Source organism: Xenopus laevis, chromosome 6S (genome assembly GCF_017654675.1).
Source record: "Xenopus laevis strain J_2021 chromosome 6S, Xenopus_laevis_v10.1, whole genome shotgun sequence".
Lineage (NCBI taxonomy): Eukaryota > Metazoa > Chordata > Amphibia > Anura > Pipidae > Xenopus > Xenopus laevis.
Window position 1 is genome coordinate 106,392,674 of NC_054382.1, and position 72,089 is coordinate 106,464,762.

Below are 72,089 nucleotides of genomic sequence, written 5' to 3' on the forward strand. Positions count from 1 at the left end.
CAAATGCCATCCCGCCAGCAATTTACATTCTAGCCAACGGGAGGCAGTTTGTGAACATTTGTCGCCGGGCGACTAATCTCCCGGAATCTGAGTGTGTGCCCTGACCCTAAAGGTAAAGTCACACCTGGGATGTAAAAATATGCAAACTGCAGCTTCTTGTACCCTTAATGGGACTGCACTAGGCATATCCTTGATGGAAAAAGGCTTGTGAGTGACTTTGCTACAGCAAGCAATGCCAGTCAGCAGCAGAAAGGGCAAACAAGGTTCTGTCTTAGGAGTTTAAATTCATGCTAGGGGAGGGTCATTCTTCCCCTTTCAAAAACATAATGCTCCAAGGAAAGATTTGGTCAAGTTGGATTTTATGTAGACTGGAGAAGAGGAGCTGAAGAGGCGATATGATAACTAAGAGCCCATGCAATACACTGCTTTATTTACCAGTAGATTCATCCAGCAGACACAAGGGCGCCCATTCTCATTAGAAGATAGGAGGTTCCATCTCAATATATAGAAAGGGTTTATTAAAGCGAGAGCTGTAAAGTTGTGGAATTCTCTCCCTGAGTCTTACTGGCTGATACATTAGATAGTACTAAATACATTAGGTAAATTAGTTTTCGGTTGATACAGGGACTGGTCATCTTGGAAACAGGAATGAATTTTGGGCTAATTAGCAATTTGCTATTACTTTAGATTCATGCTGCATGGCTGCACAAAATCAGTTCAGTTTGCAGCAACATGTGACCGGTATGTGAATAGATTGAAGCGGCAAAAGGAATATTAACACCAATTAATGAAAGTGTTTTAAAGGAATGACAATATAATGTAGTGCTGCCCTGCACTGGTAAAACTGGTGTTTTTCCGAATTTTTTGACGCCAGCGAATTTTTGCGGGTGTTTCGGAAAAAAATTTCGCCGGCGGCGAATAAATTCGCCCATCACTAGAAATGACTTTAGAGAAAGATCAACTAACCTACAGAGCAATAACCATACTGAAATGCCTCTAAATAGTTAAAGGAAAAAGCCTATAGGATGGCTCATTTATAGGACCCCTGTGTATTGCAGTGTTCTATAAAGAGTATTCTATAAATGTTCATATTTTATGGGCACCATCACATACAGTATGTTATGTGACAGGTATATTACATTAAAAATTAGTGAAATCAGGGGCATTTACAAACTCAGTACAGAATGCAAATTGCAAGTTCCAGGAGTAAATAGTTTTTACTCACAATGCATTATTTTTTCCTCTGAATTCTTCCACAATTGCAGCTACGCTCCAAGATATGTTCTCCTCAGATATGCACCATGGGAAAAAATTAAACTGTGCATTTTTTGCAAATCAGGTATAATTTGTGGCTAACATTTTTAGTGTTTCTGGCCTCTGTGGGGCTTATTGATGCATGTAAAGCTGTGGGAACTAGTGATGGCGCGAATTTGATGCGAATTCCCGCGAGTCGCCGGTTCGAATATATTCACAAAACTGTCGCGAAAATTTGCCAGCGACAAAAAAAATTGGCCGTCGAATGTGCGGCGGCGTCAAAAACGGACGCTGGCATTAAAAATGAGACGTTGGCTCCATTTCGCAAATTTCTCAGAGTTTTGCGAATTTCGCAGGAAATTCGCTCCCCAAATTCGTCCATCACTTGTGGGAATCCCTGCTCATGACTCTAGTATTGCTCCAGTAAATGCACTTGCACTGGATTCAGCAACAGAGGAAGGCCACATAAATTGGCACAGAGCAACTGTGCGGAAGTGCAAGGGATGTTGAGATGAAAGCTTGAGAACCGTGAAAGAAATTGAAAAAATGTCATCAAAATGCAAAACATTTCTGGGTCTTTGTGGCTCCCCTACATCAGCCCCCATTTCTCAACAACCGCAACTCTTTATCTGGATCCGGAGAAGGGAAATATGGTGAGTCCCTTACACAGACATTTATTCTGATTTACCTTTGGATGTGCCATAGCAGACCTTCTGAGTAAATGTTTAAAAATTCTCTACATATTTTGTGATGTGACCGGCACTCTACAACCAGGCCTGGATTTGTGGAAAGGGCACCAAGGCCCGGGCCTAGGGAAGCAGGATTTTAGGGGGCGGCATGCTGCCCAACCACACCCACATTGGTTCAGAAACACTGGAGATGCGCAGGAGATATTATAGTTTTTTAAATTTCACGTGTGCCAATCCCCATTCCTCTGGTCCTGATGAAAATTTGACACCTGACAAGAAATCTCTTATAAAGCTTCACTTTAAAAAACCAAAGTATACAAAATAGCCACTAGATGGCAGTATAATTAATTGCTGTCTTCTGGTATATAAAAATTAACAATAAACAAAACTGGTGTTTTTTTCCCAGAGCATTTTATGCTTAAACTCAGAAAGCTCAGAATTATGGAAATCCCATAGACTCCATTTTATCTAAAAAATCCAAATTTTTAAAAAATGTTTTCCTTTTCCTCTGTAATAATAAAACAGTACCTTGTACTTGATCCAAACCAAGATATAATTCACCCTTTTGGGAAGAAGAAACAGCCTATTGGGTTTATTTCATGTTTACATGATTTTCTGGTAGACTTAAAGGGGTGATTCGCCTTCAAACAACCAGCTGTTTTCAGATAGATCACCAGAAATAATGACTTTTTTCAATGACTTTCTATTTTCTATGTGTGACCGTTTTTCTAATATTGAAGTGTCAAGTGTCTTTTTTCACCATCTGAAGCAGCTCTAGGAGGGGGGTCGCCAACCCTGTAAACTGTTCTAAATGGATCATTTAGTTGATACATTTCTTATCTTTGTCCCTGCTGAGCAGAATCTCTGGGTTTCATTACAGGCAGCTGTTTGAATTGATACAATAGTTGCTAATACTCCAGAGATGCTGCTGAGAAATGGATCAACTAAATGTTGCAAAATTGTAACCGTTCAGAATCTGCACCTGAATTACTGAGCTGCCAGACTGAAAGACCAGAGACAGGGACATTACACTTAGATTTTGGAAAAACAGTAAAAAATAAATAATGGAAAGTAATTGGAAAAAGTCTTTATTTCTGGGGAACAATCTAAAAACAACTGAATTTAAAAAGTGTTTGGAAGGTGAACAACCCCTTTAAGGCATGAAGATCCAAATTACGGAAAGATCTGTTATCTGGAAAGCCCCATGTCCTGAGCATTCTGGATAACAGGTTTCTTACCTGTAAAGGTCATAAACAGAATTACACTGTAATTGTGAGTACAGCATTTTTTTTAAGGGGTGGATCACTTTAAGTTAACTTTTAGTACATTATAAAAAATTCCCATTGTCTCAGAATATGAATGTCTATGTCATACTATAAGTTCCTTTAAATGTGAACAACTCCTGCTTGAAGGTGGCATGTTGGGCAAATAAGGACTTTTCCAGTATAGCCTAAACTAGACAAATCCCAACATTTACAATCTTTTTCACAGCGGTGGGAGAATCACTATATACTTTTCTGTTTTCACAAAACTTGTATTAAAAACACACAAAGACAAACTAGTTTGCATAAATGGAAAATGAACTTTTATAACATTCCCTCATATAATTATTTTTTTCATTTTACATGTACAAATACAAATACAATATATTGGAGACGGCTGATATAAGAAAAATTAGCACAGTCATTTTTTGTAGTTTCAAGGCACAGAGCAAGAGAAAATAATGTAACAGGTGAAGTAACTGCATCAATGTTGTGCGCGCAACTTCATGGGGCCGATTCATCAATAGTCGAATATCGAGGGTTAATTAACCCTCGATATTCGACTGGGAACTAAAATCGTTCGACTTCGAATATTGAAGTCGAACGATTTTGCGCAAATCCTGCGATCGTACGATCGAAGGATTTTTCGTTCGATCGAACGATTAAATCCTTCGAATCGAACGATTCGAAGGATTTTAATCCAACGATCGAAGGAAAATCCTTCGATCAAAAAATCACAGGCAAGCCTATGGGGACCTTCCCCATAGGCTAACATTGACTTCGGTAGGTTTTATCTACCGAAGTAGGTGGTCGAAGTATTTTTTAAAGAGACAGTACTTCGATTATCGAATGGTCGAATAGTCGAACGATTTTTACTTCGAATCGTTCGAATCGTTCGAATTCGATCGAATTTAACCAATTCGATGGTCGAAGTACCCAAAAAATACTTCGAAATTCGAAGTTTTTTACATTCTAATTCTTCACTCGAATTTAGTGAATCGGCCCCCATGTGTCTTGTGCATGTTTTCAATGATAAGTTAAATGTGTAAGCGACACCTTAGAACAGTGCTGTCCTACTGACGGCCTGTGGCCTCCCCACACACGCAGGCCTGGATTTGTGGAAAGGCCACCTAGGCCCGGGCCTAGGGTGGCAGGATTTTAGGGGGGCGGCATGCTGCCCAATCACACCCACATTGGTTAAAAACACTGGAGTTGCGCTGGAGATACAATAATTTTTTTAATTTCCCATGTGCAATAATCCCTATTGCTCCGGTCCAGATGATGAAAATTTGGACGAATAAAGGGAAGGGAACAGGGGCGATGAATGCCAGTGGGCCTAGGGGCGCCAACTATGTAAATCCATCCCTGCACACACAAAGGTTTAAATGGGCTCACAGGCCCGGATTTGTGGCAAGGCCACAAAGGCCTGGGCCTAGGGCGGCAGAAATTCAAGGGTGGCATGCTGCCCAGCCACATTTAAGTAAGTATTCAAGATGTGCACATGGGTATATACGTGCACGCACAAGCGAACGGGGAGGATGATGTGGACGGGAAGGGGAGGGTGACGCCGACAGGAGGGGAAGGGAAAGGAAGGGAAGAAAGACGCTGATGGGGAGGGGGAGGTGGACGGGGAAGGGGAGGCAGTAGGGGAGGGAGACGAGGAAAGGAAGGGGGATACAGACAGAGAGTGGAGATGCATACAGGGGGGTGATGAGCGGAGATGGCCTAGGGGCGCCCCGTTTGTAAATTCGGGCCTGACAACTGGGACTCATTTATCAACACTGGGCAAATTTGCCTGTGGTCAGTAATGCATGGCAACAAATCAAATTGTTCTACCTGCAGCTATCTGACAAAAACAATCACTGACTGGTTGCTGTGGGTTACTGCCCATGGGCAACGTTGCCTGCTGTTGATAAAAGAGTCCCACTGTGTCCTAAAATAATGGAAAAAAAGAAGTCAGTCCTACCGCATGCAATAAGCAGCATGTCACATTTACAACAACTATACAAGTTCCAAACAAAAGCAGAAGACATTAAAGTGGTAATTTACTTCATTTTCTGCAACATGCCCACTTTTGTGTTTTCCCTAGCCATTTCTGGCTTTTACAGCTTTCACAACGCAGTCCCATTTGCTTTCTTTGCGATCAAGCTTTTGTTTCTTCATCATTTTGTTTTGATAGGGATCATTATCTTCATCTTCAGCCTCTGAGACAATCTCCATTTTCTGAATGATCAGCTTAATTAGGTCATTTTGCTTCTGCATCATTGTAGTGAGATCCTTCAACCTAGCGCACACAGGATCAGAGACACAGTTATCAAAATCAAAATATGAAGTATAAGAGCACAGTCCAGGCACAAGGACACTGTTAATAAGACTCTGCAATCAAAACAAACCTGTTTTTCTGTTTCCAAAGCTCCAATTCCATTGTTTCGTCATTGCTAGGAATTTCTTGTTTCAAATCCTCAAAACAGGAAAAATAATAAAAAAGATTCTGGGAAAGGGAAAAAAAAAGAGTCGAATTATGTGTTCTAGGACAATATAAAAAAAAACTCCTATTAAAAAGTTTGACAGTTGAAATCAAATAAGAAATTTTAATTATCCAAAAAAGCTCTACAATACAGTACAGTTCAACACCCATGCAAATGTCATGGCCAAGAAAATATTTTCATCTTCTTAAAAATCAGACAAATACTACTTACTGATGTGAAAGAAATTCCCCAGATTCTTGGTCTGTTGGGGTACACGGTAATATAGATTTGATCCACACGTTTCAAAAACCAGAAAGGAAGCTTCTTCTCTAAACTTGTATGAAGGCTTACCTAAATACATTCATGAAGTCAGCTTTAGTGTTTGGTATTGGTACTGGATACTAGTCTCATGAGCCTACATAGAATGTCAGCAGTGATTTTAAAAGGGGCTGACATGCAAACACTTCTCCTGGCTGCCCAGTTTGCCCATAGGCTATTCTTAACTTTGCAAATATAGATTACTCCTCACTGGAACAAACTAGAATTGGAAGAGGACACCAAGGGGCACATTTACTTAGCTCGAGTGAAGGATTAAAATAAAAAATACTTCGAATTTCGAAGTATTTTTTTGGCTACTTCGACCATCGAATTGGCTACTTCGACCTTCGACTACAACTTCGACTTTGAATCGAACGATTCAAACTAAAAATCGTTCGACTATTCGACCATTCGATAGTCGAAGTTCTGTCTCTTTAAAAAAAACTTCGACCACCTACTTCGCCACCTAAAACCTACCGAGCACCAATGTTAGCCTATGGGGAAGGTCCCCATAGGCTTTCTAAGTAATTTGGGATCGAAGGAAAATCGTTCGAATGATGAATTAAAAACCTTCGAATCGTTCGATTCGAAGGATTTAATCGTTCGATCGAAAGATTTTTCCTTCGATCGTTCGATCAAACGAATTGTGCTAAATCCTTCGACTTCGATATTCGAAGTCGAAGGATTTAACTTCGAGGGTCGAATATCGAGGATTAATTAACCCTCGATATTCGACCAATAGTAAATGCGCCCCCAAATATAGTTTATAGTTTATTTGTTTACTTGTGACTTGAGAAATGGTGGTTACAAAATGAACAGCTGGAGATCCACATATGCTTCATTATTGACTTAAAGGATAAGTAAACCTTAAAAATAAGTGAATGTAAAATTGATGAGGGTGTTATTCTAAGAACTTTTGCAATGTACATTTATTATTTATTTTTTTTTAAATCCCAAGATATTAAAGGATACATGTGCTGTTAATATGAATGAATTTTGTTCCAACAGCGCCACCTGCTGGTCAGTTTCCCACCAGTCTGACCACAAAGTAGTCAAGGAAGTTGTCAGGAGAAAGAAAGAGGCTCCTCTGATGTTCTTCTGCTTAGGAAAGATTTGAGAAAGTTTTCTAATTGTTTTCCTAACCAGAAGAACATCAGACCAGGCCTTTTTTTTTCTCCTGACAACTTCCTTGACTACTTGGTGGTCAGACTGGTCAGAAATTGACCAGCAGGTGGTGCTGTTGTAACAAAATTCCTTCATATTAATGCAGATGTATCCCTTAATATCTCGGGATCCAAAAAAATAAATGATGAATGTAAATTACAAAAGTGCTTAGAATAGTACTCTCATCAATTTTACATTCACCTATTTTTAAGGTTTACTTATTCTTAAGTAAGAATAAGGGGATTATTTAGTATTTCAATTATCTTAAATTAGTTTGGAGCAATCAGAATAAGGGGGGGGCAATTGTTCCAATGGTCATTGGTTTTTTTTTTTGTGCATGATAAGGTTTTTTGCCTACATAAGCTCTTCGGCGAGGTTTATTTAATTGATGCTAGACAGTTATGTGTTATTTATGTGTTATTTATCTCCCAACCTCAAATTATTATAAAAAAAAGCTTATATTTTAGTTCCTGGCTCGGAGGCAAGTTTTAGATGCATAAAATACAAATGTAATGCCGAAAAGAGCCCCTGTGGCCTGCTAGTTTACAAAAGGGCTACAAAATAGCCAATCACAGCACTTATTTGGCACCCCCCCAAACTTTTTCAATGCTTGTGATGCTCCCCAAATCTTTACACATTTGATATATACCGTATTATTTGTTCATGTTGTGTTCTACTTTTGGCACAGAAACTAGAGCTTTGAAAAATTGTAACCAATGAAATAATGCTGACAGTAGATCTTACATTTTGTACATATTCAGCCTGATCATAGAAGTTATTGATTGATATAGAAATGTTTGTGCTACTCGCCTGCATGGCAGTTCTTTTCAGGCATGCATTGCGTTGAACTTCTGCAATGTCCCCGACAGCCAAACCAATCTATAACATAAAAATAGGTGCGTTTGTTATTGTACGGAAAAAATAACATTAACCAGTGTTTCTAGTACTCACTCAGCTAGAACTGCTACATCACAGTTAATTCACTTACAAATCACGTCTGGAAGGCTTTTTTTTACTATGACCTGGGGGAAAAGTGCAATAAGATCATACCCCCAAATCTGGCTGCACTTTGCACCTCACACCAGATTAAATCCAGCTCAAAGGCAGACCACCAAATCCACTATTTTAGGATTTGTCAGAGTTTGCAAAAGCAACAGTTATGGCCCATGTGGCCCCTGGATTCGGTACATCTCTAGGGCACAGCGTTTGTGAATGCAGGCCAGTCATGTCCTAAGCCACTACTGGATTCTCTGCAACTCCCTTACTTGCAAGGGCTGAGTAAAGTTAAAGGAACAGTAACATAAAAAAATAAAAGTGTTTTAAAGTAATATAAATATAATGCAGTGTTGCCCTGCACTGGTAAAACTGCTGTGTTTGCTTCAGACACACTACTTTTGTCTATATAAATAAGCTGCTGTGTAGCAATGGGGGCAGCCATTCAAAGGAGAAAAGGCTCAGGTTACACAGCAGATAGATAAGCTCTGTAGAACATAATGGTGTTATCTGTTATCCACTATTTAGCCTGTGCCATATAGCCTTTTTTTAAGTTCTGCTATTGCTACACAGCAGCTTGTTTATATGAACTATAGTAGTTTTTATGAAGCAAGCACACCAGTTTTACCAGTGCAGGGCAAGAGTGCATTATATTTTCATTACTTATAAAGCACAGATTGCAGTAATTTTCTGCACTCTGCCTCCCTACTCGTCAGCAGCCAGCACTCTTTTTCAACCTCCAAAAATATAGGTGCACGTCACACGGTATCCACTTTTACCAGCTCTAAATATCAAACATGTAGAAGACAGCACCATCAAGGAATATATATTTAAAAAGCCTTTATTAGCATCTTGTGGCTTTGATGTGAAAAACTGCAACGTTTCAGGCCTTTACTCTGCAGCTTGATAAAGGGCTGAGTAATGGCCTGAACCGTTGCACCTTTTCACATCAAAGCCATAAGAAGCTATATTCCTTGATGGTGATGTCTTCTACATTTTTGATGAATGATAACATAATTAACAAGTGAGGCTATAAAAATATTGCTTGTTTATTTATTAGGGATGCACTAAATCCACTATTTTGGATTCGGCTGAACCCCCGAATCCTTAGCGAAAGATTTGGCCGAATACCGAACCGAATCTGAATCCTAATTTGCATATGCAAATTAGGGGTGGGAAGGAGAAAACATTTTTTACTTCCTTGTTTTGTTACAAAAAGATTTGTCACATTGCAAAACATCCTATTAAAAACCCAGAAAGCTCTGCATTTATGTGGTCTCATGACCAGCTCATGGGCTGGAGATTGGTGCATGTTTTCAAAGCACTTTGTTTTGTATATAGGCATCCAAGGGACTCTACCCCTAAAGTTGCCTGGGCATGGGCCCTCAAGTGTCTTAATAGACCAAGACACAGCCTGCACAAAAAATATTTTATGTGTACAAAATACAGATAAAACGCATGTTAAGTCTTATTAATTAATCATTTCCATTTTTGGTGTTTTGTTCCTATTAGTACAAGCACTGATAAATCCGGTAGGCAGGTGCATGTTATTGGGCTGTACTGAACAATTAGTGGAGCCTTTGTCTACCTGATTTTTCCTATGATCTGGTCTGAGTCTATGGGTTGAGATGCTAAAAGGAATAAAGTAGGAAATATGTTGGATATATGAGAAGAGCAGGATACAATTCTGAAACTCATACCAAAAACTTACAAGCAAATTCATAAGTAGGATTGGTATCAACAATGTAAACACAATAAGGTGGATAAACGTAAAGAATGGGAACTGTATTTGGTCATCAAGAAGCGGTTTAAGGAATCCTTCTTGATAGTTAATATCTCCCAACATCATAGTGAATGACTGCATTAAGGCAAAGTAGGGTCTGCTGAAGGTCATCTATAATGAAAATAACAAACAGAGAAAAATGTGAGATTTGTTAAACTTTGAGAAGAGCGGTGATCTTTCAGACCCCTTCAACTTAACTGAGCTAAATTGTACAAAATATGGAATGTACATACAGTGGTGCTTGAAAGTTGTTAACATTTTTATATGAATGTGACCTAAAACATCATCTGTAAGTCATACAAGTACATGAAGAAAATCTAGTTAAACAAATGAAACAAAAATCATTATATTTGGTCATGTATTTTTTGAAAAAATAATCCAATAACATAACTGCGTGTGGCAAAAGTAAGTGAATACCTGAGAGTCACTTTGGACGGCTTGCCATCATTGATGGAACAATGAATTCAGAGCTATACCAGAGAATTCTAAATGAAAATGTCAAGACATCTGTGTGTAAACTGAATCTCAAGAGACAGTGGGTCATGCGGCAAGACAACGATCCTAAACATGCAAGTATTTCTACCAAAGAATGGTTAAAGAAGAATAAATTGCAGATAGTATCACTCTGGAGAACCATTGTTTCATCAGTCAGTTATCCTTTTATTTAGAAAATGCACTACATGTTTCAGATAAAGGATCCTTCCTCAGGTGCTTGTATAAACAATCACCTGAGGAAGGATCTTTGATCCGAAACAAATTTTGCATTTTCTAATAAAAGGATAACTGACTGATGAAACAATGGTTCTCCATAGTGATACTATCTGCAATTTGTGACAGTTTGGAAGGTCTGGTGGTACCTTACTCTGAAGGTTTAACCTCTTATACTTGATAACCAAGGATAACATCATCCACAAAGTGTGTATACCTTTAAAGAAGAATAAAGTGAATATTCTGGAATGGCCAAGTCAAAGTCCTGACCTTAATCCAATTGAAATGTTGCAGGAAAGTCTAGAGTGAGTGGTGCATGTGAGGAAACCCACCATCATCCAAGAGCTGAAGCTATTCTGTATGGAGGAATGGGATAAAATTCCTCCTAGTCGATAAGCAGGACTGATCAACAGTTACCACAAACATTTAGGGGCAGAATTAATCAAAGGTCGAATTTCAAAGTTATGTGAATTTTTTTTTAACTTTAAAAATAAAGCTGAATGTACCTCCAACTCGAATGGGAGGTTATTTATGAAAAAAACTCGAACATCTAATATTCGATCGAATACGAACGACCTAAAAATTTGCATTGAATTCAAATCAAGTTTTCCTCTGAAAAAACACCTTGAATGTCAGGAAGTCAATTAACATATTCAAATGGTTCAACAGACCTCTGCCATTGACTTGTACATGAACTCGACAGGTTTTAGGTGGCGAATATTCACATTAGAACTGTTTCCAGGGTTGAGGTGTGATAAATCTCACATTCAAATACGAGTTGGTGATTTCAAATTCGAATTTGAGTTTGACCAAAAAAAAAAATCTGAAAATTCAAATTCAAATTTACCATTCAAACCTTAATAAATCTGCCCCTTAGTTGCAGCTATTGCTGCACAAGGGGTCACACCAAATGCTAATTCACTTACTTTTGCCACATGCAGATATGCTATTGGATAATTTTTTCAATAAATCCATGATTTTCTTCATGTACTTTTATGACTTGTTCGAGAATCAGATTGATGTTTTAGGTCACATTCATATAGAAATATATTTCAAGCACCATTACAAATTATAAGCATGATTAATATTTCCGATGGGTTTTTGAACTCATTGAATTAACCTTGACTTTCTTGCCATCATTCTACTTACATCACGGATTCCTCATAGACAAAACTAAGTTATACGGTTTGTTTTAATTTTTTATGTATTTAATCTTGCCAACCCCCTGCACAGTGGTTGGCTTTGACTGTAAAAAGCTCACAGCCTATGCTAAAAAAGTTATACCCCAGACACAATAAATACAGATCAGAAAGCACACTGCATTGTCTGGTTTCTGGTCATCTTAAATCTTAAATACAGTGTATAGTTATGTCAGCAATAAAGCACTGCTATTATTATTCAGGATGCACCAAATCCACTATTTTGGATTCGGGTGAACCCCCGAATCCTTCGTGAAAGATTCGGCCAAATACCGGACCGAATCCGGATCCTAATTTGCATAAGCAAATTGTTTTGTAACATAAAGTCACGCGATTTCCCTCCCCGTCCCTAATCACCCCTAATTTGCATACACAAATTAAGATTCAGATTTCGTTCTGCCAGCCAGAAGGATTCGAATCCGAATCCTGCTGAAAAAGGCAGAATCCTGGCCGAATCCCGAACCAAATCCTGGATTTGGTGCATCCCCAATTATTAGTTTAGAGGTATTTCAATAAAATAAAGTACAGTGCTGAAACTACAGCTTATAGTACCAGCCTGCAGAGACACTGGATTAAAGCATGCAGCAAACCTGGGGGTAGAGAAAAATATGGAAACTCAATCCAAACGCCAGAATTAGGAAAAAGAAGAGAAATACGATTCGCAATAGGGTTCTCAAAATCTCCCAAAACATCACAATGTAAATTCCATAACTTTCAAACCTGTAAAAAAGATCAACATTGGGAACATGTTATTTCCTTTTAAATAATTAACTTTGCAGCTTTTTGTAGAAATGCACATAATGAAAAAAAAGGATATATTTATAGACACCTGCCTACAATAACCAACCCTCACCTTATAATATACTCACTGATTAAACAGAAAGCGCTGTCCCATTTGCACTGACTTCGGGGAGACAGATGTCATGGTGGGTTAATAGCAAAATCTGACTACTGCTCAAGTCTGAATGATAAGTCTGATTATGAGTGTAATGTTACAATAAGTAGGGTACCTGTCTCCAAAGTTACTGCAACAGGCACAAAGCTTTCTACTTACAAGCAAATCTGCATCAGCCTAAAAGCAAGCAGTAAAAAGACCAAGAAGCAAATTGTTGCAAATTATCCAAATTCAACAAAACTTTTCCTGTTAACAATCTCCTGTTCTCATGAAAATGCTCATACATTTCCAATACAGGTGTGGGACCTGTTATCCAGAATGCTTGGGACCTCGGGTTTTCTGTATAACAGATCTTTCCGTAATGTAGATCTTCATACTTTACTAAAATAAGTTTACTAAAATAAGATTTAAAATGGATTAAACCCAATAAGATTATGTTGCCTTCAAGAAGGTTTAATTATATCTTACTTGGAATCAAATACAAGCCATTGTTTTTTAATTATAGAGAAAAAGCAAATAATTTTTAAAAAAATTTATTTATTTGGACTGGAGTCTATGGGAGGTGGCCTTACCATAATTCGGAGATTTCTGGATAATGGGTTTCTGAATAACGGATCCCATACCTGTACTTGTCTTCTTAGACAGTTTTTATTAAGAACCTTAACACAATATTAGATGAAAATACTGGTCACTTTTGTTCTCCATTTAAGATCTGGCAATATTCTGTTATTTCCTAAAGCAAAATTTAAACTTTTTTAATATTAGGAGAGAGAAAAGCCAATTAAACGTATCTTTAATGTGATTTCAGTAGCATTCTTCTGCCTCTAGGAAACTTTCATTCATCATAAACTAATAGTCTTTTTAACTTGAAGAGAATTATGAAATATATGGTGAACTAAAGCCTAAAAAAGAAGTAGGGTGGAAATGTATAACATTATGTTTTATCTACCGGCCCAAAGCAACCAAATCCCTGTAGCAGGGAAGATCTGTGCCTCTAAAATTCCCCCTAGTAGCCCCCCATCTTCTTTTCTGCTGATTTACAGCACATGCTCTATTCTGCTGTCACTTACCTAACAATATAATATAATAACAATATTCTATATATATAGAATGTAAATGCAAAGATACAAGTCTAATTAGCAATTCATTCCAGTTCACATTATATGGTGGCTCAGAAACCAGCAATTAGCATCAGAATCTTCTGACAGACAAACTCTATTTTCTGCTTGATGATTTGCAACAAACCCTAAGCTTGGCTTCTCAACAGCTGCCTAGAGCCCGCTGAGCAGTTCAGTGTGGCTAACACTCAAATGAAAATTGTAAAATGTAACATTTTATGAGCTTGTCCAAGAAATCATCCAAGCCCCTCTTAAACAGCCATCACATCATCATCCAGCAGTGCATTCCACAACTTCACTGTCAGTGGCCTAATGTTACTGGGCCGCATAGCAAATTCATTTTATGGCCCCCAACATAACCACAAGTTGCCCTTTTTTACCAATATATTTTGAAATTGCTCATTAATTAGGGTCTCATAGGGCCCCTATACCTCCTGGGCAACCCCGGCAGACGCAGGGTCTGCTTCCTCTGTAGTTACGCCCCTGTTCACTGTCCTCACGTATGTCTAATCACCACAACACCCTTAGTGATTTAGTCTCAACACAAACAAAATACTAGAGTCAGACAGTAAAGTCTATAAAAAATAAATTTAAGTCAAAAGCTAGTGGAATTTGCATACTGTGGCTACAATAAATTCTAAATTGTATGAATAGCCCATCAACTTGCACTCCAAGGCATTTTACAGTGCCAGTGGTTGTACACCCAAACAAAGCTCCCACATTCTTGCTACACGCAGAATTAAATAGGCTTAGATAATGTATTGTATTCTTACCTCTGAAGATAAATCAGAAAGTTAACCCAAGATGCAAATACAGCAATTGCTCCAAATTGCCACTGCAAATGTGACACCACAAGTGGAGAGTAACACAGAGATGATACAAAAATGATACTGGATATATAGATGGACCAGTCTATAATGTTGCTTCCGTCAAAGATGTAGGCAAGTTTCTGAAATGTAGGATGGGGTTTAAAACTTTAAAACATAAATACTGATCATAATATAGGCATGCTGAGACTTGATTGCACTGAAGCTGTGCTTAAAGAATAAGTAAACCTTAAAAATAGGTGAATGTAAAATTGACGAGAGTACTATTCTAAGCACTTTTGTAATTTACATTCATCATTTATTTTTTTTGGATCCCGAGATATTAAGGGATACATATGCTATTAATATGAAGGAATTTTGTTACAACAGCACCACCTGCTGGTCAATTTCTGACCAGTCTGACCACCAAGTAGTCAAGGAAGTTGTCAGGAGAAAGAAAGAAAGAGGCTGCTCTGATGTTCTTCTGCTTAGGAAAACAATTAGAAAACGTTCTCAAATCTTTCCTAAGCAGAAGAACATCAGAGCAGCCTCTTTCTTTCTTTCTTTCTCCTGACAACTTCCTTGACTACTTGGTGGCCAGACTGGTGGGAAACTGACCAGCAGGTGGCACTGTTGGAACAAAATTCATTCATATTAACAGCACATGTATCCTTTAATATCTTGGAATTTAAAAAAAATAAATAATGAATGTACATTGCAAAAGTTCTTAGAATAACACCCTCATCAATTTTACATTCACTTATTTTTAAAGTTTACTTATCCTTTAACTGTTATTATCAAAATGTTCTTATAAGGTACCAACACATTCTACAGCACTGTACAATGGAAGGGTGTATGCATCAAAAATACTGATAATCTACAAATACAGCAGGTAAAGGAGGCCCTGCTTATTAGAAAGCACAATTTAGGTGGCTATACATGGGTCCATTTAGTCTTCTCTCCAACTAATCAGCTCATGGATGGATAAGGGGCACCTTACTGTTCTGATTGATCTTGCAAAAAGTATTAACAAATCTGTAAGCTTGAAAAAGGAACTAAAATGTTCTGAAAGCTTGCTATGACTATATTAGTTAGCCAATAAAGTAGGGATGCACCGAATCCACTATTTTGGATTAGGCAAACCCCCGAATCCTTTGCGAAAGATTCGGCCGAATACCGAACCGAATCCTAATTTGCATATGCAAATTATGGGTGGGAAGGGGAGAACATTTTTTACTTCATTGCTTTGTGACAAAAAGTCACACAATTTCCCTCCCCGCCCCTAATTTGCATATGCAAATTAGAATTCGGTTCAGCCAGGCAGAAGGATTCGTCCGAATCCGAAACCTGCTGAAAAAAAGCCAAATCCTGGCGGAATCCCAAACAGAATCCTGTATTCAGTGCATCCCTACAATAAAGATATCACCTTTATACCACTTTTGTTATTTATTAAGGGTTGCCCTGTAACATTTTTACTAACACGGTATAGTAACTTTCCCTGTCAGCCCAAGAACTTTTGGATGCATTTGAAGAATGCAATTCTGGTAAAACCTGAGGAGTGTCCCTATCCTTTTAAGGCAGTCCTTGGGTGACATTTAGGTGCCCACACCATAAAAAACAGCCCCAGACCATCATTACTCCACCAAACTTTACAGTTGGTGCTATTCAAGCTGACACAGCTCCAATCAGTAATAGAAATGTTGTAGTATCACTTTAACAATAAATGCACCACTTGTAAACCAAGGTACCTCCGTATAAGAAAAAACATCACCTGCTGACAGAGTTGCACACCCTCTTTTATGATTCCGAATACACTCATACAAAGCACAAGGCTCATACAGACTCGGGTGTACTGTGTATCCTGTAAAATAAAAAATAAAAAAACAGTAGGAATAGGTAAAAGCTGCTGAATATAACCAGAAACTGTCAAAGTACACAAGAGAATAATAAAAATAAAAATTTTAAATCAAAGAAAACAAAAATCCTGGAAAAGATGCTGGCGGCACTTAGCATTTGGACTGTAAGATAGGAACCAATTAGAATATACAGTATATGGACCTGACAGGAAACTATAGCTTATCTTTGCTTGTGTGAATTCAGGGCCATTGGCTACTCACTGCTTCTGGCAAGAACCATTAGGACACCCCCATCACTTATCTTAAATGCTGACAGGGACCACAGTGGATCTGTGTGGGACCTCCATTAAAGGGGTCGGTAATGATAATTTGTGGCCCAGAGTTAAACAGGCACCATGCTGTATTCATTACTAGTGATGGGTGAATTTATTCAACAGGCGCGAATTCGCTGCAAATTTTCCGCGTTTCACGGCAGCAAATACATTTGCGAAATTTGACGGCTACAAGTAAACGGACACCCATTGATTTTAATAAGCGTCGAATGTCCAACGAAGGTATCAATTTTGACGCCCGCAAATTGATGCTGGCGTCAAAATTTGAGTTTCCCAAATTTTCCGCCGTCTCGCAAATTCTGCAGGGAATTCGCGAACTTCATGGAAAAGCGAAATGGGACAAATTCGCCCATCACTGTTCACTATTGCCTGCACGATTAGGGGGATTTTGAGTTATGCGATATGTCCCCTTTAAAGCAAGGTTTAGTGGAATATATAGGCCACTAAGCTGTTGATTTGGCTAAAAGTGGAAGTAGCCATATTTGGCCTGTAAATGGCCAGCAAGCTGGTATAATTTTATACAGAAAAAGTCAGGAGGAATTCAACTATGGCTTCATTCAACTGTCCATCCAACTCCTTATCCATCTTACTGTCCTTTCCATGTTACATTAATATTACACCGCTTTAATATTCAATTCACAGATGTACCTTTAGCTGTAATGGTTCAAGCTTTCTGGACATGTTTACACATTCTGGCCTCATGGACGAGTTAAAAATATAGGCTCGCTTCAACCGGTCACAGTGTTCCATTATGCCTATAGATTCCGGACGCACTGTATTGATAATCAGCAGAGTGAGAGGAATAAGACCAAGGGAATATATTGCAAGGTTGAGGAGATGTGCCTTAAATCCATAGGCCATCCTAGAGAAAAATACAGAAAAAAATAATTAAAGAATTCAGAATAACAAAATTCAGAACAACAAAAATAGATATTTGGTTGTATTAATACTCCACTTATATTCCAGCTTCTGGCAGGTTCTGAAATAAGCAAAAAGTAGCAACTACAAAGAACTACTGCGTTTGATTCAGCTTCTACAAGTATGGAATCACTTATCTGGAAACCCGTTATCCAGACAGCTCCAAATTCCATTTTAAAGAAGTAATTCTAATTTTTTAAAAAAAAAGAATTTCTCTGCAAAAATAAAACATTACCTTGTACTTGATCCTAAATAAGCTGCATGGACACACACTGATGGCAAAACAATCCCAATGGGTATGTTTAAAGGGGAAAGATCACGAAAATGAAAATTTAATATAAGCTTCATCATACTGAAATAAGAAATTTTAATACAGTCAATTAAAAATTCTGTACCATTTCTGAAATAATCAAGTTTATCTTCACTATCCCTCTCTCAGCATCTGTTTCTCTTCATTCTCTCTTCATACAGGATTTGGGTGTCAGATATCCACTGACAGTTAGATCCATTATATCTTATAGGGGGCTCCTTTTGCCTAGAAGATGTAATAGAGCTCACTCTATTCAAATCACCAGACATCATGTCTCTCTACATGCAGGATTTGTGCAAAAGGCAGTTATTTTGTTAGATTTTGTTTGTACTGGAATCAGTTATTTAAGTGAGCTCTTATATATCTGCTTGGAAAGGAAGCCGACCTATAAGATATATTGGATCTAACTGTCAATAAATAACTGACACCCATCTCCTGCATGAAGACAGAATGAAGAGAAACAGATGCTGAGAGAGGAATAGCGAACATAAACTTGATTATTTCAGAAATGATGAAGAATATTTAATTGATTGTATGTACAAAGTTTCTTATTTCAGTATGAAGAAGCTCACATGAAGCCCCTTTAATGGTCAAATGATTTTTACCAGACATTGGGTATGGTGATACAAATGATGAAAAACCCTTATCTGGAAACCCCCAGGTCCCAAACATTCCAGATAATAGATCCTATACTAGTACTCAGCTGTTAGATTTGAAGCAAAAAAAGGAGTGTCAGCAATAGGTTGCAGTATTTTAGGGCACAATTCCATTGTTGGAGTTGTAGGGGTGTTGTGTGCCATTTGTGCCTCTGGGCTATCTTTAAATATTTTCTACACTATGTCATTTACCAAAATTTGTTTTTTCTAAACAGTTTTGCTGTGTCTTAAAGCACCACCATTGATTTTGCTGTTTAGATGGAATCTGGGAAGTGATACCAAAAAGCTACAACTGAATTATTTAACTATAATGTTCCCAGAAGTTACAAATACAAAGTTGTTTTTATTATTGATTTAATGTTATTCTCTAAATTTGTTTACATGGTTCATAGAACCTCTTCCTACTAGATATAGCAATACATAGTAACATAGAAAATTAGGTTGAAAAAAACATATGTCCATAAAGTACGACCTTTTCACTTTTTTTAACCTGCCTAACTGCCAGTTGATCCAGAAGAAGGCAAAAACCCCCATCTGAAGCCTCTCCAATTTGCCTCAGAGGGGGAAAAAATTCCTTCCTGACCCCCAAAATGGCAATCGGACCAGTCCCTGGATCAACTTGTACTATGAGCTATCTCCCATAACCCTGTATTCCCTCACTTGCTAAACACCATCCAACCCCTTCTTAAAGCTATCTAATGTATCAGCCTGAACAACTGATTCAGGGAGAGAATTCCACATCTTCACAGCTCTCACTATAATAAACCCCTTCCGAATATTTAGGCGGAACCTCTGTTCTTCTAATCGGAATGGGTGACCTTGTGTCAGCTGGAAAGACCTACTGGTAAATAAAGCATTAGAGCGATTATTATATGATCCCCTTATATATTTATACATAGTTATCATATCACCCCTTAAGCGTCTCTTTACCCTCTGTACCCGATCCTGTAGCCAGTTTCCTATCCATGTGCAAACGACTTCATTAAGCCCAACAGACCTTTGTTTAGAAAGCAATGCTTGTTTATTTTGTTTTGGAAAAACTTTTTCAAAAGATCACTCTGCCCAGTTTGGTGCCACAATGATTGCCAACAACTTTTCCTGTCTGGAAGGATGGCCACTGGAAAAGCATTCAGAGGTTCAAATGGTACACAACAACACCAACAATGGATATGTACCATAAATACTGCAACCTTTGTGCTGACAGAAAGATGGGAAGAATACTGTAAAGTAAAAGAATGGGGCATAACGTTAAAGCAGGGCTTAAAGGAGAAGGAAAGGTTAAAACTAAGTAAGCCTTATCAGAAAGGTCCATCTAAATATACCAGTAAACCCCCAAAGTAGTGCTGCTCTGAGTCCCCTGTCAAAAGAAACACTGCATTTCTTTCCTTCTATTGTGTACACATGGGCTTCTGTATCAGACTTCCTGCCTTCAGCTTAAACCTCATTGCCCTGGGCAAGAGCATGCTCAGTTTGCTCCTCTCCCCCCACCCCTCCCTTCTCTACTGTAATCTGAGCCCAGAGCAGGGAGAGAATCAGGCAGGAAGTGATGTCACACCACATTAATACTGCAGCTCCTAGTCTAAACAAACAGAGAGTCTCTAGAGCTTTTTACTCAGGTATGGTAAAATATTCTACAGAATAAATATAGCATTCTAGCTTGCACTATTGCAGCTAATCTATTGGCAATAAAATGCCTCCGTAGCTTTCCTTCTCCTTTAAAGGAGAAGGAAAGGCTAAAATTAAGTAAGCTTTATTAGAAAGGTCTATATAAATACACCGGTAAAGCCTCAATGTAATGCTGCTCTGAGTCCTCTGTCAAAAGAAACACCACATTTCTTTCCTTCTATTGTGTACACATGGGCTTCTGTATCAGACTTCCTGTTTTCAGCTTAAACCTCCAGGGCATGGCCTTGAGCATGCTCAGTTTGCTCCTCTCCCCCTCCCTGCTGTAATCCGAGTCCAGAGCTATAGTGAGCAGGGAGAGACTCAGGCAGGAAGTGATGTCTCACAAAGCCAATATGGCAGCTGCTATCCTAAACAAACAGAGAACATTTCTAGAGCAGTTTACTCAGGTATGGTAAAGCATTCTGCAGAATACTGTAGTGTTATAGCTTGCACTATTATGGCTAATCTATTGGCAATCAACTGCTTCAGTAGCTTTCCTTCTCCTTTAAGTCAAAGATCAAACCCATTTTAAAATAAAGAAATGTGTAGTTATTCAATTTTCTTGTGTAACAGTACTTAGTAATTAGGTACATACCATTTCATAAGCAAATATTCCTTACATACAGGATGAGACAAAAGATCTATACGCTGATGTTGCACCATGGCCTAGAAGAACACAAGAATAGCGTTATGGAAGGTGTTTTGGTAACCGAGGATGAGTAGAGTATAACAGTGCTTTATTAGCAGGTTCCTGCAGCCATTACACTTCAACAGTAGCTTCCAACTCTATTACTCTTAAGCAGTATAGAAAGTACTACGTATACACAGTATAACTCTTGAGCACAGTGACACCTACAGGCCCTTTGTATAAACACCACAGAAGTTTTAAAGGAACTATTCAGCTTGCCCTGAAAACACTGATGCACCTTTATTTTCAAACAAATTGCCAAAAATTCTCAGTTGGACTGAAATCAGGCTTTGATTGGACCATTGCAGATGATGTCCCTTTTTATTTTTGTGTCACCCCAGTGTTATTTTGGCTTTGTTTTTTTTAGGACAAATGAAAGAGGAAAAGTATTTTAGACTGAAAATCCAACCTGCATATGTCTCCCCTTGGTAGATCATTCTCTAACCAGGATAGGAAAAGAGCTGTACATTCAAGGTACAATCATTTGCCTGTTGGTCCTTTTCAAGTGTTATCATGTTTTATTAGTTACTTGTATTTCATTAATAAAAGTTATTTATAAAAGTTATTCCATTGTCATTATTCTAACCACACGATCCATGGGCTAAAATTGAGATTTGAATTGCACTGAATTCGTGTTTTGCTATTTCTGCCTTTTGTGTTAAACCATAAAACAGCCCTGGTTGCCGAAATCCACTAATTCTAGCTTATTAGTGATGTCTCAGATGAAGTGTTTATTGCATCTATTGTTAAAATAATAATAATACATGTTAAAAGGCCAGAATATACTGAAATGAAGATGACATAATAAGAGGCCACAGAAACAGATGAGCAGTTTGTTGGACCCACATCCTGCACATAGGCTGCCAGTTAGCCAGTCCTGGTCTACGTTGTTCCAATAACTCAAGTTTTATTTCCTTCAGTTCGTACAGTTACAAAATGATATTTATATAGTTTTAAAACGTACATTTAAAGTTGTTAATGGTTCAAAATGTACATTATTTTCCCCCTTGTGCGCTTTTCTGCAATTCAGTGGACACTGAAGACATTTGAAGTTGTATTCTATCTAAAGAAACAGAAGAATGACAGCAAGGTTAGTTTTTAAATATTCATTCTGAAATGTATTAAAACACATTAAATATCACATTATGAGCATCGTTCCTTAATTTATATAATAGTTTAATGTTGTTTGTTTTTATCCCCTAGCTGGAATAAAAATAGCCCCTTAGTGTCTAAAATCTATGGGAGGTTGGTTTGAGTTGTGTTCCCCTCCCCTTATAGACTTATTTAAGGCTTGTATGTTACTTGGTGTATAGGTTTGATAAAGGGCTGGTGAGTCCAGAAACATTGCGTGTTTTGTGGCACAAATAAGCCACATCTATTTACAATATTGGAATGCTGCTGGAATATATTTCTTGGAGTGAATACTTAACCTGGACAGAGAGAGTTACATTTGGCAACCAAAGCTACAAAAAGTGGTAAGAGTGATTGTGTTGCACTACTCCATACAGTATGTTTGTGTTGCTAAAATCTATAAGAGATCTTATTCCTAAACAAAAAGTGAGGTACAAAGCTCAAAGTTGAACTTGCTTGAGCCATTTACAAAAGCATTTGCATCGAAGCACTCCTTGAAACTTGAGCCTAGTGTTGAAATGCCTTCTGAAAAGACTTCTCTAATAAACTGTATATCAATGTATACAACATGTGCAGATGACAGGGTGCAAATATAAAAGCCATGAATCAACACTAGTGATGCGCCGAATTTGCGCGATTCGCCGCCAGCAAATAAATTAGCAAAACGCCCGCGAAAATTCACGTCAAAAACGGGCGCCAGCGTCAAAAACGGGTGCCGGCATTAAAAAAAAAAAGGGGCGCCGGCGTCAAAAACGAGACGCGGTGGCGTTTAGCGAATTTTTCGGCGTTTCGCGAAATTCGCCCATCACTAATCAACACCTGCCTTGAGGGAGTGTACTTTCAGGGTTTCTTTTGTACCTACACAAGTAATTCACTTGCAGCTAGGGGATAGCATTGGTGCCCCAGAAGTGATCCCTTTGACACACATAGCAGCTAATTAATTGATGTAACTTCTCACCTACATTACTCAGTTGTGCACCATTTGGAGCAAGTGCATTCACATATTAGTACAATTAAATTTACGTGTTTTCACCAACTGGCACTTTTATAAAAGCCTTTTTTAAAATGTGCCAATCATCAGAGCTGTCAAATGCAATTCATGGGGTGGTAGAATTCAGCTCCACTAAATGATTTAAGCCAAGACAGCAATGATTTACATCTGTCTGTAATGTGTCTTCAGATATAATAAAGAGGAACATTTTCTGAGTACCCTGGACTTTGCTGTCACTATATGGGTTTCGGAATTGGCGATTTCCCCTCAGTGAGCACCAGAGGGATATGAATTGCTGAGTAACGTGAAATACCCTATATACAAATTATTCAGTGCAAAGTAAATAAAAGACCCCTTTGTGGCCTGTGCCTTCTGTAGTTATCTTATCTGCAAGGGTTGGAGGGGGAACAAATGTATATCTCCCATTCCACACCAATACATCTCTGACTGCATGGGAAAGCAGTATGTCCTAACGGAGCAGAACGAGGTGTGCAAAAAAATGCCCAATTTTTTGCACTTTGCACACTGTGTTCTGTTACATAAATGAAACCTACAGACAATCCAGATTTGTATACTGATTTGGTATGTAATAAATTATACTGGCAAAAATATATTGCAAAACTTACATAGAAGTTAGGACTTTTCTTGTCTCCAGCAGATTCAGTCATACATCTGTCTAATAAAGTCTTGAAAAGAAAAACAATATATACATTGGAAATATCATTGCATCTGCCTCAGTATTCAGATCTAAGGCAGTATTCAGCCCTGATTAAAAATGAATTGGACTGAACAAAATCTGGAACTGGCCCTGCTAACTTGAAGCGGACCCAATTCTTCATACACTCGCTTGAGCTGAGGCCTGTCTGCCCTTTACACCTCCATTGTTTTATGCCACTAACAGTGGTTTCTAAAGGTAATAACAAGGGTTACTTAGATATATCTTTACTAAAACATGCTTTTATATACTTATACACGCGTGAATATTTTCGCGCAACTGCAAACAAAAAAAAATTGTTGTGCTTCGAAATTAGCATGCATAAAAATTGACGCTCGGTAAAATTATTCGGGTGCCTATTGACTTTAATGCGTTTAACTCGCGCCTATATAAATTGGCGCTTGCGTCAAAATTGCTGTGCGTCAAAATTATTTTGACGCCCAATGCGTTTCGTGATTTGTTTTTAACGTTTAGTGAAATTTTTCGCCGTTTCACAGGACAGATTCGCCCATCCATGATTTCCAAAAATAATTTAAAATTATGTCAGACCACAGGGCAGTTTTGTACTTTGCCTCAATCCATTTTAAATCAGTTTGGGAGGGGGTTAAGATGGTGTAATTTTTGTAGTGTAAAAAAAAACTTTTCGAGATTTATTATACCCCGATTTTGATAAATAACCCCCTAAGAGTCCCAGACTCTCAGAGATCCACTCTTGGGGATCTGCATTAAATTCAAAATGAGAATATGCTGAGGACATTTGTATGCTAACTCACACTCATTCATATATGTACACAAAATAATACACACACTCAAATAAATACATTTACACAAAACATTGACATAAGGTACTCAATATGCCAATTTATAAATAAGGGGGCATAACCAAAAGTAAGCATATCCCTTGGGAAGGAAGTTTTCTTTATTTTAGGTGATCACGTTTTTGCAATTCAAGTTTTTTCATAAGTAAGCTTGCAGCCAAGATGTTTTAGAAATCAAGGGGCTGAGTCACTATGGGTCGAATATCGAGGGTTAATTAACCCTCGATATTCAACTAGGAATTGAAATCCTTCGACTTTGAATATCGAAGTGGAAGGATTTAGCGCAGAAAATTCAATCGAACGATCGAAGGATAATTCCTTTGATCGAACGATAAAATCCTTCGAACAAAAAAAGTTAGGCAAGCCTATGGGGATCTTCCCCATAGGCTAACATTGACTTCGGTAGCTTTTCTCTGCCGAACTAGGGGGTCGAAGTTTTTTTTAAAGAGACAGTACTTCGACTATCGAATGGTCGAATAGTCGAACGATTTTTAGTTGGAATCATTCGATTCGAAGTCGTAGTCGAAGGTCGAAGTAGCCCATTCGATGGTCGAAGTAGCCCAAAAAAACCTTCGAAATTCAAAGTTTTTTTACTTCGAATCCTTCTCTCGAATTTAGTGAATCGGCCCCCAAATGTATTCGTTTTTTTTTCAGTTAGAAAAAAACTTGAAGAAGCCTGATTTCTTGAAAATCTCAATTGCTAGCTCATTTATTAAGATCACAATCATATTTAGATGGTATCTTTGTATCTAATAGAATTGTGGTTTGGAGATTTAAACTGATCAAAATGCAGAATATACAAAAATATATGGTATTCTAGAATAAATTGACATTTGGGGCATTGTTAGCTTGCAATCTAATATATAATCTATATATTCAAGCTTTTTTAATTTGAAAAAAACACAAAACTCATGAAACTCGAAATTGCTTTTATTTATTAAAAAGCTTGAATGTCAAAAACTTAATTGATTAAAAACGTGGGGAAAAGAACTATGAGTGCAGAGAAACTGCATTCTAATTCTATCAAACTTAGGGCAATTCTCCATGGACTCGCCAGCTTTTAGATGCTGAATTTTTACATTTAAGTTTTTCGCCCTTAATAAATCGCAAAAATTGGAGTTTCTGAAACTCTAATTCGAGTTTGTGAGTTTTAGGGTAAAATCACTGTAAAGAACTGAACAAATAATATTCTAAACCTTGGTGTTGGCATGCTCAGGAGACATTGGGCATTTTAATGCATTTTGAACATTTTCTCTATATTATTATACTAATGCTTTTTAGGTAATTACAGTTCTACATCTGTACCTTAGAATACATATATTAAAATTGGATTATACAAATATACAAGCAGCATTAAATAGGTTAGGTTGTTCTAAAACAAAAAAAAAATCAATATACAATAAAACCTCAATTTTACATACTCTAATGTTCCCCAGCATTTTACACCATTTTTATGTAGTCCCACCACTAAATAATGCATAATGTATTTCCCTGATTTTACATTTTTGTGGATTTTACACCTTTTTTTTCTTTTCCTCTAAAAACTTTTCAAAAATTATTCAGTAATTAAATCAAAAGAAATGTTAAACTCAACTGGCACTTAAGAATTGAACTTAATCTTCTGATACTAAGTTCAAGATACCTACTTTGAAGGTTTCCGGAAGATAATATATCATTTCAAGAATGGCACACTTGTAACTGGAAGTATGTGAGAATGTTTGCAGGACCTCTTCCCATCTGTATAAAAATACATATATACTGCTCAGTAAATGATGCAAAAGGAGCATTATAGAAGTCATTAGAGATTATTTACAAAGGCAAGTTCAGTGTACAAATACATGCAAATAGGGCACAAGCTGCGTGTGACATTTTCAGGGTGAAGGCCTCGTCACTTTTGGAACACCCACTCAAAACACAGTTTGCATCTGATTCAATGGTCGCAAATCTGGTGTGCCTATTGGCAGAACCTGTTGTGGGAACCCTGGAGCTACCACAAGGATTGAGGTTGGTGGTACCTCCAGAGTGCCCCAGCATTAATAGGTGTAGTTACAACCATTCTTTAGAAGAGGCTGGAGAAACACACTATTGGGGTTATTTATTAAAGTCTGAATGCCAAAAACTCTAAAATTTGAGTTTTACTATAAAAAAACCTTAAATTCTTCAGGATTTATTATACCCTGAGGATGTAAAAACTCAGAATACGAAAATCCATCATCTCAGACCTGTCGAGGTTGTATATAAGTCAATGGGAGAAGTCCTGAAGATATCCTGATATGCGCTGGGTTTCTTGCAATAAGCCGAAGACTTCTTTTTTTCCGGGCAGAAAATCCGGAAAAAAAATCGTACAATTAACATTTTTGTATGATTTTCAGAGTTTTTTTCCCAAACTGTAATTTTTTGCGAAAATGTAATGAAAAATAAGGGGAAATAACCCGTGTGGATTTGGTCGGAGTATATTTCAGAAAATAATGAGATAAATTTGGATTTTGATAAATAACCCCCTAAGTGATGCATGGTAGGTTTAGACACATGTATCATAATTAAACAAGTCTATTTTTCATGTAGAAACAATTTGGTTTCCTCTTTAACTACCCACAAATGATGTAGTCCTGTAGACTGTTTGCATATAAACAAAATATAAGCAGTTTTTAACAACTGATTTCTTACCGTTCAGTCTGAATTGAGGCAAGTACAGCATCTTTTTTCCCATATCGTATTGCTTCATGAATAAACGAAGCTCCATTTGCATTCAGTATAATGGAGGCTCCATTGTCCAGAAGTACGCTGACAGCCTTAGCGTGTCCCTCTCGTCCTGCCAGATGTATTGCAGTGTTCTTTAGAGCAGAAAGAGTGCATGTATTTAACATAAAGTATCTGCCACCAAAACACATTTTTGGAAATATATAAATGTTCCAAAATGGATTGGGTGTGAAACAGGGGTGACATTTACTTCTGACACAAGTGGCACTTCAAAATAATGAGTTTTTAACAATACCTTCTTAGTCACTCACTACCAATAGAAACAAAGATTTAGCCGAAGAGTAAATTTTCTTTGTTTAGTGATGTCTACACTGGGGCTTTGCCTAGGCACGAACACATGGCACTTACAAGCTTAATCCAACCCTAAGGTTTCTAAAATAAAACCATAATTTTGGCACTCTTTCTATGAACTACTGTATGTGTACTTCTTGACTTTGGTGAGTCAAGAAGTGCCAGCATTGGTCCCTCCACATCTGAATATTTGAATAAGGGTCTACAGTGCCAACATAATATTTGACCATAACACTCATGTACGACCACAAATATGATGGGCAAATTCCCTTTTCCCCACGGTCACTTGTGCATAAAACCTCTTTCATTAATTCTACACGTGTCAAAATGTGCTCTTTGCACTTTCAAAAATAGTTGTGTTCAGTGCCATTCAGTACTTCCTATCTTCCATTCTGAATCAGGCTCTGCTACACTTTTTCACACAGGGGAACTACAACCACCTCCTGACCAAACAGTAACTCCAGGGTTCCCACAGTGCCAAACTCAGTGGAGTAGTTCCAGACGCAGCGCAACTGCATCAGATTCAACAACCAGTCACATTAAACACTGCAATTCTGGAAAGCAATGCATTGTGGGAAAATACCATGGTGACTACACTCAGAACTGCACTTTGCTTACTGATCTTATGGATGTACACCATATGAGCCTTACAGTCTCAGTCATTGATTAAACTTACTGAAAGGTTCAAAACAAAAGGCTTCCAGGACAGTAAAGATAAAAGGGGTCATTTACTAAGAACTATGGTTGCCACTTTCTGAGCGGTAAAACTTCGGGCAGGGGACATGACGCGTTGAGGACGGTGCTGCAATTTAATGGGGGCTGGTACGTGATGCGATGGGGGCATGCCACAATGTCAGGGGCGGGGCTATGACATGGCATTTGTCGATTGGTCGATCGCCACGTCAATCCTAGGAAATCCTGCCCGGTTTTCCTAATTTGGAAAACCGGGCAGACAGCTCTTTAAAAAACCGGGCTGTCCGGGTCAAAACCAGACAGGTGGCAACCCTACTAAGAACCCTAATGAGCTCCAATACCTTTTTCATACAATCAATTAAAAACGGGTCACCTTTACAATAGCGCATGGTATTTACAGCAAGCTAGGAACACCAGTATGTGTTGTAGGGCACTGGTCTATGTGCTTTGGTCTTAACATGATTTTTTTTTATTACATATTTTTAAATATTACAGCATACTTTGGCTTGCAATAGTTAAAATAATTGTTCTTACATTTTCCTTGTCTGTTTTGTCAATGAGCCCAATGGAAGTTTCCAGGAGAGTGTTGATCGTACGGGTATAGCCGCCCAATGCAGCATAATGCAGAGCTGTCCACCCACGATGGTCACTTAAGATTTTAAACAATACATGTTTAAATGTGATACATTTATTTCTTTAAGGTCTATTATTCTTAAGGTCTATTATTCTTATTCTAAGATCGACTTAATACATACCCATGATGTGAAACAGATATATTAGGCATGCAGACCCTACCACTGACATATTCCAAGCCAAGACCACAGCTGTACTTTGATATGTATTCTTTTACCTTAGAAGTAAAGCACCTCTTTTAAGAAGAAGAAAAACAATCTTTTCATGCCCGTTTTCTGCAGCTAAGTGGAGGGGTGTCATTCCTTTCTCATCTCCGTCATTGAGAAGCCTGGCATCTGACATAAATCTCAAGAGTCGTTGGCAGGTGTTGAAACGCCCATAGCTAAACAAAAGGAACAAACATTTGGATAGCAATTGTTTGTTCAAATGCAATGATCTAAAACTAACCATTCAGATTTAAACTGTAGGATTAAAGTGGAATAAATAACAAATCAAACAATGCTGTGGCCATTCAGTTACAGACAACAATCATATGAAATTTATGTCCCGGAAATACTAGTGACAGCCACACCGATATCGATAGTAATACATGCAGACATATAATGGTTATATGCCAAATATTTTCCAACCTGTTGGATCGCCATCGTACAAAAATTGTCAGGGCGAATATTCCACAGATGGTCCCAAAAATCATACGAATCTTTGTTTTGTATGACTTTACGAGTCCTTCTATGGCTAGTTTATGGGACTTATTTATAAAATATTGAATTGGGAAATACCTGAAAAATCCCCAGCAGTTCCATATTTTCCCCATTTTTCCCAATTTTGCTAACTGTCAGGGTCTTTTTGGAAGACTTTTTGTTTGTGGAAGCTCACAGTGTAATACAACCATCTTGTTCCATTGTGATGGTATGGATTCTGGTGCTTGATGTCCCTCTGCCTCCAGATAGTCTGTGGGCCATCCACTATGTAAAGCAGAGGGATTTTAAGACCTGGAATCCATCACTTTGCACTGAAACAAGGTGAGGGAGGAGGTTATATTACACTGTGAGCCTAAGGGATATCAAGAAATGGGCTGTCATTATTTTATTTCTGTGGAATAAGGTATGCCTTTGTAAAAAAAATACATGCATAATTATTTATTCATATATAATCTATAGTCTGGTCATTTCCGTATCAGACCGCACTGTAAATGATATCCATATAAACGGCGCGTTCTGACGTCAGAACGTGCCGTTTATAACAGGGTCCCCAGGCCGCCGAATTTGACGCAGCATGTTCGAATTTGACACTGCATGTACGAATTTGACACCGTGTGTCCGAAACGGATGCCGGCGTGCCCAAATTTGATGCCGGCGACCAGAATTTCGACTGCGACCCTGCGCCCTCGTGCTTTTATATGGTCACATAACTCCTCTGTGACTTATAATATCTTTATAAATTACAGTAGGGGGTACATTATCCACTATATAAACAAATGCACCTCTACATGAATATAAAAAAGTGTGTATTTTTTCCCTTTAAATAGGTTTCTGTGGGAAATGGCAGTGCAGTGATGTGCAGGTTGAGAAAAACTCAAGCCTTGCCTGTCCCGGTACCGCTCACCCCCGCACCCGACTTCCATCTTCCTTTTATAGACCTGCGCCACCAATTATGTCACAAAAGGAGTGGGCAGGCGGGTGCTTATAAAACTGGAAGCCGGCAGTGTGAGGGCAGGGAAAGCAGGCAGAAAAGTTGAACCCGAAACCCGCCCACTACCCGCAAATGGGGCAGCGATGTTGACCCAAACCCGCCTGACCCCCGAGTACACCTGCTGGTTCAGCCGGTATTGGGTCGGACCGTCGATCACTACAGTGCAGTAATTTGGAGCTTTTTGGATAAATGGGTTCCAGATAAAACATCCTATATCCAAATCTGTCTGGTTGCATTCTTTACAATACTGGTTCTGACTACAGAAACAATGTAGCAAGCAGAGCTAAAGAGAACTGGTTTGAATTGTAATTACATTTACAGATAATCTGCCATGTTTTTTTGCACTTTTCACCCTGCCCTGCAGACAGAAGAATTGCTGTAGTTCTCTGTAGTTGTAACCCAGACAGAAATTCTTTTTATTAGGTCATACAACTCATTTTGAAGACACTGGATTAAAACTCAGGATACTCTATAGGAAGATAACCTTACCATGCTGCAAAGTGCAGAGGAGATCTTTTGTCCTTACTTTTGGAATACAGAGACACGTTCAGACCAAGCAAGTTGTTGACTGAATTCGGAACCCCATGTCTGCATGCATAATGGAGAGGGGTGCAGCCTTCAGAGTCCTCATCACTTACCAGCTGTTTAATATTTTCCATCTGACATAAAAACACACATACCCAGTTATATTTGGGACTGTTAAAGCTTTTGTTCTAAAGTGAATGCATTAAAGGTTTTATTGAAAAATAGTTTTAAAGGTGGCTCTGCCAAGCAGTAAATATTCTGTCTCCAACCCTTAAGACCCCCATACACGGGCCGATAAAGGCTGCCGACAGAACGAGTCGGCAGCTTATGGGCCCGTTTGTGGGGCCATCCGACGGGCTTCCCTGATATCTGGACAAAAGTTGATCTCAATCGGGCAGGTTAAAAATCCAGTCGGATCGTGGCCGCATCTGTGCATCTATGCAGTCCCGCAATCCAACTGCCCATACAGCCCCACGATCGGATCAGCCCGATATCGCCCACTTCAATGTGGGCATATCGGGGAGAGACCCGCTCGTTTGGCGACATCGCCAAGCGAGCGAATCTCAACGTCTATGGCCACCTTTACTGGACAGTTCAGCATTCCAGATGAGTCTGGCTGCATTTTCTCTTTTAAAAGTTAAATGGAAAAACATCTATTTATTAATGCAACAAGCACTGCACACAATCTGATTGCAAAACAGGGCAGTCAGATGGTTCTAAGCAGTGACGAAAGCCTAACCTTTAATTCTGCTAACTATCCCATTTACAAAAAGGTGGCAAGCTGTTCCGCTCTTTCTTTCAATCTGTTTAATCCTTATGTAGTTTTATTTACCATTTAAAGAATACAAGTGTTACAAAATGTACAGTTTGGTATCCTCTTAAACATTATGGAGATATATTATGCTACATACCTGCAGAAATTCACTATTCAAGTTCTTCAAGCCTCCTGGCTGTAGAACCATCAGATGCAAAAAATTCCTTCCAAAATTGTCTTTTAATTTTACATCTGCACCTATAATTGAAACACCACAGAGAAAAACATTGCATACTTTGTACTCTTGTACTCATACATGTTTTTATCGTTGTCAACACACAATATAAATTGCTTTTACTGCTTGCTATCGAAGCATTAAATAGCTTGCAAATGCCTTAGGAGTAGGGGTGCACCAAATCCAGGATTTGGTTCGGGATTTGGTCTTTTTCGTCAGGATTCAGCGGAATCCAAGTTCCTGGCCGAACTGAATCCAAATACTTAAAATCATGTGATTCCACAAACAAGGATGTGCAGTTCTCTTCCTTGCCCAAATAATAATTAAATTAGGGTTTAGAATGCCAAAATAGCGGTACATACCTATTTAGAAGTACTTAAAAACTGGTTGGTTGCCCCAAACCTATGCTATAGGAGGTTACAGGTTCTGTTTGGTTTGTTTTCAGCCCAATAAGCAAAGGACATTATGGTTGTTGCTCTCTTACACTTTCTCCTCTTTTATCTTCAAGCTGACCAACCAGTTGAGATTGCAAAGAAAAATCCCATTGGGCTCCTCTGACCCTGGCTCAACCCGGAAGCTGCATTCATTTATATCCCTGCACAGCCCGCATGAAGCAAGAAATGGGTGGGATGGCGCTGGTATATAAAAGGTTCCAGCATAAAGATTCCGGCCTGGTTTGAGTTTGAAGTGGGTGGGTTAGGGTAGGAATTTTAGGCATGTTTGTGTGTGCCTGGGGTGGTTCCAGTGGGGCCTAGTCTGACACTGTGGTTGAGTTTACACACACAATAAAAAAATGAAGACTAATTTCAATTTGTCTTAGAATACCTACAGTATCTAATACTATACCACACTATAAATATGGTTCTCATAGCTATCTCATAACTATAGTTCTTATATCATACAAGAAAGTCATTAAAATACTAAAATAAAAGTTATTCTCATAATCTGTGATATTCAGAAAAAATTAAAAAAAAAGCATTTAGGTTCGGTGACAGTAGTTTTCACAAAAACGCTCACACCATGAGACATACCAACAGGACGGTACCTTTTGCAAGAAGTAAATTTACTGATTTCCAAGCAGAGCACGATGTGGCTAAAAGGAGAGATGTGCGTGATTCTTTGTCCTCACTGTCAATGTTTGCTCCCTGCAAATAAAAAAAGCAGATAGACATCAAATGCAGACAAAACAATAAAAACTGGTAATCATCTTCTGTGCTAGCATTTAGCAAAGAGCATAAGAGCATAGTCAACAATAGCAATGCCACCATTACATTACAAGTTCTGCTCTTTTCGTGACTTTGGGTCTTTTCGCGGCTTCCGGACTTTACGTTCTGCTCTTTCCGTGACTTTGGGTCTTTCTGCGGCCTCTGGACTTCAAGTTCTGCTCTTTCCGTGACTTTGGGTCTTTTCGGGGATTTAGGACTTCAAGTTCGGCTCTTTCCGTGACTTTGGGTATTTTCACGGCCTCTGGACTTTAAGTTCGGCTCTTTCTGTGACTTTGGGTATTTTCACGGCTTCAGGACTTCGCGTTCTGCTCTTTCCGTGACTTTGGGTCTTTTTGTGGGCTCTGGACTTCAAGTTTGGCTCTTTCCGTGACTTTGGGTCTTTTCGGGGCTTCAGGACTTCAAGTTCAGCTCTTTTCGTGACTTTGGGGCTTCGGCTGTTCTGGACTTTGGCGGTTCAGGAAGAGGTGGCATGGCTTTGGCGTTGTCAAGGGGGGTATGGCTATTTTGAAAAGTGCAGCACAGCCAGGCCCCCCTTTAGGCCCGGGCCCAGTATAGGAGTACCCCCTGTGCCCCCTGATGGTGGCCCTGCCTAATAGTGTTCCATTGTATTACAGAAGCATTATATGTACACAAAAAGAATGATTGCCAGTGCATAATTTGCTTTTAAAAATAACTGTTACAATAATTGTTGTAAAAACGTGTTCCTTGCATTTAAACGATTCCTTTCTTTTCCTACTAGTTCCTCCATAACCACATTATTTATTCACTGCATACACTTAGGGGCTGATTCATTAAGGGTCGAATATCGAGGGTTAATTAACCCTCGATATTCGACTAGGAATTGAAATCCTTCGACTTCGAATATCGAAGTCGAAGGATTTAGCGCAAATTCTGCGATCGTACGAACGATTCGAAGGATTTTAATCCAACGATCGAAGGAATATCCTTCGATCAAAAAAACTTAGGAAAGCCTATGGGGAAGGTCCCCATAGGCTAACATTGACTTCGGTAGCTTTTAGCTGCCGAACTAGGGAGGCAAAGTTTTTTTTTAAAGAGACAGTACTTCGACTATCGAATGGTCGAATAGTCGAACGATTTTTAGTTCGAATCCTTCGATTCGAAGTCGTAGTCGAAGGTCGAAGTAGCCCATTCGATGGTCGAAGTAGCCCAAAAAATACTTCGAAATTCAAAGTTTTTTTACTTCGAATCCTTCACTCGAATTTAGTGAATCGGCCCCTTACAATACCGCTTTATCATGGACAGATGGACTAGAATACAGAGATATTTGACACTCTTCATGGCTATAGGTTTCCCTCCTCCAAAGATGCCTGAGAGAAAGTGCAGCTTACCTTCACTTCTTGGCTTCTCAATACCTCAAACTGCAGAGCTCTGCTTCCTAGCCCATTATTCACAAGTGTTGCAAGTTTATAAAAATAAATATGGAGGTCCAGGAGGGGCCCTCAGAAATAGACTAATACAATATAATTTGGAAAAGGATTTGCTTCCCTTTTAAAATCACTTGTGGACAATAAAAAGACAAATACTTTTCTGATGTACACAGGATACAATATGATAAGGGAATAATCACCATTATTCAGTGATTTCTAAACATTTTACATCTGAGCACCCCTTCTGCAGAATGTGTATTTAATTGGTACAACTTTGTAGCCCTGAACATATCTCGTGGTGGGAAAGTCGTGGACCCTGTGATATCCCAAAAGCAAGAGGCACAGATGTCTCTGTTGTTCCCACAAAAATTAATTTAATTTTTTCAATATGGACATTAGACCAAAAAAAGCAGTTCCGATGAATGATAACACATTTTCTCTTATGTTACAGACAATGCCACAGCACTATAACAAGGATAAGTATGAAAATTAAACCAAAAACTCATTATTATAATTTTTATAATGCATTCACCAGTTTTAACACAAGCAAAATGGTGTCTGCTCCTCGATACAATTTTACATTTTTAAAGGAAGTGAAAAAAGTAAGCTTAGCTGCACAGCAACACGTTAATCGAATCCAAATCAGAACATACTTCACTGATAGTTAAAAATGCTGTTTAAGATATTTACCACCGATATTAAATACTCTGCCAGTTCAACATGATCAAACAACACCGATCTGTTGGAAAATAAAAATATTTCGCATTAATATATTTTTATTGGCCCCATTATAAATAAAAAAAGCCATAAATATTTATTTTAAATATTATATATTTTTTAAAGCAACGAAAGGAAAATAAATGAAAAAGAGAAAGTGCAAAGAAAGGGACTAAGCTGATAAAGTTGAAAGGGCTCAGTTATGAGGAAAGCTTGGATCGTTTACACTGGAGAAGAGACATTTGGGGGCAGATTTATCAAGGGTCGAATTTTGAGGGTTAAAAAACCTTTGAATTCGACCCTCGAAGTAAAAATCCTTCTAATTCGAATATCGAATTTGAAGGATTTAGAGCAAAAGCTTTGATCGATTGAATAAAACGATTCGAACTATTTTAATCGATCAAAGGATTTTTATTCGATCGATAAAAACTTAGAAAAGTGCTGGGGAAGGTCCCCATAGGCAAACATTGCACCTCGGTAGGTATAAAATGGCGAAGTATGAAGTCAAAGTTTTTTTTAAAGAGACAGTACTTCGATTATTGAATGGTCGATTAGTCGAAGGATTTTTACGTTCTAATCTTTCGATTCGATCGAATTTGACCAAATCGATGTTCGAAGTACCCAAAAAAAATCCTTTGAAATTCGAATATTTTTTTATTCAAACTATTCACTCAAGCTTAGTAAATCTGCCCCTTAAGGTGGCGCATGATACAATTACGAAGCACAATTTCAAATGCAATTTGTTTTTGCGTCTCCTTTTTACATTTCATTTTAGATTTGATATGCACTGCAGAAGAGTGAAGAGGGAACTTGAGGTTTGTTCTGGGTTTGAGATACCATATATTACAGCCCACAGGGCCGGCCTTAGGCCAATTGGACCAATTGGGCCCAATTGGGCCCCGCACCTCTGGGGGGCCCCGCACCACAGGGCAGCACAGATAATATTTCCCTCAGCACATGATGCTGCCTGGCCTGCCCCCAACTTTGAGAGTCCAGCCCATCCCCAAATCCATAGGTCTAGCCTGCCCCCAACTCTCATAGGCCCAGCTTTCCTCCAACCTTGATAGGCCCTGCCTGCCCCCAATCCAACCAAGCCTGCTCCCAAGCTGAATCGGCCCAGCCCCAAACTAATTGGCCCAGTCCACTCTCCTATTTCCTCCCTCTCTCTCTTACCCTGTGTGCCCCTATTATGTTACCTTGTCTGCCCCTTTCCTTTCTATTTTGTGCCTGTATGCCCTTATTTTCCTAAATACTTGGTGTGTCAGTAGCCAGCAACACTTTGTCTAGGGGCCCCGCCAACATGGTCCCAATTGGGCCCCACATGTGATAGGACCAGCCCTGACAGCCCATTTATCAATTTTAGTGGTTTTAGAGGTTTTTGAAACCCCGATTAAACTCATTGGGGCTCATTTATTAACGCAGCGCAGCGCTAAAAAGAGCGCAGTGGCCTGACATTTGCCCAGCGCATGCGAGTATTTAATAATGTAGCGCACGATACCTTAACAGTGCGATTTGTGCGCTAATGTAGACACAGACAGGTGCGACGTGTGAAACTGCGTATCAGCTGTCGCAGTGCTTATAATAAATTGTGCGCACAGGAAGATACCGCAAAGGTAAGGATTAGTTGTGCTCATGTATGAATGCGCTGCTTTAATTAGTTGCGTCACATATTGCGCATATAGCGTTCACTTAGACGCATCTGAATTTGTTTCTGTGCTAATATTTGTTTGGTTGCAAAGGTGTTTAGCCTACCTGATACCCTTAAAGCAACCTTGGTCAATATAAACATGTTGGGTGGAAGGCGTGGTTAATATGCACTTTACAGGGGTTGTTCATCTTTGAGTAAACTTTGAGTTAACAAACATCCCCACCAACAGCAGCACCATTGTATTTGCCAGAACCCAGTTTAGCAGTGTGGCTCTGCACACATATATAAAATTCTCTTTTAAGCAACATGAAACGCAAAAATGTGAATATACTAGCGCAGCTGGGCAGGAATGCGCATTTTGAAGAGCGTTACTATTACGCCACGAAGAGGCAGTCGTAAAAATTGTGGTGCTGTTGCCCGGGTGCAGTTTTGCACATATACAGACGCAAATCTGCGACGGCCGCAGTGCAAGCGCATTGTAGCCACGCCCACAGCCACGCCCCTAACAACCACGGCATCGTTTGCCACATAAATGCCCAATCTTTTGCGTAATGCGCATAAACAAAACCATCGCAAAAGCTCTGTGTTATGTGCAATATCACGCAAATATATTAGCGATCACGCTCGTGATGGCGCAGACAATCTTTTGCGTCCACTTATGCGCTGCTTTAATAAATGAGCCCCATTTTCACTAAAATCACTAATGCCATGAAAGTAATTAAAAGATCCACACTAAAAATATTTAAAAAATGCTATTAAATATGAATACATTGAAAACCTCTAAAAATGTACGTTTTTTCAGGAAAATAACTAGCAAAAAATGCAATCAGAAAACCTCTAAAAGTCCAAATTGATTAAAAATGTTCCTATAGGATCAGCGCAGCTCCCACTGACTTTTTTACACTTATAAATAAATCCAGGGGTAGCTTTATCAAAGTGTGCATTTATAACCACAGAAAAACTCACTTTTTATTCATTCCTATGGGATTTTTAAAAGCATATTTATCAAATGCTAAACTCCATTGATGAAGACAATTATAAAAAAATCCCATAGGTACGAATAGAAAGTGAGTGAGTTTTTCTGTGATGAGTTCTGAATACACCCTTTGATATTGAATAGTGAATTTTTTTAACTCTAATAAATTTTAATATACTCACAACTCGAATGGGAGGTTATTTAAGAAAAAACTTGAACGTCTAAAACCCAAAACGAATATTCGCAACCCAAAAACCCGAATCAAATTCGACTAAACTAGAATCAAATATTTTTTCAGAAAAAAACCTTTAATGTCAGGAAGGCTATTAACATCTTCAAATGGGTCACTGGACCTCTGTCATTGACTTCTACATGAACTTGGCAAGTTTTAGGTGGCGAATAGTTGAATTTGAGTTGTTCCCACAGTCAAGGTATGATAAATCTCGAATTCAAAGTCGAGTTTGGATTATTCCCAACTCAAATTTGTGAGTTTTGGCCAAAAATCCAACTCGAAAATTCGAATTTGAATTTACAATTAAAACCTTAAAGGACAAGGAAAGGCAAAAAAATACAATCCCATTTTTACTTTCTTTAATGAAAAAGAAACCTATCTCCAATGTACTTTAATTAAAAAATGTGTACCGTTTTTATAAGAAACCTGACTGTATGCAGTGAAATTCTACCTTCATTTACTGCTGTGGATAGGAATTGTCAGACGGTCCCTAACTGCTGAGCAGGGAAACAATCATACTTATGAACAGCAGGGGGAGCCCCCGCCTTACTTACCAGCCATGCAGAACTCAAGCAGCTTTGTTTATGACGATCCCTAAGCAGCCCAGACCACACAGAGTATGTGCACTTAGTCTTAGGGGCCGATTCACTAACTTCGAGTGAAGGATTCGAAGTAAAAAAAACTTCGAATTTCGAAGTGTTTTTTAGGCTACTTCGACCATCGAATGGGCTACTTCGACCTTCGACTACCACTTCGACTCGAAGGATTCAAACTAAAAATCTTTCGACCATTCGATAATCGAAGTACTGTCTCTTTAAAAAAAACTTCGACCCCCTAGTTCGCCATCTAAAACCTACCGAACTCAATGTTAGCCTATGGGGAAGGTCCCCATAGGCTTTCCTAAGTTTTTTTGATCGAAGGATATTCCTTCGATCGTTGGATTAAAATCCTTCGAATCGTTCGATTAGAAGGATTTTATCGTTCGATCGAAGGAATAATCCTTCGATCGTTCGATCGTACTATCTGCGCTAAATCCTTCGACTTCGATATTCGAAGGATTTTAATTCCCAGTCGAATATCGAGGGTTAATTAACCCTCGATATTCGACCCTTGGTGAATCGGCCCCCTAGTATTGAAAAATGTTTAACAAAGTTACAAGATGGTGACCCCCTGTAGCCAACTTTGAAAGCATAAATCATTTGTTTGATTAGGCTTGTGGTGCAGTAAGTTCATGTTTATGTTTAGTATACAAAATACAGCATTTCTAGCCTTATTCTATTTTAGACTTTCCTTGTCCTTTAATAAAACTGCACATATGAGTTTTAGAGGGTTATTTATCAAACTATGAAAATTTCTCACTATTTTGTTAAACCCACTCCAACCGATATCCTGCAGATTTTCTAACTGCATTTATTAATATGTTTTCATGAAAAAAATTAGTTTGTGAAAAGACTCGATACGATCATAAAAAATTTTGAATCGTACAATTTTTTCAGATCCGACGGCCGAAAACACCAAACTTTTCAGATTATTGCCTAAAAACATTGAAGTCTCTGGATTATTGTATTGAAAGCCAGAGCAGATCATTATATCTTCCAATTGTAAATGGGACATCTGCCATTGACTCCTACGTGACCTTGGCAGGTTTGAGATGGAGTATTTATTTGGACTTTTAACACCATTACTCTGAAAAATTTGTGTTTTCCCCTTTAAAAGTGAGAAAAAAATTGGACTTTAGTAAATAACCCCCTTAAAGAAATACAGAAAACACAATTTTTTTCTGAAAACTACCCCCATCAAATCCGCACGGATTATCAATACATTTTCATATATTTTTCTTGTGCAGAAACTACGATTTTTTTTCAGAAACCCAGAGCAACTCAGAAAATCTTACAATTGTTAACTGGACATCTGCCATTGACTTTTAACACCATCGGACATAAATAAATCCTGAAAAAATCAGGGTTTTTTTTTCTCTGAAATTTATTTTTTCCCCTTTAATAGTCCGACCAGAAAAATTCAGAACTTAATAAATAACCCCCTAAGAGATCTGTTATAAAAAAAATTGAATGTTAGTCAATAGGCCCCCTGAAGATGTTTTTGAAGATAAGTTGTTTAATTCCAGACAGTGTCATTCTGTGGCCACTAAAGCAACTAAAGTTCTGTCGTGCATAAAAAAGGCATTTATATGAGAGATGAAACCATCAATTTTAATTGCGTACTCTTAAGTGATTGAAGGCGTCGTAATCTTTTGGAGCAAACATAACGACTTTTTCAGTAAGAAGTTTTATTATATTTACTGTGCATTGGCGCAAACTATAAAATTCGCAAATGGTCTTCCACTGTCAGAAGTGGTCGCTTCCAGATTCGCAATATTAAATTTGCGCAAAGCAAAATTTGTTCACGCAAAGGCATAATAGTTTTTCCGTTACCGACTTTTATTACATTCCCCCGTTAGTAATTTTAATATCAACAATTAGAACAGATATTGGTATATACAGTTTATATACAGATGCAGCCACTTTGGTTTGTCTGTTTGACACAGAATAACTAAACACAGATATCCCATTTATCTCATTTAATACAGAAAACTGCGTCACAACATCCCATCTAATTAAAGCATTCACCATTGTTCACAATGGTGCTTTGGTATGCTAATGGAAAGGTTAAATGCATTAAATGAGTTAAGATGACTTTAGATAACGCAGTTTCTTCAATTAACCATGAGTCATGACGCATTTATCTCACAAATCCAAGTGGCTTCATCTGTATGTGAGTGTATAGATAGGTCGGTATGAGTGTGTGTGTTCGTGCATATATATATAGATATAGATACAGTTAGGAGCACTCACGGGTATAGTGATAGAGAAATGTCTTTTATTGGAGTGTTACAAACTACCCCACCGTCTCTCTGAACCATCCTGACGACGGTTCAGAGAGAACCGAAACGCGTTGATGTGGGGTAGTTTGTAACACTCCAATAAAAGACATTTCTCTATCACTATACCCGTGAGTGCTCCTAACTGTATCTATTTGCTTCCCTCTGAGGAGCACCCGGGATTTGATCAATTGAGGGTGAGTGCCGGTGAATCATATGACTAATATATATATATATATATATATATATATATATATATATATATATATATATATATATATATATATACAGTATATAACTGGAGTTCATTTGGAGTGGTTGAACTTGACATTTGAGAGATATATATATATATATATATATATATATATATATATATATATATACACAAATACATAGGGGGTGATTTATTAATATCCAAAAAGTTCTCACTATTTTCTGAAAACTACTCCAACCAAATCTGCACAGACTTTTTCCCCCTTATCAATAAATTAATTTTCCCGAAAATTTGACACAATAGTGAAAAAATCCTAACTGTACACATTTTTCAGATTTGTTGCTGAAAACTGCGACTTTCTTGGATTTGCCACCCAAAACCTGCAACTTTTTTGGATTTGATGCCGAAATCCATGAAATTAACGGATTATTGAACGAAACCCAATGCAGAACAGGATATAAATGGAGCATCTGCCAAAGACTTCTACATGACCTCGGCAGGTCTGAGTTCTTTTTTATTCAAACTTTACCATCTGGGTTTAATTAATCACGAAAATTATAGTTTTTTTATTCTACAAAAAATGGTGATTTTTCCCCTTTAAAGTCTGACCAGAAAATATCGGACTTTAATAAATAACTCCCATAGATTTGTATTACCGTAGCCTCTTCCCCCTCCTCCTGCTCTTCTCTGTGTACATTTAATCTTCTCATCTCCTAATCAGATTTGGATCCCATGTTCTACTTTTCCCCCTTATTACTGGAAGATAAATTATTTTTGACACTCAGAATACAAGGCTGCTAATGAACCCAAGTCATAAAACTGAAGGGGATAATAAATGATTAACTGTTCGAGTTAGTAAATAGCACTATATATTATTTGTGGAAGGAAATGACAGGCTTTAACCATCAAGTTAATTATGTGATAAACTTTGTCTGGAATATTTAATTGATATATTGTTTTGTTGTTGTGATGTGTTTTTTGATCATTAATTCAGGGAAATATTTCAGCTTTTGTTTGTGTCCTTCACCTATTATTTACCTAAGCCAAAATATAAATGTATTCCCTAAATACAGCCTGAATGGATTAAGGACTCAATTGTAATTAATTTTGACCACTATTAAGGATCTGTAGGCAGGATAATGAGGAACATCTGTGCAAGACAAGAGAGTTTTTGGCAAGTGCAGCCCTGAAGAATCCATTTTTCAAAAGTGACTATTCTAAGGCCGATTCAAGTTTTCCTCTACAAAAACATGTCAAATCAACTAAAATCACCCTTTTATAAACATGTGGAAACAGCTTATAAGCAGATCACATGTGATGTTCATGTGTTTCTTATGCTTTAGTGTTTTGACAAAGCATTTTTGTTTGGACAAATATATCAGGCCAAAAGGAGGGAAATGTTTCCATTCAATTTGCATCTCTCACTTAATTTCCCCAGACTTCAGTTTCATGTATTCCTAATGTGGATTTTTAAGGCAACTGAGTGCAGAGAACTCTTCCTAATCAATCAGTACCTAGTAGTGATGGGTGAATTTGGGGCATAAATTCGCCCATCACTAGTACCTAGCGTTGCAGCTTTGTGGCATCCACAGGTGAACTGTATGGGGACCGAATGCAATAGGAGATATAGCTCTGATGCCCTAATTTACTGTCAAGTCCCTCCACTAGTGGATACAGAGAAGCAGCACCTGTTGCAAAATTGCTCCCTTTAAATACATATCATGTCTGAAAATCACTGTATAGGATTATTCAAAATAAAAGAAGATAAGCTGTTTATCCCTTACTTGTGAAGCGGGGTTTCATCATTCCCATCCGGCAAATCGACGATTTTATTATCCCCACTGTATGATGACACCATAAATTTTACAATTTCAGTAGCACCTTGTGTAGCGGCAAAATGCAGAGCTGTTGCATTGTCGCTCTGGAAAAAAGGGCAAAAGGCCAAAAGACATCGAAGTATTAGTGAAACATGTAATGCATGGAAAAGTTCTAATTAGCACACTGGGATATAAGTTTAACAAAAATGTGGCATTGCTTTCCAATCCCTGCTGTATGGAATGTCCTCTGCTGAAAACAACAGCCTGTGGTCTTTTAGGGAGTGTACACAGGGGTATAGTAGCCTTTCTTATAATTAACTCACTCATTTTACAGTACCACTTTTGCTTACTTCCAGGTAAACTCTGCTGACAAATGTGTATAAAATCATTCGCGTTAAGCAACATGTCGCCTCATATAACTCCATTCTCTTTATATGGCCAGCTTTGGCCAGAGTTTCAGCCTTGTGGTAGACTGTATATTGAAGATATATGTTGATACATGGGCCAGATACAAAAAGAAGCATATGCATATGCCTTGACAATGCAGTAGTGATGGGCGAATTTATTCGACAGGCTCAAATTCGCCGGCGATTAAATTTGCGAAACGGCCGTGAAAATTCGCCACTGTCAAAAAAAATTTGTCGCCGGTGTAAAAAAAACAAACGCCAGCGTAAAAAACGAGCGTCGTCATCAAAAACGGACGTCAGCATCAAAAAAACGGGCGTTGGCATAAAAAAAAACCGGCACCGGCGTCAAAAAAAAAAAAACGGACACCGGCGTTTCGGGAATTTCACTGGAAATTCGCAAATTTTTCGGTGAAGCGTAACAGAGCAAATTCGCCCATCACTACAATGCAGTAAACAGGCCCTGGTGACTTCTGTATTGAAGGTAGTTGTTCAGAAGCACAACAGTGCAACCTAACCCTCACCTGTGGAATCCACATGCCCTTAGACTGCAGAAAATAGTATCCCCTTTGTCTTTCTGATAGAAATGTTTCAGATGACTTAAAATGAAACAGCCTACACATGAAGAGAGAATCTTCTGGTCAATGTTATGTCGCAACTGTATTATGAATGCAGGATGCCAGATCTGCTCTTTCAACAAAACTCAATACTAAACACTGTATATTTAAAGTGGTACAACCTCACAATTTTTGGTTAAATATATTAAAATTGTACACATGGACAGGCAGTTATATTATTATATGCTATGAATTAAAATTATAGATGAGGGATCCTTCTTTAATGAGAACCTTACCTTGAAAAAAATATGGTTTGGAGATAATTTATTGAAAAATTCCCCCAAAACCCATCTAGCCCTGGCAATTTGTGCAGGCTGTGCAGGGGAGCCGGCAGCACTCAGCACACTTTACTGTAAGATAAGAACCAATCCGCAACCAGGCTTACCTGCTAGGGAACTGAACCCTGTCTTTACTTGTGTGACTGCAGGGCTATGATTGGCTATTTCCCTCCTACTGTGCTTCTGGCAGAGACCATTAGGACACACCCACCCCTCATATGAAACACGTACAGAAACTGTTGCAGATCTATAGGGAGCTCCAATAACGGGGGCATTTTTGAAGATACTATTAAATGGTAAAACCAACACTGTGGGGCACATTTACTATTGATCGAATATCGAGGGTTAATTAACTCTCGATATTCGACCGTCGAAGTAAAATCCTTCAACTTCGAATATCGAAGTTGAAGGATTTACCGCATTTCGTTCGATCCAACAATCGAAGGAAAACTCCTTCACTCGAACGATTCGAAGGATTTTAATTCATCGATCGAGTGATTTTCCTTCGTTAAAAAAATACTTAGAAAGCTTATGGGGACCTTCCCCATAGGCTAACATTGGTGCTCGGTAGGTTTTAGGTGGCGAAGCAGCTGGTCAACGTTTTTTTTAAATAGACAGTACTTCGACTATCGAACGGTCGAATAGTCGAACGATTTTTAGTTTGAATCGTTCGTTTCGAAGTCGTAGTTGAAGGTCAAAGTAGCCAATTCAATGGTCGAAGTAGCCAAAAAAATACTTCGAAATTCAAAGTATTTTTCCTTCTAATCCTTCACTGGAGCTAAGTAAATGTGCCCCTGTGTGTTGTTCATTATTGCCTACAAAATTAGGGCATTTTACATATCCTATAAGTCTCCTTTAAAGATGCAATGAAGGATAATAAAATGCAACTGTGTGACAATCTGTAATGGCTACTAAATTGTCATGGCTACCAAATTCCATTAACCATGAGACCATAAGAAAGACATAATGAAAATGAGCATAACTATAGAACTCTGGTGACCCTCACCTTGTCTGTCTGTGCAGTGATGGTCCATAAATAAAGACTTGCAGCATATTCATCAGAGGAACACAGAAACCTATAGCGATTCATTCATGTGCAAGTGCAAAAAGCATGGCAAACTGTATCCACTGTTACACTGCAATTTGTATCCTGCCAGTTGCATATAGTAAATGACCCACTCTTGTTTAGTTTCCTACCATCTCAAAATTCATAGGTTATTGGTATTTTGTTTTTATTTAACTCAAGTGCCATATACCTAACTCAGACGGATTCTTACAAAATGTCTTTGCAATGTAATAATCACAAAGTGTACAATATAATACAATCAGAAAATACCTGTCGCAGGTCGATCTTGGCTCCATATGAAATACAGGCTTTCACAACTTCAATGTTTCCATTTTGAACCGCTAAATGGAGAGGACTCGCTTTTTCATTGTTAGTGAAATTGATATGATGATCAATAGTGTACCCCTTTTCTTCCCCTAACACAAAAAGAATGTTTTTACAATAAAATCCCACAGATCAAATTAGAAAGGAAATGTAAAAGTTATTTGCGGTTTGTTACCTTTCTTCAACACAATATCCATGCACTTAAGTGATCCCATAAATGCAGTCATGTGTATTGGATAACACCCCAGCTTGTTTTTTTTACACAGCTTTGCGCCTCGGCCGAGCTACAAATCACAAGAGAATAAAAGAATATTTCTCTGATGTAATATTCACAGCTCTTAAACGAGAACTAAACTTTAACAACAAATATGGATAGAAATGCATATTTTATATGCTTTACTTACGGCACCAGCCTAAATTCTCCGAATCTTTTTACAGTAATGATTCAGCATACCTCCCAACATTTTGGAAGTAAAAAGAGGGACAAAATTTTTTTTCGCACGTAGCACAGTGAATTTTTTTGACAATGACCCTTTCTGTGGCCACACCCCCTAATTACCATGTTCATTTTACAAAATTTGGCAGGTTATGAAAGTCTGAAAATATTTCTCCTTATCTAAACTGTTTTTTTTTTGTGTCTCAAAATTGTTACAAAGTATCTTATTTGCACCTGTTAGTTGTTCTGTGATCTCTGCTAAAAGCCAATTAAGTTAGAATCTTTGTTTCTTTTTCTGGCTGTTCAGTGCAGAGAAAAGAGGGACTTTCCAGTACAAATGAGGGACTGCGGGTTGAGCTGTCAAAAGAGGGACTGTCCCTCCGAAAAAGGGACAGTTGGGAGGTATGATTCAGGTCTTTAGAGTTGTGTACAGGGGTCACCATATGGGATTGTGTTGGCAGTTTCTCTGTACATGCTCAGTGTGCTCTGGACAGCTGTTGAAATGCCAAGCTTAGGGGTCGTTGAAAATCATCAAAAAGAAAATGAGGTTCGCATGCCATAGAAGTTGATGCTACAGGGCTGATTATTCAACTCTGATTCAAATTGCTATGGCTTCTGAGCTGCCATGTAATGAGAATTTGAATTTATTATTTTATATTGTATCTATGAAGTATATTGTGAGTTGGTCCCTAAGCTCTGCAACTGATCGAAGCACAGCGCAAATGGAGTGAATCAGTAGAAAAGAAGACGGGGAGCTACAGGTGGCACAGATCTTGGTCACCTTGGGCCCTTAGAGAAGCCCATAACATAAAGCAGCAGATTTATCAAGGGTTGAAGTGAATTAGAGGGAATTTTCGAATTAAAAAAATTCGAAATTCAAAGTAATTTTTGGGATACTTCGACCATCGAATAGGATACTAAGACTTCAAATTTACTTCGACTTCGATTCGAAGTAAAAATCGTTCGACTATTCGACCTTTAGATAATAGAAGTACTGTCTCTTTAAAAAAAACTTCAATACTTCTCCAACTTAAACCTACCTATGTTAGCCTATGGGGACCTGCCAGAGCATATTTCTAGGTTTTTGGGTTTCGAAGGAAAATCGTACGATAAAATCGCTTGAATCGTACGATTTGAAAGTATGATCGTACTACGATCAGAATACAATCGTACGATGAATAAAATCCTCCGACTTCAAATTCGAATGTCGGAGGATTCTATTCGATGGTCGAATTTCAAAGTATTTTCCACTTCGAAATTCGACCCTTGATAAATCTGCCCAAAAGTGTAGCATTTATTCTCCATTGTTACGTTTTAATTCTCCTTTAAAATGACTGAACAAATATTCCAACTCATACCGAAATTACAGTATGTAGAAGTCAATGGCATATGGTCTCTTGTTTTTTACCTTTAATATTCTAATAGTTTTGGGCTGTTTTAGCTCTTTTGCATTAGATAATCTGACAACTCAAAAAATTACACTATTCGAATTGTAGCCATTCCTGGGGTAATTTGTTTACACAATTGGGTCCATGCTAGTTAAATCAGATCTGGGGAGTGTTAGGGGTACCCAGAGAGTGTCGTGTCCAGTTAAACATGACACTTTCCCCTGCTTAGAATGTAACTGCTGTTCAAACTGTCAGAAGGGGATGTAATCCATCACCCAAGAAAGGGCACCCCGATAAAGATACAAGGATACTACAGTATACTTGTGCCACATCCTTTGCCATATACGTGATTAAGTGTCCTTGTGGATTACTTTATGTAGGGTAGACGAGCCATTCCATAAGGGAACAAATAAGGGAGCACAAGTCAGCAATAAGAACAAAGAAAACTGAACAAGCTGTGGTGTCCCATTTCGTGGAGATGTGTCATGGGATACAACAGCTTAATTGTGGACCATGTACCTAAAATAGGTAGAGGTGGAGATCGGATATAAATACTATTGAGAAAGGAAGCCATGTGGATCAGGAAGTTAGAGACCCTTACTCCCCATGGGTTAAATAGAGAATATGACCTACAGGTAATCTTTTGTATGTAATTGTGTTTATTGTGTTTCACAGGTATCTTTCTGTTCTTGAATACATATGGATCTATAGCAAGATGTGATATAACAAGATATTCTGTAACACTGTGCAAGATTGTATTATCTTCGTATCTTTTTTTTTAATGGTGATAAACAAAGTAACAAAATACAATTGATGATAAGACCAGCAGATGGCGTAATGCTCTCTGTCTATAAAAGGAAGTAATTATGTAGCAGTTAGTAAGCTTGAGAAAAGGCCAAACAAGGCCTGAAATGTCACTGTATCCAGATTGTTGCCATGTGTATCGAATAAAGGCTTTTTATTTTAAAGACGACACGGACCGGTGCTGTGCCTCAAGTATTCCAGAGTATGTGAATGGATGGTAGCCATTAATCGCACCTGCACTGGGAAATTCCTCTTGAATTTAAAGGTATAAACGGAGCTGACTCAATCAAGTTTACACAAATATTTTTTATAACAGAGTGAGAAAAAGACTCCCTTATATGGAGTTCACTTTAGAAATACTTCCCAGCCCTTCAGTTTCTCACATCTTCCTATGACTATTTATACAACTAATCTTATGGACAAAAATGGACAACGCACCACCTGCTTTAGAAAATTAGCTTGCGAATGGATTTGATCCCAGCACTGCTATGAAAAAGCATATGACATAATGTGGATAAAGATTGTTATAAAAGTCACCCATAGTTCTGTGAATACGTATAGATCCCAAATCCCCATCTTATCAGTTGTAAAGTGTATCCCATTATTTGCTACTTTGGGCAAGTTGGGGAACCATTGGCATAAGGCAATATCTTCCAATAAATGTGATTAAAGTTTGTTTCCAGTTCACTTTATTGATATAGTGTTGATATATTATGGAAAAAAAATACACAAATATCTATGAATTAGCCAGTTCATTGTCTCTAGACAGACAACATGCTGTCATGGTTGGGACACATGCATCAACTTGATTTACAAAAGAAAATAAATGACACATATAGTTTTTATGTACTTGCCAGCAGAAGCAGTGCCTCGTGATTATCCTTGTAACATGCTTGCATTACTGGAGTATTACCAAGGTCTCCTTCAAGATTAATGTCTGTTGTACTATGCAGGATCAAAGCCTTAACAAGAATAGATGTTTGATTAGTTAATACAGCCTGACATACAGAAGCTACAAACACAAATAGATACCTTTGTGCTATTATACACATCTTTATGTTTATACATAGGTATATAATTATACAGTATTAAGTTAAAAAAGACAATATTCCATCAAGTTAATCTCCTTCAAATGCCCCTTCATTTTACCCCCAGGTTGTGTATATATATTGTGCTTTTGGTGTTTTGCTCATAGCATGTTAAACATTTCAACAAAAATGAGGCAGATTTACTAAAAGTCGAAGTGGCCGTTGCTATCGAAAATTCACCAGAAATCCCATCTGCAGGGACCAATTTACTAACAGGCATAGAGGACAATTCGCTAGCGAAAGAGACTGTCACCAGCACAGTTTTGTGCCCTTTCGCCAGGCGCAATTTCGCTCAGGCGAACGATCATTGCCATATTTGTTTTCGGTTGGGCTCATGTCTAGGGCGTTAGAGAGTCTCTTTTGCTTTTACTTTGCTTCCTTGGACATTTTTGAAGTCAAGCTTGAAAAAAGGCCAAACAGCGCCTGAAACGTCGATGTTATCCAGATCGTTGCCATGTGTATCGAATAAAGGCTTTTTTATTTTTAACATATACCAGTGCTGTGCTTCAAGTATCTTACATTTTTTAAGTGGCCACTTCAAGCATTTGCACCACATCTCTAATTAAGTCATATTTATGACCTATATGAACCCGCCCTTTTCAAATTGACCTAAGTGTAAGTGAACTAATGAAGTTTAGTAGACAGAAACAAACATTATCGAAAATTTGCTATGAGATGCTCGCGCTGACTAATAAACCCAAGCAAAACTTCACCAGCAATCAGCTACAGAGACGCAACTTTGCATGTTAGTGAATTAGCATAGTGAATCTCAGCCTAGCGAAGTGGAGCGGATCGTGGCGAAGCCTTTGCAGGTGAAGAATTTGCCCTTTAGTGAATTTGCCCCAATGTTTCCAAGCTGTCTAGGTCTGCAACAATCTTAAAGTGGCTCATTTTGCTGTAGAGTCCACTTCCTTAGCAAAGTGGGTGTTTTGCAAGCGATCAGAATCAGATACTATACTAAAGTGGTTTGGTGGGCAAGTATTAGTGAGAACATATAAAAATAACTGGTACAAAATCCTCTTGTGCAGGAAATAATTATTCATCCTAATCCCTGATTATTCAACTGAAATTTAGTGAACAGTTACAAAAACAGTAGAGAAATACAGGTTGTCTGCTGTGGCAACTTTTATCAGTCTGTGATAATGAAGCCACTGCCTCACGGCTATAATAATCTATTTGAGATATTACATACTCAAAACAGGGTATTATTTTTTTTATTGAATAAAAGCATACAATAGAGATCATGTATGAATGCAAGTGCAGTGTGCAAAGTACAATTTTAATTTTCATGGGTTTTTTTTGGTGTCAAAATTCACACATTCACATTTTAATCCCCCAATTATAATGTAAATTTGAATCTGATACTTATAACACCTCTACCATGGAAACAGTTCTAATTCGAATATTCACCAGCTAAAACCTGCCAAGTTCATTTACAAGTCAATGGCAGAGGTCCGTTGAACCATTTGAATATGTTAATTGCCTCAATTTGAATATGATTCGAATTCAAGTCGAATTATTCAGATCGGGACTTTTTGATCCAATATTAGACGTTTTTTTATTTTTTCTTAAATAACATAACATTCGATATGTGAGTATATTCGAATTTATTAGAGTAAAAAAAATCACAAAAATTTGACCTTTGATAAATCTGCCCGTTCGTGTACTCACTGCATACTTGCATCCTTGGAACTAATAAACACGGCCATAATGGATAACATTCTAGTTTTCAACAGATATGTTTTTCAGCGTTATTCAGTACTCAGCTAAGGAATAAGTACTTGGGTAAACCAAAAACTATGTAAGCAAGAACTGCTGTATAACATGACCTCCGGCACCAGGTAAAGAATACGTTTGGCAAAATCAGCCAAACACTCTGAAATCTTCTTACCTCAACAATGGAGTTATGAAAGAGCTGAATCGCGAGATGAAGAGGTGACAGCCTGTAGTAGTTTTGTAAGTTCGGGTCAGCTCCTCTACACAACAGAACTTTTAGACAGTCTAATTTATTTTTCTGTGCAGCCCAGTGAAGAGGTGTATTTCCTCTGGAATCCAATGCATTGATGCCTAAAAAAGCAAAAGACAATAGCACATAGACATATTGTGAGCTAATTACAAATTGTCTCACAATATAACTCTCTACATAATACTAAAAGTTAATTTAAAGGTAAACAACCCCTTTAGTGAAAGATAACAAAACACATGGGCTTAAAGGGCACGTAAAGGCAAAAAAAAAATCATATTTTTAATTTCTTTAATGAAAAAAAAAGCCTTTTTCCAATATACTTTAATTAAAAAATGTGTACCATTTTTATAATTAACCTGACTGTATGCAGTGAAATTCTCCTTTCATTTACTGCTGTGGATAGGAATTGTCAGACGGTCCCTAACTGCTGAGCAGGGAAACAATCATACTAATGAACAGCAGGGGGAGCCCCCGCCTTACTTCCCAGCCATGCAGAACTCAAGCAGCTTTGTTTATGATGATCCCTAAGCAGCCCAGACCACACTGAGCATGTGCACAGTCTTAGTCTTGCAAAGATGTATAACAAAGTTACAAGATGGTGACCCCCTGTAGCCAACTTTGAAAGCATAAATTATTTGTTTCATTAGGCTTGTGGTGCAGTAAGTTCATGTTTAGATTTAGTATACAAAATGCAGCATTTCTAGCCTTATTCTATTTTAGACTTTACATGCCCTTTAATGAAGTCGTTTGCACATGGATAGGAAACTGGCTACAGGATCAGGTACAGAGGGTGGTTGTTAATGGGACATTCTCTGCTTGAAGTAAGGTCCTTAGTGGGGTCCCTCAGGGATTGGTATTGGGTCCACTTTTATTTAACTTGTTTATTAATGACTTAGGGGAGAGTATTGTAAGTAATGTATCAGTGTTTGCAGATGACACAAAATTATTCAGCCCAATTAATTCCATCCAAGATGGGGCATCCTTGCAACTGGCAATTTGGGCAGCTAAGTGGCAAATGATATTCAATGTTGATAAACTTAAAGTCATGCACCTGGGATGTAACAAATGCAAGACACTTATACCCTTAATGGGACTGCACTAGGCAAATCCATTATGGAGAAGGACCTTGGAGTCCTTGTAGATAATAAACTTGGCTGTAGCAAGCAATGTCAGTCAGCAGCATCAAGGGCAAATAAGGTCTTGAGCTGTATTAAAAGGGGGGTCATTCTTCTACTGTATAGAGCACTGGTAAGGCCCCATCTGGAATATGCCGTACAGTTTTGGTCTCCATCACTCAAACAGGACATTATTGTATTAGAGAGGGTACAGAGAAGGGCAACTAAGCTGGTAAAAGGTATTGAAAATCTTAGCTATGAGGAAAGACTGGCCAAATTGGGGACGTTCACGCTGGAGAAGAGGCATTTAAGGGATTATATGATAACTATGTATAAATATATAAGGGGATCATATAATAATCTCTCTAATGCTTTATTTACCAGTAGGTACTGTATTTCCAGCTGACACGAGGTCACCCAATCAGATTAGAAGAAAAGGTGTTCCGCCTAAATTTTCAGAAGGGTTTTTTGTTGGTACAGGCTGATACATTAGATAGCTTTAAGAAGGGTTTGGATGGCTTTTTAGCAAGTGAGAAAAAACAGGGTTATGGAAGATAGCTCATAGTACAATTGCCATTTTGGAGTCAGGAAGGAATTTTTTCCCCTTCTGAGGCAAATTGGAGAGGCTTCAGATTTTTTTTTTTTTGCCTTCCTCTGGATGAACTGGCAGTTAGGCAGGTTAAAAAAAGTTAAACGGTTTAACTTGATGGAAGTGTGTTTTTTTTCAACCTAACTTACTAGGTTATGTTACTATGTTACATTTCAGGTAGAATTGTAGAAGCACCTTGTACAGAATAGGCTATAGCTTGGGCACATAAATTCTTCACTTGAACACATTTGGCTTAATACAATGTAACTGAGAATTCTTTCCTTTGGCCAGAAGTGATTTTGCTACAACTACACAGTCTAATCATGGCAGATGGATCTGCATTAAACAAAGCTGCAAATATGGAGAAAAGCCCATTACAAGTAAATATCCATTTTCTGATACCTTCTTCAGTAGATTCATTGACGATCATCAGCATTAAATCCAAGCTCCCAAATTTAGCAGCATGGTGAAGTGGGGAAGCCTCTGAATCATCCCTAGTAGCCAGACTTGCAGGATTCTTTAGTATGAAGTTCCGGACATAGCAAACATTACCCTCTGCAATAAGCTGGATACAAATAAAAATGATACATTGAAAACTCAATTTTACATCCCCCTGTTTTAGATTGTTTATATGTGGCCCCACTTATATATTATGCATATTACATTTAGCTCATTCTTACATTTTCTCAGATTTTACAGCATTTTTTCTGGTCCCCTGAAAAATGTAAAATTGGGGTTCTGTTGTATATGATAGTTACATTTAGAACAGATGTGTACCGACCACAGTGCACTTAAGAGGTGTTTATGTTAACTTTTGGTATGTTCTACAATGGCTAATTCTAAGCAACATTTCAGCTGGCCTTCATTTTTTTTATATTTTTTCATTTGCCTTCATCTTCTGACACTTTCCAGCTTTCAAAAGGGGGTCACTGACCCCAGCTAAAAAAACAAACACTCTGTAAGGCTACAAATTTATTGTTAGTGCTACTTTTTATTACTTGTTTTTCTATTCAGTCCCTCTCCTATTCATATTCCTGTTAATTACTCTAATTAGTGCTTGGTTGCTAGGCTAATTTGTACCCCAGCGACCAAATTGCAAACGGGAGAGCTGCTGAATAAAAAGCTAAATAACTCAAAAACCACAAATAATAAAAAATGAAAACCAGTTGTAAATTGTCTCAGAATATCACTCTCTACATCATAGTAAAAGTTTATTAAAAGGTGAACAATCCCTTTAACTTAATCACAGTTGTTAGAACGTATGTACAGAGTAAACAGTGGAATTGTGGATCAGAACTGTATTATTTAATGGAACAGAAGCAATGTATATTGATTAAATAGAATTGTAAAGATACATGACACAATGCTGCTAATAACACTAATTGGCATGGAATAAAGAGAAGGGGGAATGTCCCCCATTACCTGCCATGGCTGTGCCTTGCTCAACTACCTGCAAAACGTCACAGTGTGTACCTGTATAACTTCAACCTGTTGAATAAACTCCAGCTAATGTTTGGCATAAATGAGGGTGGACATTGGGAAACCCTCTGGCCTCGGCTGCCACCTACCTTAAATATCAGTGTCGGATTTTCATCCAGGGAGCTGCAGCCCTTATCTTGCAGTAAGACCCCATCATATATGTTTCCTTTCTTGGTCAACATTCTCCTGATCGAGCACGTCATGTCGCTTTTTGGCTGCGATCACAGCTCCTATAGACCGATAAAGTACAAGGATGAGAAGCCTGAGCACCGGGAGCTGTTAAGTTGCTGCTCTTTAATTTGCTCCTTTTGTGCTGTATTTCTCTGTTAGCTTGTTGACATCTGAGGTGGAGAAGCATTTTGCCATACAAAAAACACTTCTGTTAATGTTCCCGCCCAGATGGCAAGGAGTGAAACCACAGTCATACTGACAGGACAGTACAAACAGGCTGAGCGTTACTTGTCTGTAATACACATAATCGGTAGTAAAGTACTTAGCAGAGCTTTTAACAGGGCTGACACCAGGGGGACACAGGGGGATCTATCATACCGGGCCTAAAGGGGTGGCCCCGTTGACAGTGCCGAAACCGTGCCTAAGCCGCAGAAGTCCCCAACTGCCAGAGAGCCAAAGTCCTGAAGGACCAAAGCCGCGAAAAGACCCAAAGCCACGAAAGGAGTCTAAGTTCAAGTCTCGAAGCTGTGAAAAAAATTCCCAAAGCCACCAAAGGAGTCTGCCACCAAGGTTTTTTTTTCCATTTAAATATTCCCTGGGGCCGATGTTTCTTTTTAACTTGTAAGAGGGGCCCTGGCTCCAATGTTTTTTTAAAAAAAAATGTTTTTTTTTTACCAATTATTGTTTTTTAACTTGTAGGGAGCCCTGACCACCAATGATTGATTTTTAAAAAACTTTTATGGGGGGCCCTGGCATTATTTTTTTTTTTAGCTTATATGTCACCAATTATTATTTTTTAACTTATAAGGGGGCCCTGACCATCAATGGCTTTTTATAACTTGTGTGTGTGGGGGGGTTACTGTTTTTAGCGCTGATGTCTGTGTGGTCTTTTAACTGTGGTGTGGGGTGGATCTGGCGTGGGACTTGGGGGCTGGGGTGGGGCTTGGGGGCTAGGGTGGGTGGGGGGGCATAATATTTTGTTGTATTCGGCCCCATCATTTCAAATTTTAATATGCTTTTAATATGCTATAAAGGGTCACAAAGTGCATGAGGTCAGATGCATGTTGGGTAAGGTCAGGCTGCCCTCACACTCTACTTACCTGTGTGGAAATTATGTTATAAATTGCAATACCCCATTGTTTATCAACAACCCCACTTAAAAATGTTTAATTATTGATTTTCATTTTGCATTTTCTATGGCAGTTAGGGCAGAAACTTTACAGACCCTACAAGTTATTTATATTATTTAAAAGCAAATGCAACAGAACCTAATAATAACAGCTTCACAGACCATTTTTGTTTAAAAGCAGGATGTATAACTTTCTGCACCATTGTGTATTTAGTAATAAACTGTCCTTCTGGCTCCTAAACAGTTGATTTAGTGGTTTATTGCTGCAAGAAGCCCTGATAGATTAATCACCAAGTAAATATTTACAGCAGTGATGTACACGCGTAGAGAAGCTGCCCATCTCCAGTCCATTTATTAGATGAATATCAAATATATTTAAAATACAGTACATATATTATAATTAGGGATGCACCGAATCCAGGATTCGGTTCGGGATTCGGCCAGGATTCTGCCTTTTTCAGCAGGATTCGGCCGAATCCTTCTGCCTGGCTGAACCGAATCCTGTTATTTAGTAAACAGGTTATAAACAAAGATTAGGTTGCATGTATTAGGAGACACAGGAAGAAGGAAACAAATAGGAGGTTACAGGGTCGGACTGGGAGGCATGGGGCCCACCGGGGCTACTGCCCCAGTGCCCCCTCCAGCCGCCACTGCCGCTCCGGAGTGCTGCAGGCGGCTAGTGCGCATGCGCGCGGCGCCGCGTTTGTGCGCATGCGCGCGGCGCCGCGTTTGTGCGCATGCGCAGCCCTTCTATTCTACCGCGACCCCAAACAAAGTGGGGTCGCGCCGCCCCACTAAGTAGCGGATCTGGGCCGGCGGGGCCCACAAGAGCCCGGGGCCCACCGGGGTTTTTCCCGGTGTCCCGCCGGCCCAGTCCGACACTGGGAGGTTAATAAGTGCTGCTATTTACCGTGAGGTTGGGGCTTTGACACATAAATGCCAAAATAGTATCAGATACTGTGCTAATGCTCCAAGAGGTAGAATTGGAGTTTAGTTTTTAAGAGGATGAGATATAATTACTTACGAGGAATTAGGGGAAGGAATTCCCGATGTAGAAACAACAGGTTTGAAGTTTGTAAGTTATCCTTTACTTAACATGAAGGCATAACATGGTATGGTATACATACCTTGGAAATCTATTCTTTCTAGGGTTTGGAATTTAGCATTTATAGGTGTCTTACCACTAGACAGTCCCTCAGTCCCATCTTGTTTCCATCTTTAGGGCTCTGCATAATTGTTGTATTTTACAATATACTAGTAGCACCCATTTATATTTAAAGGTTCTCTTCTTTATACTGTTGGATCTACTATCAACAGAACTTCTCTGTGAATGTCTCTCTTCCCTTGGTCTGGAGACAAGGTTAGTGAGAATAATGGCTTTCATTTGTGATGGCTTTCCCATTGTTAGTAGTCTCATCCTTCCCCAAATAAATTAAAATTAAATAAAAACTAGGGTGAGAGCTGCATCTATTGTGTATAAGGTATTGTGTAATAAACATATCAAACTTGATACTATAAAAGAAAAATTTGCTGCATCTTTGGATATGGAAGGTTTTGCTAATTAAATCTATGGGGAAAGTGTGCACCAGTTCTTGTAGCCCATAACATCTGGCAAATCCTTAAATTGCCAGTAAAATAATAAAAAAGAAAATCTGTTGTCCTTCAGTCAGTTACTACACATATAATAGCAACAAGAAGATATTCAAATATTATGGGGCAGATTTATCAAGGGTCGAAGTGAATTCGAGGGAATTTTCAAAGTTAAAAAATTCGAAATTCGAAGTAATTTTTTGAATAGTTCGACCATCAAATAGGATACTATGACTTCGAATTCACTTCGACTTTGATTCGAAGTAAAAATCGTTCGACTATTCGATAATTCGATAATCAAAGTACTGTCTCTTTAAAAAAAACTTTGACTTCGATACTTCACCAACTTAAACCTGCTGGAGCACTATGTTAGCCTATAGGGGCCTTCCAGAGCAATTTTCTATGTTTTTTATATTCGAAGGAAAATTGTACGATAAAATCGTTCGAATCGTACGATTCGAAGTACGATCGGAATACTATCATCCAATAAAATTGTTCGAATCGTACGATTCGAAGTACGATCGGAATACGATCGTATGATGAATAAAATCCTCCGACTTTGAATTTGAATGTTAGAGGATTCTATTCGATGATCGAATTTTGAAGTATTTTCCACTTCGAAATTCGACCCTTGATAAATCTGCCCCTTAATGTTCATTATGTCATTTGACATAAGAGCAACATGTCCTACAATTGTGGTATCATATCCCTTCAATAATTTAATACTCTAGAAATTTGAAAAGTGCAGCCTCTATCTATACCATCATCAACATAATGGGGCCAATTTACTTAGCCTGAGTGATGGAATAGAGGAAAAAAACTTCAAATTTCGAATGTTTTTTTTTGGCTACTTCGACCATCAAATGGGCTACTTCGACCTTCGACTTCGAATAGAACTAAAAATCGTTCGACTATTCGACCATTTGATAGTTGAAGTACTGTCTCTTTAAAAAATACTTCGACCCCCTAGTTCGCCACCTAAAACCTACCGAGGCCAATATTAGCCTATGGGGAAGGTCCCCATAGGCTTCCTAACAATTTTCTGATCGAAGGAAAATCCTTCGATCGATGGATTAAAATCCTTCGAATCGTTCGATTCGAAGGATTTAATCGTTCGATCGAACGATTATTCCTTCGATCGTAGGAATAGCGCTTAATCCTTCGACTTCAATATTCGGCAGTCGAATATCGAGGGTTAATTAACCCTCGATATTCGACCCTATGTAAATCTGCCCCAAAGTGTAGTCAATGGCACTATGTAAATAAATCTAGATATTCTCTATTAGTCAGTCATATACTATTTAATATCTTTGTATAAGTAATTTTCCCCACCTTATTTAACTATTTCATAGCTATGGCAATAAGTAGCGCCAATTAATATTAGTTAGATTGCTCAGGTACCTGTAATAATAAAACAGTACCTTGTACTTCATCCCAAATAAGATATCATTTATCCTTATTATAAGCAAAACCAGCCTATTGGGTTTATTTAGGGTGTTATTTACTAAACTCCAAATGCAAAAATCACGAAAAATTCGTGATTTTTTTTATATAAAATCATACTTTTAAAAAATCATGAATTTTTCAGAATTTATTAAACCTCGAGGATGGAAAAGTCAGAATCAAAAAATCCGGCATCTCAGACTTGTCGAGGTTGCATTTAAGTCAATGGGAGAAGTCCCAATGATCTTTTGATGTGCGCTGGGTTTCGTGCAATACCCCGAAGTTTACTGTTTTCGGGCAAAATAAATTTTTTCCTGCAAACGAAATTTTCGGGAACGTATATTAATAAATAAGCCGAAAAAACCCGTGCAGATTAGGTCGTAGTTATTTTCAGAAAATATTGAGATAAATTCAGACTTTGATAAATAACCCGCTTAATGTTTACATGATTTTCTAGTAGACTTAAGGTTTGAAGATCCAAATTACAGAAAGATTCGTTATCCGGAAAGCCTCAGGTCCCAAGCATTCTGGATAACAGGTCCCATAACTGTACCTCCTTCTGACTACAGTATTTAGACTTCACAATAGTACAAGTAAGAAAAACAAACAAACCTAAACATGCGCCAAAATTAACAAGAGCAGTTTAAGAATTAATGTGAAATTAGTAAATAAACAAAAGTTGTATCAAAAAGATATAATTCTTGCAGGTTATTAAATCTCTTCCATATTAACTGTGTGACTATTTCATAACAAAACTGGCTTTTATTGTATCTCACAGCTGTAAATAATAGGTTTTTAGTGTAAAAATATAAAAAGGGCAGACTACAATATAAATGTAATAAAATATTATTGAACCATATTCTTTTCCTTTGCTTAATTTTGTCAAGAAGCAGCGTTGCCTGTATTCTAAAAAAGTTATAGGAAATAGATTTTATATTTAAGAATACTTTTAACTCCTAAACTGTGTGCTCTCCTTTCAGTTAAATACACTACTTTTAGTATTGATATTATGGTGTGGTTGTACTTACAGATACTCAGTTGTCCTGTTCAGAAGTGTCCAGTTCCCCAGCTGTTCTGAGAGTATCCAGGGATACAATACCTCGCCTTACAGAGATCCTCCACTTTTATAGGACTGTAATATGCAGAGTCATGGATTGTGTCACATTGTAAATAGTGTCGTGTTTGCTAGCAGCATGTTTTTTTTTACAAGATGAGATGAGTGAGAGTGTATTAAACTTTAGGAAATCAGAAGAAATGCCTCTGGAGAAAATGGTCCATTTCCATAATGACTTTTAGAGGCTCTTTTTAAATTCTCCAGCAAATTCCTGTAATAGGATATCTAAGTCTAGATAAGCCACACAGAATCATCAGGGGGTAGACTAAGCTCTTTTTACATGCTTGATAATTGCCTGTGAAAGTATATTTCAGGTATTTTGGAAGCTGTCAGCCGACCTCTCATATGGTAAGTACGGTAGTATTGCATAATTATTATTGATTCCAAAGCTCGAGGAAAATCATAAAAGCCAGTGATATATTTAAGACCAAATTTTATTTTTTTACATCTTGTTATGTCTGACCATCATTAGATATATCCATTAATATTTCTTTATGGCAACTATTCCGTGTAAATGTATATTTTCATAAATAAAAATCATAATAGTGAAAAGTTTTCCCACCAACAGAGTTTCAAGAGAAAAGATGGAATCATCGAATAAACACAACAACATGGGGAAGGGCATTCATCAAAAGTCCTCATTTTAGTGATCCTAGAGGTTTTTGAAACCACGATTAAAGCCTATTTGTCTAAAATCACTAATGTCATGAACGTTATTAAAATATTTAAATATAAAGGGGGTTATTTATGAAAATCAAAATGTTCTCACTATTTTCTGAAAACTACTCGGACCAAATCCGCACAGACTCCCCCCCCCCTATTTATTGTGTGCGGAAAAAGTCATGATAAAATCGTAAAACAATCTGAATCCTGATTTTTTTCGGATATTGCACTCGAAACCTAAAAATTTTTTCATAAAATCTCCCTAGAGCTAGGTTTTTTTTTTGAAACCCAGCACAACTCTTCAAATTGTTAATGGGACATCTGCCATTGACTTTTACATGTTCTTGGCAGGTCCGAGTTGGAGTACTTTTTTCATCTGAATTTTAACACCATCGGACTCGAATAAATCCCCAAAAAAATCGAGGTTTTTTTTCTCCGAAAATTATTTTCCCTTTAAAAATCAGAACAGAAAAATTCAGAATTTAATAAATAACACCCCAAAAGTACAAATGAAAACAAAAGAATACAAAAAACCTTTGAAACTTCTAAAAATTCAAGTTTTCAGGTTAATTACTAACAAAAAAAATCTGAAAACCTCTAAAAGTCCGAATTGATTATAAATGTCCAATAGGATCAGCGAAACTCCAACTGACTTCTATAGGACCTCGACATGTTTTACCTGGTGAATATATGTATGTATGCATGTTACATAACTGAAAATAGCAGAGGTTCAAAAAACGGCGAAAATGCCTTTGGAAAATAACTCACTAATGCAGTTTTCAATATGGACACTGTTTTGATATAAATCCACATAGGGAAAACATTGGCCAATAAATCTATAGCAAAATATGATTAAGCGGTAATATTTGTGTGCATAAAAGTGAATAGATAAAAGCCGCTGGGGACAGATAAGCAGTAGTATTTTATACATAAGCTTTCCTCTTGCATGTAAAGTAAACGTTTTAATAGATTTCATTCTCTTAAAAAAAAAGATTTCAAATTTCCAGATGATACAGTAAGTTGTGTTTTTGTAAATTGTTTACAGGCCTCAAAAGCCACTGAATTCCAAGCAAAATAATCACTTTACAAATGTTTGGACAGTTCTAAATCATCCAGTAGTTTAAATAACATAACAGTACAGTATTTTAGCTCAGTTTATCAGTTGTGAAAATCAAGGCTGGTCATTTACAGTAGTTTGTGTTCCCCGTCGCCTAGCACAAAATGGTACATCTCTAGGCTATGCTAATCAGTTATTCTTCCCACTCAAACATTCCCCAATTGTCTAATATTCTAGCCCCAAACTGAACCATCAGAAACGGAACTAGAGGGGGGCAGGCCCTGGCGCAGGACGCGCAGCCGGGCCCCCCGCCCCCCTCCGTACACCCGGAACTAGCCGCAAATATTCTGTGCGGCCGGGAATATGCGCAGCACGGACTGCCGGGGGGGCCCTGAGGGGGTGCGGGCCCTGGCCCGCTCGCACCCCCTGCTCCCCCGGTAGTTCCGCCCCTGTGAACCATGAACCTTGACAATGGCGACTTTTGCTAGTGTTACTTTGGAAATGCGAGCAATTCAAAGAGAAGATGCGATAGCGTTCATTTCTGCCTGGCGCAAATTTGCTAGAGGTCTTGCGCTCAGGTTCATTTGCATACCGCGGAACCATAAATCATAAAGTTGAATGGACGTCTTTATGTTATATGTTGCAGCAAATACATGACATTTTCACTGTTAATTACATATGTCCAGGAAACATTAATAAAGACATTAGAGTTAATATAATGCCCTACACATGAGCCCACTGTACATTTAATGTTCCATATGATATGTCAGAAAATGTATGGGGGAAACTGGTTACCCAAAAAAAGTTTAAGGACTTTTATAGGCTATAACTCTGAAAAAAGGAAAAGACGCCAGCGTTTTTTCCACTCCACTTTTCCGCTCAGAATATGATGTAAGTAACAGATGATTGAGGAAGATCTATGCACTCCAGTGCACTTCGTCTGGTCTGAACTGATGATGGCAAGTCTGGCGAAAGGCCTAACGTTCAGTAAAATCCACATTTTAATGAATTCGCAAGAGTGAATGGTCACCTGGTGATAGGGTGCGAATGAACGCTAGCGGCAATCTCTTTCGCTAGTGAATTGGCACCTTCACACATAAATCAGCAATGTCCCTGCAGGCGGTAACGCTGGCAATTTGTTGCCAGCGTTTGCCACTTCGCCCTTTAGTAAATCTGCCCCATTGAGTGCAAATGCTAATGTCACACTCATACCAGCCAATGGCATAAATAGCCATGGACAGGCCTGGGTCCAGTATGCACACCACCCCCACAAATTGCACACTCTGAAAATTTCCCTCTGCCATGCTGCCTGCACTATGACTTCTTGTGACTCTAACGGTCCTAAAAGAGGGTTCAGTTCCCTCGCTCAAAAATGCACACTAGATCGTATAGGTGTTTTCTCCACCAGTGTTTTACCAAATGGTAGGGATAAGGTGAAATTAGAGCTCAGTTTGGTGGGTGCAAAGAGTGTAAATGCTAAAGTGCAGCTAAAGTCAAGTTTCCAAAACTTTTTCACATTGATTCGCATACAAATAATTGCATTCCAGACACTTTCATACCTTACTTTCAGACCAATAGCAAATTCAATAATGAGTTCTATAAAACACCCATTAAGCACTTTTGGCATTTTGGAAAATTTCTTGTGGTTAACAAAAATACATTAAGTCTTCCTAAGCCAGTCCTTGTAGCTGGCAGGAAAACTGTGCTGCACTTATGGTCTGTCTCTTCACAAATTTTATGTTATGAAGAGCTAATATCTAAGAAAGAGTCACTCAGATTTAAGTAGCAGTATAAAGTAAAGTCATTGCAGCATTTTCTAGGTCAGCTATAATATTATTTTAGCAGCCAGAAGGATCCATTAATTGTATCTTTAAGATTTATGGTGATTACCATTAATTCATTCACTTGCCTTTCACTTTAGAAACCACCTTTCAGTTTAGATTGATATACGTATGCTTATCCAATAGGGAGTAAACCCTAAAAACTAATGTGGCTAAAAATGCCATATTTTATATACTGAACTCATAGCACCAACTTTTCAATTGCAGCAATGATCCAGGACTTCAAACTTGTCACAGGGGGTCACCATATTGGAAAGTGTCTGTGACACTCACATGCTCAGTGGGCTCTTAGAAGATGTTGAGAAGCTAATCTTAGGGGTCATCACATATTATCAAGTAGAAAATGAGGTTGGCCTGTAATATAATCTGATTCTACAAGGCTGATTATCAAAATCTGCACTGGTTGCACTGGTTTCTGTGCTGCCATGTAGTAATTATCTATATTAATTACTAATCAGCCTTATATTGTGACATTTATATTCAATTTGTACTGTATATTTTGAGTCAGTTCCTAAGCTCAGTAACTGAAAGCAGCACAGAGCATGTACAGTGAATCAGTAGAAAAGAAGATGGGGAGCTACTGGGGCATCTTCAGAGGTACCGATCTTTACTGCTTATGGGCTGTTCATTAGTAACAGGCAAACTGTTTCAAACAAGGGAAAGTTGTGCTCACCACAAATTTTTAAAAACATTAAGCGGGGGAGCAATGAGGTTGTGACCACAAAATTCACATAGACAAATACAAGAGATCCTCTGCACTCAACCCATTATCAATATATTAAGGACATTGAAACATTTTGTGCCTTAAGCTACTAAAATGCCTTCCCCTTTAAACAAAACAGGGATTGTTTGCCAATATATTGCAATATATAGATATAGATCTAGATCAAAGTTCTGCCTCTCTAGAAGTACAGAGAGAAAGCCCATCAGGTTCCGTAAAAAGCTGCTGGAGACTCAGGAGGTGAAAGGTGCCACTGTAGAAATTTACCCTTCTGCAGAGATGTCTGTAATCTCCATTGTGACTGCCTCTTAGAGCACCCCGGTGAGTGAGCCACCCAAGGGAAGATATTGGCAAGGTTACAAGTGTGGGGCCCCTGTGTGAGGACAGGTCTTGCTCATGCACCTGCCACATGGGAGTGGCTACTGAGTTCCAAAGGGAGAGGTATTTTTGGCAAAGGTAGTGCTACCTGGGGTAGCTGAACTGTGTGGTCATTAACCCCCTCTGGTGTGATTGGGACAACCCCTCCTTCCAGACAACCTGTGCACTGGTCTCAAGGCTGTCCCCCTGCAGGTGGTTGTTCTTCAATAAAGTGTGTTTGAGTTCATAGAACTTGAGTGAAGATGTCTACTTCTGTTGGCAAAGCCCTACATGTGTATATTATAGTAATGAATGCCCACTAGCCATGGGTGGCCTCTTTACAAGTGCACAAATCTTTTATACACACTATTTCCATTAAACACGGCAGATTTACTAAACATTGGACTGAATTCAAAGGGATTCCCAGCAATTTGATATTTTACAGAGTTATTAAAGTGATATGAACATAACTTTACTTTAAGTAGTACTAGTCACCACCATGAAATTACTGAACACCATTTACTTGAAGAAACCAAAGCTCCAAGCCTAATTGTCACGGCCGGCACCCGAATACCAGAACAAATGCCAAGCACCCTGGTCTCGGCTCGGCTTCACCAGTAGTGTGACCACCGTTGGGCTTCGGGAGGAGCCCTCAGCTTACTTGGGTGCCACCTGGACTTAACGAGGGGTGCAAGGCAAGATGTTCTGGCTGGCGAAGGGGCACGGCTGTTAGCAGAGTCTTTTGGGCCGAAGGTCATGGTACAAATGGAGCAGACAAAAGAATCGTCAGACAGGCAGAGTCGAGGCAGGCGGATATCAGAATCGTCAGGCAGGCAAGGGTCAAACCGGGTTGTCAATCAAGGGGTTAAGCAGGAAGAGTTGTCGTAGGCAAGGGTCAGGATACAGAATGCAGAATAGTCAGGAACAGGCTGGGTCAAACACGGGTAATCAAACAGACTAGATTCGGAACAGATCAAACGCACAAGGCTCAGGAACCACAAGAAACAAGTTCTATCACGGGCACTGGCTGGGAGTATGAATGGGCCTTCAATACTTTCAAATTTCGCACCAAAACGTGCGCCAAATGCGCGCTGGCGTAATCACGCCAGCGCGCCTGTACCTTTAAGAGACGCGCAGGCGCGCCGCGCGCGCCCTAGGAACCAAGATGGTGCCGGCGCTGGAGACAGGGGGAGCACGGTGGCGTGGCGTGGCGGCCGTCCACGCCGCCGCACCACTAGACCACCAGGTATTTTTATTACACTAATATACTGTAGTCCACGAAAAAAAGGCAAGTACTTACAAAGAATTTTCTGTCTGCTATCACCCCACAAACGAAGGTGCTTTCGTTTTCTGCTTCAAAATAAATGATGACGGGCAATAGCCTCTGGAGTACCTTCTCCCATTTTATCGTGGAGTTTTACCTGTCATGCATCTCTAAAAATGTTTTATTTAACATATGTTCTGATGAGCCTCCCTCAGCACAGTAGTACTTCTGACATTCTGACCAGGCAGTCATAAGTTGACTGAACACATCGCGTCAGTTGTCACTAATGCTTAACTGGGGTGAAGACAAAGTTTCAACAGGCTGGCTGTTTGTTATTTCACTCCAACCTGTGCAATAACTGAACCACCCCTAGCTGTCAGACTCACCAGTATAATCCAGTCGTAGAAGGAGCTGGAGCAGAAGATAATGAACCCACAAGCGCCTCACAAAACCGCTACCCACTTGGAGTGGAACAAGGAGCAGGGTTGTGGAGAGTAGCCAATGAGACGATAGCGAAGTACAAGGGATTAAGCGAAGTCGTAGTCAGGAGATCCGAGGTCAGAAGGCAGGCAGCAAGAATCATAAACGGTGAGACAGGCAAGAAGGTCGAGACAGGCGGCAGTAATCAAATCCAAGTTCAGGCAAAGGTCAATAATCAGGAATCCAAACAGTTCAAGACGCTAGGGTTTCAGTTCAAACAACCTAATAACCAGGCAATGCATTACAGACTGGTTTGGGTTTAAATGCAGATAATTTGGCGCCAAACTGGCGTCACTGCGCTGACGTCGCGGAACTGACGCCAGCACGTCCATCACAGGCGTTTCCGCCTACGTCCTTGCGCCCGCGACCGTCGCCAGCTCCTGCGTCAGATGCCGACGCGCATTAGCACGCCCGCGCCTGCGCCGGACAGGACGCATGCGTGCGTTCTCACATTGCCCCCCATCAAGGAGCGGCCTCAGGACGCGACCACCAGAAGGCTTACCAGGATAAGTTCCATGGAATTTCTCCAGCAACTCTGTTAGACGCTGGTTCCCAGGAATTTTCTTCCGGACCATAACCCTTCCATCTTACCAGGTACAGGAGCCGCTTGCCTCTTAACCTGGAATCCAGGATCTCCTCAACCTCAAATTCTTCTTGACCGTCGACCAGCACAGGTAGCGGAGGAGGAGCCGAACGCCCAGGAAATCGGAATGTCGAAGTCGGTTTCAGAAGAGCAGCGTGGAACACTGGATGGATGTGCCAAGACGCTGGCAATTTAAGCTGGAAAGCCACAGGATTGACTTGACGAATAATTGGAAAGGGACCCAAGAAACGTTGACCCAACTTCCTACTGGGACAAGAAAGTTTAAGGTTAACAGTTGACAACCAGACACAGTCACCCACCTTGAACTCTGGGTCACCTCTCCGTCTTCGATCGGCGTAGACCTTGAAATTTTGTTGAGCCTTCTTCATGTTTTCCTGAAGTTTTTGAAAATTGTTGGATAAGAAAGCTAATCGATCCTTGACAGCAGGAACTAAAATGGCAGAAACAATGGCAGAGGGAAAAGTTACTGGATGAAGACCGTAGTTTGCGAAGAAAGGGGACTGATTGATTGAAGAATGATGGGCATTATTATAGGCAAATTCTGCTAGAGGAAGAAGATTCACCCAGTCATCTTGGAGGTATGAAGAATAGCATCTCAGATATTGCTCGAGAGTCTGGTTAGTCCGTTCGGTCTGGCCATTGGACTGAGGGTGGAAGGCAGAGGAAAGGGACACCGAAATTTTAAGTGCCCCACACAACGATTTCCAAAACTGAGATGTAAATTGTGGTCCCCGATCCGACACCACCTCATCCGGAAGACCATGAAGTCTTACTACTTCCTTAATGAAGGTATCAGCAGTCTCAGAAGCAGAAGGAAGTCTAGGTAATGACTTAAAATGAGCCATCTTGGTTAAGCGATCCACAAAGACAACAATGGTAGAACAATCACAGGACAATGGTAAATCAGAAATAAAGTCCAAAGAAACTGATCCCCATGGATGGGAAGGCACAGGCAGAGGTTGCAGAAGACCAATAGGCCGAGAGTGAGAGTCTTTGGATCTAGAGCAAACTTCACAAGATGCAACAAATTTAAAACAGTCTTTAGCTATCCCAGGCCACCAAAATAATCTCTTCGACAAGATAATGGTTTTCTTGATACCTGGATGACCCGCCAATTTGGAATCATGCACATTCTTAAGGACCTCTAAGCGCATTTGTTCAGGAACAAAAATTTTGCCTTGATGAAGAAGAAGACCCTCCTTGGAGACTAATGATGGTTCCGAAATATTCATGGAAGCGTTTTTAATTCCATCTACCAGGGTAGACTGTAGTAGGAGAAAATTATTAGAGTTTAAAATTGTTTCAGGGGCCAAAGGAATCTCGTCTTCAGAGGAAAACATTCGGGATAAGGCGTCTGCTTTAACATTTTTAGACCCAGGTCGATATGTGAGATGGAAATTGAATCTCATGAAGAATAAGGCCCACCTTGCTTGTCTAGGTCTCAACCTCTTGGCTGAACGTAAATATGCCAGATTCCTATGATCCGTAAAGATGAGAATCGGATGTTTAGACCCTTCAAGAAGATACCTCCATTCTTCAAGTGCTAACTTAATAGCAAGTAATTCGCGGTCGGCAACATCATAGTTACACTCGCTCTTGGCCAACTTACGAGAGAAGAAAGCAACAGGATGAAGATCCTCCTGAATTCCAGTTCTTTGCGACAACACAGCTCCCACCGCAAGTTCTGAAGCGTCGACTTTCAAGATGAAAGGGAGGGAAACGTCTGGATGATGAAGAATTGGGACTGAAGTGAAGAGAGCCTTCAGCTTCTCAAAAGCCGCCTGAGCCTGTGGTGACCAACAAAACTTCAGATTATTACGAGTCAACTCGGTAATTGGAAGAATGACTTGGGAAAAATTCTTTATAAATTTTCTGTAAAAATTTGCAAAACCAATAAAACGTTGAACCGCTTTCTTGGAAGATGGAATTGGCCAATCAAGAATTGCAGAAATTTTCCTGGAATCCATCTGAATTCCCTGCGGAGAAACGAAAAAACCCAAGAAGTCCACAGATGTTTGTTCAAAGACACATTTCTCGATTTTAGCATAAAGCTGATGAATGCGCAGACGAGCCAAAACTTTCTTTAAATGTAATCTGTGTTCTTCAAAAGAATTAGAAAAAACAAGGATATCATCCAAATAGATGATGACGAAAATATCAAGGAAGTCTCTGAATACATCATTGACAAAATGTTGGAACGTTGCAGGGGCGTTGCAAAGACCAAAGGGCATGACCAGGTATTCAAAATGCCCATAACGAGTACGAAAAGCCGTCTTCCATTCATCGCCTTCTCTTATTCTGACGAGATTATATGCACCGCGGAGATCCAGTTTAGAAAAGATCTTAGCTTCCGCCAAGCGTTGAAAAAGATCAGAAATAAGAGGAAGTGGATAACGATTTTTGACAGTAATCTTATTCAGATCCCGGTAATCAATGCACGGCCTTAAAGAATGATCCTTCTTTTCAACAAAGAAGATCCTGGCTCCAGCTGGAGAAGAAGACTGTCTAATGAACCCTTTGGCCAGATTCTCATCTAAATAAGAACGAAGTTCCGACAGTTCAGATTCGGATAAAGGATAAACTCGGCCAAAAGGAATTTGAGCCCCCAGGAAGAAGGTTAATAGGGCAATCATAAATACGATGAGGAGGTAACTTATCTGCCCCTTTTTTATTAAAAACGTCCGTAAATTCCCAGTAAGCTTGAGGAAGAAGATTATGAATTTCAGAGGCAGGGGATAACGAACAAACTCTACTTGAAGAAAAAATACATTGAGAGGAACAAAAATTTGAAAGAAAGTTCACTTCGCCGGTAGTCCAGTTGATGGATGGGTTGTGTTTCTGCAACCAGGGTAAACCCAAGATGACGGGAAATAAAGGAGAAGAAACCACATCGAAGTTCATGACTTCAGCATGCCCTTTATTTAACACAACAAAAAGTGAGACAGTCTCTTGCACCACAGGGCCAGAGGTAATCAGACAACCATCTGCCACACGGAGAGCTATGTGGTTTTTCTTAGACTGGAGTGGTATCTGGAACTGTAGTGCCACCTTATTATCCAAGAAACACCCGCTGGCCCCAGAATCAAGGATTGCTTGAAGCTCTACCCGCTTGTCTCCCCACTGCAAAGATAAAGAGACAGTCAGGAGAGGCACGGGAACATGGCAACTGGAAAAGTCTCTTTCAAACATCATCTTACCCGTTGGACGGATTGGACAACCTCGAAGCAAATGACCAGCTTGTCCACAGTAAAGGCAGAGGTTGAGCCTGCGACGTCTGATCCGTTCCTCTGGAATTAATGCCGATCTAATAGCTCCAATCTGCATAGGCTCTGGGGCTGCGCTGAAAACGGGCGGAGAGACAGCTGGAGGAAAAGTAGAAGGCATTCGAATAGGAGGTGGAGCGGTTGGTAGCATCCAAGACTGAGGAAGAAGGCCTGCTTTCTCTGCCTGTTCTTCCTCTCTCCGTTCTCTGAGCCTCCGATCCAGTTGGATAGAAAGAGAGATGAGGTCTTCCAAACTGTCAGGGATGCCAGTGCGGGCTAATTCATTCTTTAATTCGGAAGAAAGCCCGAAGCGGTACTGGTTTTTAAGCGCTGCCGGGTTCCATTCCGTGTCATCAGCCCATTGCCGAAATTCCAGGGTGTAGTCCTCCGCTGGGCGGCCACCTTGCTTCAGGGCACGCAGGGAGGCTTCGGCGGTAGTTGCTCTGTGAGGGTCATCGAAAAGAACTGCCATAGCATTGAAGAAGGAGTCTACTGAGGCCAATACAGGACTGTGACAATCCATAAGACGAAAGGCCCATGTCTGTGGCTCTCCCGTAAGAAATGAGATAATCACCCCGACCCGGGTCTGCTCATTCGGATAAGTGTGTGGTTTGATTGAAAACAGTAATTTGCAGTTGCTCCTAAAGTTCCGAAACATCTTTCGGTCGCCAGCAAACTTCTCCGGAAAGGCCACCTTAGGTTCCGAAATTTCAGAGGTGATCACCTGAACTTCCGTTGGAGCAGGCGGAGTTGCAGCGGCCGTGGAAGGGAGAACGGCTGGTGGATGGGTCCTAATGTGCTCCTGTAGCTGAGTATAACCACTTTGCAGCTCCCAGACAGCTTGCGTGAGGGACGACAGTTGTTGAGTCAGGACGGCAAACGGGGACGCCCCTTCAGCTGGATCCATCTGGCCTGGTTATACTGTCAGACTCACCAGTATAATCCAGTCGTAGAAGGAGCTGGAGCAGAAGATAATGAACCCACAAGCGCCTCACAAAACCGCTACCCACTTGGAGTGGAACAAGGAGCAGGGTTGTGGAGAGTAGCCAATGAGACGATAGCGAAGTACAAGGGTTTAAGCGAAGTTGTAGTCAGGAGATCCGAGGTCAGAAGGCAGGCAGCAAGAATCATAAACGGTGAGACAGGCAAGAAGGTCGAGACAGGCGGTAGTAATCAAATCCAAGTTCAGGCAAAGGTCAATAATCAGGAATCCAAACAGTTCAAGACGCTAGGGTTTCAGTTCAAACAACCTAATAACCAGGCAATGCATTACAGACTGGTTTGGGTTTAAATGCAGATAATTTGGCGCCAAACTGGCGTCACTGCGCTGACGTCGCGGAACTGACGCCAGCACGTCCATCACAGGCATTTCCGCCTACGTCCTTGCGCCCGCGCCCGTCGCCGGCGCCTCCGCGCCCGCGA

At 39.1% G+C, this 72,089-nt stretch overlaps 1 protein-coding gene across 1 annotated transcript; it reads right to left on the reverse strand.

Moving 5' to 3' along the window:
• Window positions 1-4,478: 4,478 nt before the first annotated feature.
• On the reverse strand, window positions 4,479-60,417 carry trpa1.S (transient receptor potential cation channel, subfamily A, member 1 S homeolog). The gene is made up of 28 exons (XM_018223798.2): window positions 60,332-60,417; window positions 55,060-55,200; window positions 53,894-54,056; window positions 51,713-51,888; window positions 49,588-49,695; window positions 46,281-46,389; window positions 46,052-46,197; window positions 43,384-43,520; window positions 35,625-35,673; window positions 33,366-33,465; window positions 32,243-32,343; window positions 31,296-31,465; window positions 29,332-29,496; window positions 29,016-29,130; window positions 27,405-27,571; window positions 26,384-26,474; window positions 23,831-23,890; window positions 22,047-22,145; window positions 20,990-21,060; window positions 17,494-17,707; window positions 16,429-16,518; window positions 14,625-14,800; window positions 12,429-12,558; window positions 9,860-10,042; window positions 7,966-8,034; window positions 5,905-6,024; window positions 5,599-5,696; window positions 4,479-5,489 (listed from the first exon to the last, which is right to left on the reverse strand). The coding sequence occupies exons 2-28, from the start codon at window positions 55,171-55,173 to the stop codon at window positions 5,291-5,293; spliced, it is 3,420 nt and encodes a 1,139-aa protein (XP_018079287.1). The 5' UTR covers window positions 55,174-55,200; window positions 60,332-60,417; the 3' UTR covers window positions 4,479-5,290.
• Window positions 60,418-72,089: the final 11,672 nt, after the last annotated feature.

What these genes read in the sequence shown, in the direction of transcription:
- trpa1.S (XM_018223798.2), bottom strand. Translation starts at nt 55,173, where the DNA reads ATGACGTGCTCGATCAGGAGAATGTTGACCAAGAAAGGAAACATATAT. An exon ending in ATCTTCCGGAAACCTTCAAA is followed by an intron (nt 23,891 to 26,383) that starts GTAGGTATCTTG and finishes TTTCTTTTCAAG; the next exon opens with ACTTTATTAGACAGATGTAT. An exon ending in ATATTTTTCTCTACCCCCAG is followed by an intron (nt 10,043 to 12,428) that starts GTTTGCTGCATG and finishes TTTTCATTATAG; the next exon opens with ATGACCTTCAGCAGACCCTA.